At 37.4% G+C, this 72,089-nt stretch overlaps 1 long non-coding RNA gene across 1 annotated transcript; it reads left to right on the top strand.

Moving 5' to 3' along the window:
* Positions 1–40,955: 40,955 nt before the first annotated feature.
* Positions 40,956–60,436, top strand: LOC125692777 (uncharacterized). Its single transcript, XR_007376827.1, has 3 exons — positions 40,956–41,010; positions 54,054–54,208; positions 59,880–60,436. It is a non-coding gene; the product is annotated as an uncharacterized LOC125692777 (long non-coding RNA).
* The last annotated feature ends 11,653 nt before the right edge of the window (positions 60,437–72,089 follow it).

Genomic DNA, 72,089 nt, shown 5'->3' with positions numbered 1-72,089 from the left:
AAATACCTCCTGGGAAAGCAGCTTTGGCAGCATCACTGGAATATGTGTACCTGATAACCTTCCTACACAGTTCGTATTTCTTTTGTAACTTAAACAAGCTCTTACTGTAAAGGAATTTGAAAACTTTGTTGTTTCTTCAGCTTGTTTATAAGACAGAAAAATTGAGTCCATCTTATCAGTTAAAAAGAGTTTGGAATACAAGAATGTCTGGACAAAAGGCAAAGGACATTCATATCTTCCTTAGGGTGTGCAGTCTGTTACTACAAGATATGCACTAGTTGTTTGGCTTTTTTCTTTTGTACATTTTCCCCATCATTTATTATTGAGTCTTTCTTCCTCCTGTAGGGCTTGAAACTTATGATGTTTCAAATATGGGCATTATTATAGATTCTGATCTGAACTTCTCCCTTATTGTTGGTTTTATATGACTTCAAAATGAAAAAAGCCAGAAAAAAAAAACATTGAGTTTCCAAGAAAATGTGTTATGTTCAGAAAGTTATCAATTTATAACCATTTCACTACCGCCACAGTGAGAAAGATTTAAGTATTTTTATGTAGCAGTAGCAACTGTTAAATTGACTACAGTCTCCATGGATCAAGCAGTAAGAATACTACTTGATGAATATGTAAAGGAAGATTTTTTTAATAGAATTTCCTTTATGATTTATCGACCTATCGATCTGACACTTCAGTCTCTGCAGTTGCATGATTGGCTTGTTCTGATTTTTGTGATATCAATTCCCTTTATAGAAAAAATTAATTAAAAATATTTATATCCTTCAGCTGAGTCGTGTAAGGTTGTGAGTGTGGAAAGAAGTAGATGAAGTAGAGTCATCCCTTAGCTTCCAGGTGAAGTTAAGGGGTTAATTCTAACACTGGTTCAATATTCTTTCTATGCTTCTGTTAAGAAAGAGGAAAATACTGCATGTCAGTACCTCTCTGCTTTGGGAACACAATCTGTGGTGCCACATATTCTGAGTTCAGAGCAGCACAGACTGAGGTTGACAGAGACCTCTGTTGGTCATCTGGTCCAATCCCTGCTTAAGCAGGACCACACAGAGCGGGATGCTCCAGATCATGCCCAGGAAGCATTTGAAGTCCTCCAAGGAGGGAGACTTCACAACCTCTCTGGGCAGCTTGTTTCATCACTCAATCACCTCCACAGTAAACTGAAATGCTAGAATATTCTCTGTTCAGCTCTGATCTTCTTGACATGCTTGTTGTTCTTGGATCAAGGGTTCTTAAATACTTTTGATTCTCATGGTACAGCTGTTTATCAGAGGTGCTCTGTAATGCTAAGCCAAACAGATCTGGGAAATCACCTGTATTTGGATGCTTCTCCAGTTGTAGGTGCAAGATGCAGCAGATCTCAGGTGTCAAAACTAGGGAATGCAAGAGGTACTGGAGACCACAGAAAATTAAGGAAGCAAGTGGGAATCCTGTGGCAAAAATACTGCTAGAAATGTATATATTAAAACACAAACTGATTTTAGCTAGAAGTAGTAAAAGTAGATAGGCAAATAACACTACAGACATACAGCTGTAATTGATAAATATTTCTGTTTGTGTCCAATGTATTTCAAAAAATATTTGATGATACATTCTTAATTACTGCTGAAATGGAAAATGACTACTAAACTCAATTATTTTAAAAAGCAATCTAAACTTGGATGCAAGAGTTTTTAAATAAGCAGCCAAATAATTTTGTTTAGTAAACTTCGGTCTGTTAAATAAGCTTCAAAAGACAGGCAGAATACTAGCCGTATATCAGTACTGGAAAAAGATTTAGAGAAGACGTGGGTAATTTTAGTTCTTAGTAACAGTTTAATACTCAGTTTAATAAAAACAGTTAATAAACAAGTAATAATAATACATTTTAAATAAATAATTTAAAATAATAAACAGTTTAATAAAGTTAAATATTGATTAATACATCAATTAATAAAGAAATATAATTTAGGAAATAAAGTAGTAGTAATCAACACTGACCTCTAGGAAAGAGTACCTGTTAAGCTCTGATAATTGCAATGAGTTGTAATGGATTACTTACAACATCTCAATTTGCAGTTTGGCATGGGAACTCAATGATAAAACTTACCACAACAATACTTAGATTTAAAATGAATTAACTGACAGGTTTTCCTTCAGAGAGTAGACTGCTGTGGAGCACAGCTGATTACGTAGTGGTTTCCAAAGATGTCTGTAGAGTCTCAACATCCAACAAAAGCTTTTGTGATTCTACTTCTTAAAGTCTTGAGTAGCAAAGACAGCTCATTCTGTTCTGCTTCACCATTTAGAAAATACATTCATATTAAAAACACTGTTGGCATGAAGTTTATAGTCGGGTACTACATGTCCCACAGGTCCAATCAACTGTTAGTATCAGAAAATATAATGGTGTGAACCAAAATAGCTAATTGGAGACTTCATCCTCGGAAATGACTTTACTTTGATCTATTAACCACACTAGCACCAGAATTTTCTTCTTTATTTGCTGTATAATCATTGGTTTAGGTATTTAAATGATTTAACTGCTTCACTCTTTGCAACAATTCTACTTGAATACAGTTTCAATCAGCAGTGTATCTGCTTCCTTCGGGCACTGTTTTGGATTCCTTTTAGAGATGTTCTCTTCAGTTCTAAAGCAGAATTGCCTCTCCCCCCTCCCAGTGTCCTCATAAAGTTTTTGGACTAGTAAAGGTAGTTGTCAGAATTTTTGCTCTAATATTATGTAATGAGTCAAAACATATGCCTTCTTTCAAACTGACCTTACAGGGGTCACTGTTGGGATCAATATTTTTTATATCTTATATATCACTGACATGGACAGTGGGGTTGAGTGCATCCTCAGCAAGTTTGCTGATGACACCAAGCTGTGGGGTGCTGCCAACACACCACATGGATGAGATGCCTTTCAGAGATACCTAGACAGGCTTGAGCAGTGGGTGCAGGTGAACCTCATGAGGTTCAACAAATCCAAGTGCAAGATCTTGCAGCTTGGTTGAGGCAGCCTTCACTACCAATACAAGCTGGGAGATGAAAGGATTGAGAGCAGCTCAATCAAACGAAAATCACCTAGGGGGTACAGGTCGATGGGAAGCTGAACATGATGGGAAGTCAGCAACATGCCCCTGCAGCCCAGAAAGCCGACTATATCCTGGGCTGCATTAAAAGATGTGTGGCCAACAGGGTGAGTGAGAGATGTGCTCCTGCCCCTCTACTCTAAGTTGGTGAGGCCTCACCTGGAGTACTGTGTTCAGATCTGGAGCCCTCAGTACAGGAGGGACATGGACCTGTTGGAGCACGTCCAGAGAAGGGCCACAGAAATTTTCTGAGGGGTGAAAAGCCTATCCTACAAGGACAGGCTTAAAGAGCCGGGAATGTTCAACCTTGAGAAGAGAAGGCTCCAAGATGACCTGATAGCAGCCTTTCAGTACCTGAAGGGGAGCTACAGGAAAGAAGGGGACAGACTCTTTAGCTGTGGTGGGGTCTGTGGTGATAGAACAAGGGGAAACGGCTTCCATCTTAAAGTGGCCAGATTTAGGTTGTATATAAGGAAGAAATCTTTGACAGTGAGGGTGGTGAGGCACTGGCACAGGTTGCCAAGAGATGTGGTTGATGCCTCATCCCTGGAGACTTTCGAGGTGAGGTTGGATCGTGCTCTGGGCAACCTGATCTAGCTCTGCATATCCCTGTTCATTGTAGAGGAGTTGGACTACATGACCTTTAATGATCCCTTCCAACTCTAAGGATTCTATGAAATGCCATTACAAATGATTTGAAACTATCTGTCTTTTATTCCTTCTTTGATTGGATGCATTATATATAATAATATATAATATATATATATATATAATGTCAGTCCTGTCATTATGTGTCACTGCTGTACACTTTCAGACCTCTAGATTAGATTTATGCAATTAGGTCACCTATATGCTTGAATTTAAGCCAGCCAGCCAGCAGAAAGTTGATGACTTGGTTCTTAGGGAACTTTAGGATACAGCTTGGCTAACAGAACATATTATTAAAAAAATACTTTGCAGGTAGAGCAACTAGAAAAAAAGAAGTTTATAGAGCCATTCAGTTGCTTGTGTTCTAAATCTCAGTGACAGCAATCATAATATTTCATAAATATAAAACTGAAGTTTTTTGCATCCGCAACTGGAGATTCTTGTCCTAGGTGTCCATGCTTGCTCTCTTGGCTGCCTTATCTCGTGTCCATCTGTTTGGACAGCAGGATGGAATACTGGCCTCACATGTCTTCATGTACTACAACATCTGCTGACATTATAAAGCCAAGGCAGCATATTTCAGCAGTGAGGAAAAGAAAATATGACATTACTTAAGTATGGCAAAAACTTTCTGATAAATGAAAATACAGTGGGATAGATATTAGAACACTCTTGTTTTGAAATAATGCTGCTTTGTAGAAGAGTAAACTGCATGCAGGAGAGGTGAACATTACAACTGTTTAGATTTATCAAGTTATATTCATTGCCTAACCTGGGGGGTGATTTGAGGTCTGTGTGAATGTGGCTGGTTGCCACCCACCAGCTCAGTCTGCCCAGGGCCCCTTCCTACCTGGCTTCGTGCACCTCTGTGGATGAAGCATCCACACTTCTCTGGGCATCCTTTGCTAGGGCCTCACATCCCTCCGAGTAAAGAATTTCTTCCCAACATGCAGCCTAAATCCCTACTCTTTTAGGTTGAATCCATTCCCGTTCTATCATTCCTGTTGAATCATTCCTATTCTATCACAATCAGACCGTGTGAAAAATCAGTCTCGATCTTGTTTATAAGCTCCCTTTAAACACTCAAAGGCTTTTAAAAATTCCAAAATTAAGTTTCATGGATTTCTATTCATATTTTCTTTAATTTAAAAATGATATATTTGGTGAGTTTTCCAAATTTATGTCCCCGTTTTTCAATCTGCATAAGCTTCAACCTCAGTATTTCTGTTACCTCCTAAAAATGTATTTATTACTTAGGGAAAAAAAGAATTTCCTGCTTTTCTTTGAAAATGTGTGTAACAAACAAAGGAGTCTTCTGGTAAGATTAAATCTTGCTTACTAAACAGTCTTACAATCATGCAGTGATCTCAAAGGCTGGTCAGATGCTGTCACCATAGCTTCGTACAGATCACCTAAACTAAGCAGTTTAAGTGCTTTGTCAAAGAACCTCAGGAATTAGGTGAAAATAATCAAAGAGTCAATACATTCTGATATGGTTACTAAACAGGACAGAGAATAATGTCTAGACTGTGCCTGCTGTTGGCTTAGAGGCATGTTTTAAAGGAAGAGTTAAAGTTATACCTTAAGATAAGGGCTTCACTGCTGACTCATGGTTTCTCAGAACCAACTGCTTTCTACTGCCTGTGCCTGGAGAGGCCCTGCTGTTCTTGCTTGCTGTGAAGGAGAAATATTGCCAGAGTCCAACCATTTCCTCATTACTTTTTGATTTGGACATTTAGCTCAAGATCTCTAAGCCAAGAATGAGCTTTAGACTTCCTAAATCCATAAATTAACGTTGACAGATTCCAAAGGGCAAACATCTGGCATCCTAGGGTCCAGTTTTTAATGCCTCTTAGGACAACAAGGGACCCTCACTCACAGAGATGTCAGGGAGGACCTCTTTAGAAAGACCACAAAGGTATTCATGATAGTTAAGGAACCTTTTTTTTTCATTTCTAGTTCACACTTATTCACAATCAATTTTATGCTCATCTTTTTCTGCCATCATCAGTATCCTTAAGCTTAAAGAACTTTCTTTCCTGATCTTTACGTTATTGATGTATTTGTAGTCAGGGTCTTGCAGCCATAGGTTTGCAAGAATAAACAAACCTTGCTCATTTCTCTCAGAAATTAGCTCATGGATATTTTTATCTGACTTGTGCTTATTTCAGTTAATCTTTCTTTAACATCAGTGGCTAGGATTATATATAGTATAGCAAATGAAATCTTATTTCTTTTAAGATTACCTAAATCTCAGTTGTGAATGACAACATCAAATTATCAAAGGCAGTAATTCTCAATTAATTCTATTCTCTTTGATGGAAAAAAATCTTTAAATCAAGTTAACGTGCCTAATTATTTTTAATGAGAATAGGGAACTAGTAAATTCCATGCTAGATAGTTGTTTTACTACATTTTTAAAATGTAGTAAAATTCAAATTTTACAATTTGACTACATTGGGATGTAATACTTTTTTTGTACTTCATGCAGCACAGTACTGTGTTTTATCTCTTCAGTACTCTGGATTACAATACACCATGTTTAGCTCTGTGATAAAATACTTGCTATAATTTACACAGAAATACATTGTGGAAAAAAAAATTACTTTGCTGTATCCACATTGACAGGTTTCTAAGAAGCAGAAATCATTTTAGATCTTTTTTATGTTGAGGACAAAACTTCAGCAGATACTCCTGACTAGAAAGCTCTCTAGCTGCTTGAGAGATAAGGTTTTGTTTTCTTTTTCACTCCTTCCTTCCTTAATTTATATATATTTTTCCTCTGTGGAAAATATGGATTTACTAAATACCCTGTTAATTCCATAAAAGAGTGGAGTAGGGAAATCATCTCAACCAGGTGTATTTCACCTGAGGGGAGAGCATTGGAAGAGGTGGTGATACAGCTCCAGCTTTCTGTTAAATGGAGCTTACTAGGCACTACACTGCCAGATTGCAGTGCTCTTGCATATACCTTCCAGGAAACCGGGCTGGAGTCAGCTGTGCCAAATCCTTCACCACCTGTCACCTATTCCTCGCAGTCACTGATTGCTATCGGGCCCAGAACTGCTGGTTTGTCTCCATTTGTATGTTGATTAGATTTAGCCTGTGTGGAGGAAGAGGTTTTACATAGCATTGTGTGTAAGTGAAAACTATTTCATGTTATAATTGGGAACTGTTAATAACTGGGGAGGGAGCATTTGATGGAATCAGATAAGGCTCAATTTTTTTGAGGAAGGGGAAAGGTTTTCCCATATGGTAATGAAAGGGAAAAGGTAAAGGGGTTAAAAAAAATAAATAAAAATGAAGTTTTCCTCACCCTTAGAAGAGCAGGCTGAGAGTACTGTACAAGGAAAAGGTATGTGCAGAACTAGGTCTTCCTTCTCCTGTCTTTTACATAGTAGTGAAGTTCCATGTAAGGACCAATTCAACCCCAAATTGTTTTACTTTGTACCCTGGTAAAGGAGAGATTAGAACCAATTTTTAGTGGTTTTATATTATTTCCTTGACACAAAGAGACTGTTTAACTAGATTTTGTTTAGGTAGATATATATTTAATTTAATCTAAGTGAGATTGTAAGAGTATGAAAAATTACATTGTTGAAAACAAGACTTAAGAAGGCAATACTGTAACTACTTGCAATACAAATAGTTATCAAAAAACTCTTGAATAATAAATATGACAAATGTATTAAACTACTTTGTTGATCTTGAGATATCATCTTCTCATCCAGGGCTTCTTCCATAGTTACACTGATTGTAATTTCTTGGTGTTGTGCTTTCAACAATAATGTCTGTTCTCATAGGAGTAGTCATACAGAATGAAGTGTGCAAACACAACTCGCTTGTTTTCTGCTTTGTGGCTGAAGATACCATGCTTCAAACACAAGTTCATGCTGTAACTGCACATGCAAAAGTGGCAGATTCTTGGGGAAGCAATTTTGGTGGGAGTGTATTAGTGTTATACAATTGGCCATGGCCTTGTTGTGGTTGTTGACTTCCTTGTCAGTGCCTGCATTAAAAGAGAGATAAGATGAATGCTTTTCCCAGGGTTACAGAATATTTACTAGTAGGAGAAAAATATGAGAGGTGGTATTGCAGGATGTGTGTTCTAATCACTTTTGTTGCTGTCTCCTCTTGTCCTCTGCTGAGTCAAAGGCTTACCTTTCCGGACTGGGGATCAGAGAATCATTTGAATTGGAAAAGGCCTATGAAGGTCATCCAGTCCAACTCCTTTGAAATTAGAAGGTCCTACTACTTACTCCTTAGGGCTTTTTTTTATCCCATTTTTTTCCTACTCAGTTTGTTTCCCCCAAAATGGGAAGTCTGTCTAAACATGGTACTTCTTTCCTGCTCACATCCAAAGAAGCAGTTGCTACTGCAGCCAACAGAATTTGTTTTGCCTTTCATGACTTGCAGCTCATTTTTCTTTAGGCTCACTAAATATACAGGAGACCAAACCATACAACTTAATTGTCATACAAAGTCTCTCACGGTTTAAGCACAGTGCATGAGCTTCATTCTTGTCACGGGCTGTTGTCAATAAAATTTCACACTTGATTAATAATTGCTTGTTTCACAAGGGATGATGGCAGAACTTCTCTGTTGCTCTGGAAGAAGGCAGTGCCTGCAAAGCAGAGTTAGCTCATGCAGAAGTCCAAAATATTTTTGGCATGTCCCTGTGGATGGGATTTTGTTGACATTTAAAAGACTCTGCTGTTAAGATTAATTGGCCAGTATTCTTGGAAGGTCATCATTGGCACCTTCTTTTCCAGTCTAGCACTTACGTGAGATAAGCTGGAGTAACCTATATTGCAGCATGCAAATATGCCTTTCAATTCCACCTTGAATTAGCTGATTTTGCATAGAGCAATGAACTTTGCAAGAAGGGCCTGAGCTCTTGTATATGCTTGATAATATTCTAACATCTGTCAGTTGCTTAATTTCCAGAGGGGGTAGCCCTTCACTTCTTGAGCGCCCTGCCCATCTCCGGGGCTCTAATCATCATTCTGCATGCTGTACTACAAAGTAAAGTGCTCTGCTGTCTCGCTCTGACATCTAATGAGAGTGATTGCTCTCCTGCTGAAGTGAAAGCATTGTTAAACAGCACCAAGGCAGCAGTTAGAAAAATAAGGGCAGAGGTTTCTTTGCTGGTGTGGTGAGAAGGTGACAGTGGGTCCTTAAAGAACTGTGCTCAACCCTCTGCAGGTGAGAGACGTGTTAGTCTGAACTTGTTGAAAACTTCCTGGAGGATTTGCATTTTAACCTAGTCTTGCATTCAGTCCTTTTCTGACCTGAATTACCCCGAGTTTGTGTTTCTTTAACTTCCTGCTGATGAGGTTGTTTATATCAGAGATGCTATCTGTTGTGATTGTAAACAGCCATCAGTGCTGTCAAAAGAGCTAAGGACTGGCTAGTGTCTTATTATTAACCAGCCCTAACTAAGTGTTAAAGGAAATGAAGTAAAGGAAAACATTCTGGGATAAGGACCAATAAATACATGCATAAATGCTCTAAGGTCATATAGGTTTTCAACTGAAATGCAAATTCAGTGATGTTCAGAGGAGTTTTCTGAGGTGCAAAATGAAGGCAGACCTTCCTCCCAGCCTGGTCAACATAGATTCAACAGGAGCTTTATTGGGATGGGACGTCTAGTATTGCAGAGCCTTATAAACATGTCACTGCTAACGGTCAGTTCTGTTAGTTAGATAACAAGTTACTGTTTTCCACCCCAAAATTGCATTCGTTTTTCTTGCAGGGTCTCTGTGTATGAAGAAAAAGTTAATTCTCAACCCTCAGTTCGGAACTAAAAAGTGATGCATGTAATTTTGACAATCAAATTCTGAATCATGATTTATTTATTACTCCATACATAGAGGTGATTGGATATATACCTCTGAACCTGAAGTCAGGACACTACCAAACCTCTGGTGCAGCTCATAATTTAGGTGGTGCTCTGCTGCTCACTGCATGCAGCTCTGCTGAATCTGGCAGCCTCAGGCTAAGGTGCTTCACAATGCTCTGGAGGGGATTCAGTTCAGGGTCCAGTTGGGCAGAATCTGATATGTTTGCTAATGGAGGCCTGTCTTTGTTCTGATGTTAGTAGAAGTTAGATCCCTCTTTAATCCTAGGAGTTGTTCGCTAATGCCTCTTTTCCCCTACTGGAATACCTCTTGTTCTATTTCCACTTTTTATTATTTGCTAGTTTTGGGAATGAGAGGAGTAAGGGATGATGGTCATGATTAAAAGCCCAGAAGTTCTGGAGATTAAAGAAAAAAAAGAACTGCTATTTAAAAATAATATAAAATGATGAAGCTGGACTTGAAATCTGTATTTTTCCTGAATGTATAAATAAATAACCATATCCACGGTGCATAGCTTTTATTAAGAAGCTGACATTTCAACTACAAAAAAAGTAATAAAGTGCTGTGCTAGCAAAAGGATATGCCATGTCACATCTAACTAGTTTACATGCTATACCAGTTCTGCTTGTGATTTAAATGCATGCTAACATATTTATGAGTATTTAGGACTTTGTGCTTGGATGAGTCACAATCCAGTGGTTTTCTTCCCTCAAGTATTTTTTGTTTTTAAGTGGAGGATGAACAGTTCAAAACAATAGAGTAGGTGCAGAGTTTTAGAGAAGAGTGATGCACTCAAGGAAGGATATTTTCATAGAGGCTGTTTTTCTAGGAAGGGCAGAGGAAGAAGGCTGCTTGTTTATGCTAATCAGATGTTCTAACCATCATGTGGTATATTTGAAACATAAAGAGTACAGCATGTGAAAGTAAACTGTACCATATGGATTGCATTTAGTCAAAAGCAGTACTCATCTGCTAGACTCACTGTCTGAATGCCATAACAGGGGCAACTTAACTTTTGTATGAAAGGGACAAATAGGAGTTGAATTTATTCTCAAAAAAAGAAAACAAAACAACAACAACAACAAAGAGAGAAATGAAGCTGCTTCATATCAAGTGTTGACAATTTTATAATTTTGGACTCTTAAAGTTTCCTACAATGCTGTTTTTCATTGAAGTGACCTATTGAAGTGAAGTTTTTTTTGAGGAAGGCAGTGCTTTACAAATTCGGAAAAGGTAATTGACACAGAACTGCAGGTTGGATATAGAAAACTGGTGAAAAAAGAGTTTTGGATCACAGGTAGCATAGGCCATTATTTGAAGCAGGATGATGTGTTGGCAAGTGTTTCAGTTCAGCTGAGGACTTACTATATAATGCTGAGCAAGTACCTTGATTCAACCCAAGAATTCTAAATAGTAAAGAGTATATGGCACTGCCAAACAACTATCTCAGTAGATTGTCTGTGAAACTATGGATTTTAGGTTTATAATGCTACCGTTCTTAACGTGTAGCTGGATGCGATGACCTCTATCAGTTTGCTGTCTATCAGTTCAGGTGCTTTACTTATGTATTCTTATTCTCCATTCCATCTCTTTATATCATCAGTTTTATTGTGTTAGGACAGTTACTTTGTACCTCTTCCACTGCTAAAGCAATAGGATGTTGAAATTCTCTAAAGCTGTAGGCACTGCATTAATGTAAAGAGCTGTACACTACAAACACTTAAATACTACCTAAAAGTAGTATTTACCAAAAAAATGCCAGCTCTTTTCTAGTCATAGTCGTGTCTGTTGAGTATTCTGTTAATAAGAAACGAAGTTTTGTTAATAAGCAACGATCCTGAACAATTTTATCAGTTAAACTGAAATAAAGAAGCAAAAACTTGTGCAACTCTGAATAGCTTTTTCTACCAATTAGTTAACTCTCAGCAGTGGGCAAATCATATCTGCTAAAGAGATATTAATAGTAGCAATCAAAGAGAGAGATCACAAATGTCAAAACTTCCAGCTGAAGACATAATTACCCTAAAAAGCTTTTTATGTAACTTTTTGCTGCATCTGCTGAAATCTATGAATCACAAAAGAGAAAAGAATGATCCCAAGAAAAAAGCAAAAATACACAGGTCTTCTTACTTTTCATACAACAGAAGATTTGATTGGCTTATGTATGTATTATGTAGTTCCTAAAATTGTTGGAACTAAATGAAAAGGTCATATTTACAGTATTCAGGGGGCAGATATACAGAGTCCAAGAAAGAATTGGTGAACATCTATTGGTTTGCATACATGTTGCCATGGAAATGAGATCACCTTCCTCCAAAATGGATGGCATTGACTATTCAATATTAATTTGATAAGTTTGATGTTACAAATAATAGACCAGAAGATCAGAAGGGATCTTTACATCATCTTATTTTGACATTAATTTTTTTTTCATAATATACCCCTTGTTCAATCATTAACTTGTGTTTTTCTGAGATATCCTTAAGAAAGTCATCTTGTCTTGGACTGAAGGCAGAATACAAAGTTACTGCTACAAATGTTTGCCTGATGTCTCATCTGAATTTGAGTCTGGTTCCAATTTAGCCACTGGTTCCTGTTTCCTCCTTCTAGATTAGATGTCCTGTAGTACATGGGAAGGTTTCTTGATTATAGGAACTATGAGCATCTGTAGGAAACTTTGCCAACTTCTCTTTCTTAAGCAGTATTTCTTACTGCAAAGAATTTATTTGGCTTTTAAATTATTTCTGTGGATTTTTCTATGATAATGAAGAAAAAAAGGTTATATGGAGGGATTAAAAACCTCATGTTTTCCCTTTTTTGTTTGTTCAGAATGGGAGGGTAAAGTCACTACAGTACAAGTCTTGAGGTACTGTTTCCACACATAAGAGCAATTACTGATGATAAGACAAATGCGATAAGAAATGATGCTGTGGGATTTGGGGCTTTCAGGTACTTTCAGAGGAGTTGCATTTGCACTCTTTTTCTGTAGCAGCTTATTCAGACCCCTTATTCAAGCTACAAGCTCACCACTCAAAACTCTGCTCAGTGTCATTGTATTTCTCTTCTTTCATCCAATATGTCTTAACAAAGTACAAGGAATGTAACTGCCAGTCCAGAGATGCACTTTGGGACAGCCATCATGCTGTTTCTATCTGTATGATAGCTTGCAGTATAAACGTCTGTAGCAAAAAATGAATGTATACCGAGTGAAGAGGTTTGTGTCAAGGGTAACCCAAGTCTCTCTGAAAGTTTCCATGTCCTGGATTTTTGTCTGCCTGCTCTTGCAGTCTCAGAAACTTAGTGTTATGGAATACATTAATACTTGACCTAAATGTCTAAAATATCTGGTGTTAATATAGTATGTTTGTCTATTGCTGGAAGATTTAGCCACTTCAAAATATTTCACAAATCCGAGGATTTCAATATTTTAAGCAAAATGACTCCAGGGCTGGAGATTTCATTTTTTGAAGAAAACAAGAAGCTTTATAAAATGTTTGAAGATAATAACATTTTTTTTCTGCTTAACGTTATGACAAAGATGTGAAGAGAAAATTATCTGTGATTTTCCTCTTAATTTTTTAAAATTTCTGTCCAAACAAAGGTGCATTGTTCATAGAATTTTCATTACAGATTTCAATTCTGTAGAATTTAATACCATAGCACTATTTTTCCTCACCAGAACACAAAGACCCAACTGTGCTGGACTGCAGCCTACAGTGCCATGGTTTGTTTTTTTTTTTAATGTTATTTTATATTCCTCAGAATCAAATAATTCATTTTAACTGAATTGCAATCACCTAAATTAATTGGAACAACCAATGATAATAATAAAAATAATAAGAAAATGATAATCTTGACACCGAAAAAAACTGTTCTGAAAACTGTTTACCATCTTCATTCTTTTTGTTCAGTCAAAGCTTAAATGACATCTAAGAAAGCTGTTGCATAGGTTATGTCCCAGTTCTATCCTGCATGCTTGTTCTCTTCATAACAAGGATAGCTGGAAAAATAGCAATGGGATGCTTTGAAAGACTGCTCATCTGGTCATCTTCCTGAGCATGGGTTGATACTAGCAGTATCTATTTCTTTTGCCAGGAAAGCTGAAGCTTTTCCACAGTGTGCTCATATGCTTGCTGTGTACTTACAGAAATGAAACACTGTTATTGGCTGTGGAGAAAAAGGAAGACCAAATTAATATGTAACTATAATCACTTCTGTCTTGAGAGCTCATATTTGCTTTCACACAGCTTTTCTTGCTGCATTAGGGGAAAAAGTATGCTTGAAATTCTCTTTTTCAAATATCTTCCAGTGACTAAAAAGGTCTGTGAGAACATTAGAATACTAGCTGGTTAAGATTATTTTACATTCCTAATATTTAGCTATGCATAAGATATATCAGGTATTCTAAAGGAGATTAGTCCACGAGGACATCTGAAATTAAAAGCTGTAAATCTTTACTCGCAACTACACGTTCCAGAAATGCTGTGGGGGAAAATGGTGTCCTCGAGAGGTAATGATATCAAGAGATACTCCTGAGCTAATGCTGATATTTGCTGCCTAGCTGAAGAAGTTAAAAGCTGTAACTACATCACTTAATGAGCAGTGCTGATGGAGTTCAGAAGGGAATTTGAATTCCAGCTGGATGTAATTATCATTATTATTATTAGTTTATGTTCATATGTCTTCTCCCAGAGGGACCTTGCTGTTTAAATTGAGTTCTTCATTCCCATCACAAAACAAATACAAAATCAATCATGATCTAATCTGGGGAAGGCTCATCAGCTGACATCTTTCTGCAGACTTTGCTTTTTCAGTATTCAAAATACTGAAAGCAAAAGTTACCACCTCCCAAAACAGTTGTAAGTTAGGGGACTCCATCCCACTGTGGCTTCAAATCAAAGCAAATTATAGCATCAGGCTCAGCTGCTGTGTCTGTAAAGTTATGCTGTTTAAATTTGCTCTCACCTTAAAATGCACTGGTGTTCAAATAGAGCAAGCTGCCATGAGCCCAGGAGCATGTTAGTGGCTGCTGTATCTCTGTCAGTGCGCATAAATGCCATTCTTTTGTAAATCCAAATTGCTTTCCTTGTTCCAGGCTCTTTGGTGTCCTGTACAGACTCATTCTCCTCATTGCAAGTGTAAAAATCTCTAAGCTGGTAGAAGTCTGATTTCTTTGTTAATTACTTACAATCAGTTTTGCTGTCAATTCTCCACAAAACTGTATACCTCTGCTTGTTCCATAGTGGTATAATTTAAGGGGCTGGCAAGTGCTTTGTGCATACAAAGTGTAGATATGTAGAATCATAGAATGTCCTAAGTTGGAAGGCACCCATAATGATCATTGAATCCAACTCCTGGCTCCACGGAGGCCTCTCAAAAAGAAATCAGGTATATAAACCCATACATACTTGCTTATGTAAAACATGCACATATAAATAATTTATCTTCATCTGGAACTACTGTGACAAAATCTACGATTTTACTCAGCTTATTTTTGTGCTCCATGGCTTCTCAAATATCTCTGGCAATTTGTTTTTCCATGTGCAGTGCTGGCAGGGACAGGAAGACAGGTATTGCTCAGAGACACCCCATTGCCTAATGAAGCTCATTGCTCCTCGCTATGAGCATGGACTCATCTGGACAATCTGAATAATGAATACTACTTTGGCGATTGCCCTACAATGACTTCCTTGGGAAATCTGGGAAGAAAAGTTTTGCCTAACATTTTCAAATGGAGAGTAATTAAAATATGGCTCCGTCTGAAAGTGAAGGGAAGGTCTGAAGTCTCACGAGCAGTTATTAGCCAATAATCCAAAGGGAAAAAAAATTGTCAGCATACAAACATAAGATTTAAATACTTCAGATTCTGAACTCTGTACTTAACTTTATTCCCCCAACTTCCCTTCCCACAAATGGGGGGGGAAAAAAAATAAGGAAAGAAAATGTTGCTTTGAAGAAGGGATTTGTGTTGGATTGGATGTGTATTTCCAGTATGTTAAAATATGTTCAATTCAAGGTTTTAGAACTGATAAACTGGCAGGGGGAAGAGTTGTGGCGGCTTATTTTCTTCTTTAAAATTCATATTTTGAAAAGATTTTCTGCAAAAAGATCTTGGTTAACAGGATCTGCTCTGGTCCCTGAATTCAGCACCAGTGTGCAACTGGGAATCCATCACCCCAAACTCTTGCTCTTGCGTCTTCAGTGTGAGTGGCTTCATTTTGCTTTTCTCTCTCCCTTTCTCTCTCCCTTTCTCTCTCCCTTTCTCTCTCCCTTTCTCTCTCCCTTTCTCTCTCCCTTTCTCTCTCCCTTTCTCTCTCCCTTTCTCTCTCCCTTTCTCTCTCCCTTTCTCTCTCCCTTTCTCTCTCCCTTTCTCTCTCCCTTTCTCTCTCCCTTTCTCTCTCCCTTTCTCTCTCCCTTTCTCTCTCCCTTTTTCTCTCTCCCTTATTAGCACATAAAGATGGAAGAAGTTGTGTTGGCAGTATCAACATCTGCTGCACATAAGGGACAAATCATAGAACCATGAAATCACAAGGTTGGAAATGACATATAAGATCATTTAGTCCAACTGTCTTCTCATTACCATTGCTACCACAAGCTACTAAACCATATCTCACAGCTCCTCATCCAGACAAATATGAAATGGGGAAAGGAGCAAGACAGCCTCAGTGCTCTGTATGGTGCAGGCAGAGCAGAAGCATGGGCTCACAGGAAGAAAGGACCTTGCTCTGTGCACATCCTCATCTCAGGGGAAAGGAAAAAGAGATGCTTTCAGTCTGAATTCTGCTTGTACTCAGGGCTTGAGTGCATCCCTCCTTGAATGTGGAATAGTCAGTGAAACAGCATGCTCCAGCCAGCATGCTGCTTCCCCACGAATACTTGCTTTTAAGGTCTTCTCTGCTGTCACAGTAAATAACTGTAATGATTTGTAATCTGTTTCTTTAGCATTTGAGGTGTGACTGCTTATTTTCTCATACAACTACAGCATAACTCAGTTGTTATCCAGAAATGCCTTTGCATGGCTGCGTAGTCCTTGTGGGTAAGACTCAGTTATCTCCATTTCATTCCTCACATCTGAGAGTTGAATGGAGTGGATTCTTCTAATGCCCAGTGAGATGAATTTGCATCATGACACCCATCTCCTAAAGTTACATTTCAGCCTGCAGCCAGCACTTAGCTGCACACCCTGGGGACGAGGAAAGGAGAGGTGTGGAAAGCAGCAGAAAGGATTTCAGATGCCACAATTGTGTTGTGGGGCTGTTTATAATGATTACTGGTACCACAGTCTTGTGTGTTAGCAGTCCTGTTCCTCCTCCAGTCCTATAATAATTATATGAGCATGTGAGTGAAAGGAAGAGAAGGTAATTTAGAATTTCACTTTTAATTTCAGTTCTCCGTTGATAATATGTCAAGTGTGGACTCTAGAAAGAGATGGTGAGTTAAAGTGTAAGTGCTGCATTTCTCATGAAAGAAGTGTCCGGGTGCTGAAAAACAGAAGCTGGAAAAGAGGCCTGGGATGGAGTTAGTGCAGGCAGCAATGGGCTGTGCAAGTTTGAGAAGAATAACCCATTGGGTTATAAATAAAGCATTGGAGCTTCTCTATTCTTTCTTGGAGTCTTCTCTTGTTTTCTGATTGTGATCAAAAACTATGGTTGAATATAGCTTGTCTGACTTTTAAAGTGGCCCCGAGTTTCACTTTGAAACTGGCATATCCAAAGCACATTATTTTCTGAAAAGAACAATTCCAAACAAACAACACAAACAGACTTCAGGGGCATTTAAAGTCCAGAGCAAGTTGGAAAGTCTGGAAAAAAAAATGCCCCTGCTATATTGCAAAGCAATGCTTGGGGGCCAGTATTGTAAGTCACTAAATGAACAGAAAGAATGTCAAGTAATTTTTACTTATTTTAGAAAGGGTAGGCAAAAGAGAATCAGCTTATGGCCTAGAGAACACACTGATAGAAAAAAAAAAAAACAGTTTGGCACAATTGAAGAAAAAATCTAATGGTGCAGGAGCTTAGCTAGGATTTGGAAATATGTTACTTTGTACAGAAGTTCATATGTTATCATAAAAAATGTGGTCCTTTCCTTTCTACGTCCCTGCATTTCTCTTATAGTTTTAAACTCACTCAAATATTTGAATGCGTCTCACATGGTTTCTCAGTTAGAATTTATTTGCTTTCTGTGCCATTGCCTTTCCCTGAGTGGCTCCTTACTGAAGCTTTGGACCAAGATCCACATGCAGTAAAAAGCCCGATTTTTCCATAACACCCACTCATTACTCATCTGAGGAGGTTTCAAATTGTTGAGATGACAAGTATATCTGACTATGACCAGATGGCCTATCTGTGCAGTCAGAAAGGTAATTTACCATGCCCTGAGAGATTTGATGACAGAGCTGAAAGTGCAAGAGTACTTCAAACTTTATAGAAAATATACCAAACTCTCCACACACCCCTATCTTCCTGACAAAGAAAACCTGAACAACAAAAGAAAATCACACACACAAAAAAAATCAACCAAACCTAACCTCCTCCTCTAGCTCAGCTTTCCAGTAAGATGAGAACTGAGCAAGGAAGCATGCAAAATCAAGTTATCTTTATCTGGAGACTGCAGAGCTGGCTGCTGGCAGTATTTAAACAGGATTGTTTCGCAGTTGGGTGCCAGACACTGGGAGGAGGATTGTTATTTTCTTTTCCTCTCTCCCATCCCCAGGTTTTCCTTCTGCTACCCCAGTTGCTATTGTGCTCTTTCAGATTAGCTCATTTCTTTATCATGGACTTAAATGACATATCTAACAAAAGTGATCAAACTCTGCTGTTACTCCCACTTCCAAATGCCCCATTTACACTTCGGAGCTGATTTATACTATTTGCCTGCCTTGCTGCCTGAGAGCCCGAAGCAATTTATTCCATAATGCCCATATTTTAAAGAAATTGTGCCTGAACTACTGGCAGGTTAGTTCTTCTATGGTGGTAGTCTGTGCTCTAGTACTTTTCAGTTATTCACCATCTCAAATAGCTTAAAGGCAAACTGTGACACAGGTTTTTGATTATAGTGTCCACTTACTCATGCAGTTAAACTGGAGAGGGAAAAAAAGAAGATGACTGGAGGTCTCCTGGGCTATTAAATGAATTTCTGCTCTGTAATATTGGTGTGAAAACTACCTAAGTCCAAAGAGTTGCCTTCGGCAAACAGGATTGGGATTTAAATAGTGTGAAGAGCTGAACCTGAATTCCTGTCTCAAACTAGAAGGAAAGAGAGTCGAAATGTTGCAGTCCTTAAAGCACCTTTGTAGATGTGCTATTTTGAGGAAACTAAATTAGTAATAATTTTCTATCACTTTGTTCATCCTAATTTTTTTATTTTTTTATTTTTTTAATGAAAGCTAGTATCCAGGGCTGGATTTTATGTTTTTTATTTTACTGTTCATTAGCTCTTTGCTAACTCTTGCCTTCTTATCGCCACTTCAGCATTTAGTAGGACTCAGACTTTTAAGGGACTGACTTCAGTATAATTCCATAAGGTAAAATGAGTTTTACACCTTAAGTGCTCTGCATTAAAGGTGCTAATTTCACCTTAACGTAAATGAGGATTATGTTTTTCAAGACTTTTCCTTCCTCATACCTCAGCTGTATACAATTTCCCTGAACAGTGAGGCAAAACACCTAGCTGGCAACTTGGTGCAAAAGCTGGCAAAGTACCTACATTGTGGACCATTTGTTATGGATCTCAAGAAAATAGGAAATATCAATTCTCTTCTGCAACAAAATGTGTGGAAGATGATATAGGCTGCCATTTTCATTCTTACCTGTGTGTCTTAGTCTGTATGACCCAGCCAGAAATTAAGAATAAGAAAGAATTACAACTTGGTTCATTTAAGAAAGGATTAACAAAGGAAAAGACCTTAATGACATTGCTTTCAATTGTATCTTTAGCCATGAATATCCCTAATGTGTGTAATTAGATTGCTTATGGCATTAAAAATTACATAAAAGAAAGTTAGGATGTCTCTCTTATGAGAATTCAAAATTCAGAAGTACTGCTCAAACAGTAAAGGATGAAAACATGACCACAGAAAATAAATTTTAAAAATCGATATTTCTGCATAATTAATGCTGGCATTTACTCTTGTGTATATTGCTGCTCTTTAGATGCATATTTTTTTTTCATCCTCGTAATATTCCTGTAACAATACTTTTACAGTATTGTAAGGTTTGTTGTAACAACAGCTCTAAAGAAAAAGCAGGGCAGTGGGCAGGTCTGACAAATAGGACGCAGAATGTGAAGTGACAGGGAACAGAGCACGCAGTGCAAGTATTTAAGTGCAGTTTTTCTCTCTCCTGACCTGTGAATTTGTGCTGATAGCCTGAGAAGCAAGAAATCAAGGTCAGAAGTTGAAATCTGGTCTTCATCATGACAAATATTGGTGCCAATCTCCATCCATGCTCAGAAAAACTTTGTTCCAGCAAAACTCAAAACTGGAATTATGAATTTCTTGCTTTGCAGTCCAGAGGCTTTGTTGGTGTTACGGATATCATTGTTTGCATGCACAGCCAGAGATGTGCTGCTGGTGCCAGTTCTGCAGGGGGACTTCCATGAGCAGATGATACAGGATGGTGGGATCAGGGGTTTAGATCTGTGTCTGAGGTTCATACTCCCACCATGAGTGGGCAGGGAGGGCTGATGAGGCTGACTAATCTCTCCTCCCATAGACTGAATAGCTGTATTAGGTTTTGTTACAGTTGGAAGGAGCACAGATCACCTCCAGAACCACGTCAACCAAAGCAGAGTGAATGGAGACAACTAGGAGGTATACTGCTTTCCCCTGCTCTGAATACAAACACCAGTGCGAGTGCACACTAAATGATAGCCTACCTGGATAAAGCTGTATATATATGTGTTTGTAGGACTTTTGAGAGCAGCCTCAGATATTGGTTTCTGAGCTGCAAATACAGGATGTAGCATTTAGAATCAATTTTTTTACTACTTGTTCTTATGTACATATTATTTTGTAGCTCTGCATAAAAAAAAAAATCAAAAGATCAGCTTGCAGAATTTGTTAATTGTATGAATCGTGGAAACAACTTGCTAACATGTCTGCACATCAGACTACTGCAAAAGTAAAAAATCACACACAAAAACAGTGTGAAGAGGGAGCAGGAGGTTGGCAGTGCAGTGTGACAACATGGACACCAGCTCAGAAATGGAAAGCCCAGTGCAACTACCTCTTCTCTGCAATAACAGAGATCCCCTGGATTGTTGTAATGTGAGCTTCATTCCTCCAAGAGGTCCAGATGGGCTGGTAAGCTAACGTAACTCATATGGATTTTTCAGTAGATGAAGGCAGACAGAGAAGCAGGTGCATTTATACAGTGCTTTTAAAACACCATTGCTCCTTTCTTTGTCTGAGAAATAGGTCTGTTCAGAGAAGACCCTACACACCCTTTTCTTTCATTGCTGTCATATTGGTTTAGAGCATTCATTTGGGATGGATCTGTGAGCCATTTTTTGGAGATGGCTACTGGATCACTTTCACAGCTGTGCCTTTTATAATTCCCTGGTGACTTTTAAAATTCCTTCTTTGCACCTTTGTCTCTCCAGCATGTCTGGGAGATTTCAACTCACTCACTCTGTCCTCCCCATCAGACACAAAAGAAAAATACTAGTTCTCTAGGTGCCTGTCAAGCTCTTCAGCGTACTAATTATTGTTTGTCAAAGAAGAGTTATTAACAGGTGCAGGCACTGCAGAAAAATAGCTGTAATGACCTGAGATAAAATTGGTCCCTGCTGCCCAAGGGTCAAATGGTTACTGCCCCACATGTTAGGTGCAGAGGATGGTGACTTACCTGCTTTACTGCAAAGTTGACTGCTCTTGATGACTGAGCAGGAGTGGCAGAGTGCTGTACAATATCTCCAATTCAGATGTTGAGTACACATGGCTATTCAACAATAAGCATTTTTCTGATCAAGACTTAGTATAAACAAGAATATTTAAGTTGTACTCAGAAAGTCCATAAATAGCCAAAGCCCCACAGTGCTGTCAGGAGATAGACCTTTGGTGTTAAGTATGAAACATGCTTCTTGAAAGTAGAAAATTCCTCCATCAAAATAACCTCAGGTCTAAGATATTCCTCATTTTTGTAAATATATTGTATGAAAACGTGTCACAGTCCTGAACTCATAACTCAGCCCTAGGAAAACAGCCTCACAGACTGCCTGTGTCCAGGTATGGGAAAGCTTTGAGGAACATTACACTAAATCTGACAGGTAGAGTTGACCCTTAAGTATTTATGTAACTTCCAGGTCACAGAAAAACTGATACTTTTATTTTTGTACAGGTATGACAGGGTTAATAGGGCAAGGATTGTGCTGAAGGGCAAGTGGATTAATTTGAACTTCTGAAAGCAAAATCTGTGGGAAGCCAATTTTTATCCATTTTGTCTCCTGCCATGATAGTCCTGAAAAATGTAACACAATGCTGTGCCTTCAAGTAACTTCATCTTTACTTCTGATCTTCCCTCCCGTCATCACAAGCTTTCTCCCTACTCTTCCTTCCTCACATACTCCAATCTGGTTGTGGGATTTGTTAAATACAGTTTTGTGTTTTGTTTTTTTTGCTGGACTTGGTAGATGTGAGATCAACCTTTGTGAGGAAACTGCTTTATTTTTCATTAACACCCCCAGATATCCCGCTTAGAAATAGCTTCATATCTGTAGTGCAGAATATTGAAGACATCATGCTAGCAATTGTGCCCTGAGGAATAAAGAGGGGGAAAACAGGTGGTGTAGGGAGAGGGAAGCAAATTGGTTTTGCAGTTATAGTGTAAACTTCAGAAATCTACAGTATTATGGAACCTGCTGCAATTTTAAGCACCTTTGACTAGATTGCTCAAGACTGGATAACAAAAGGATGAGAAGAAACAGGGAATCAGTAAGGCTGTCAGACTTCTTTCCTCCTTCTACAGCATTTCACATTTACTCTCCGTATCTCTCTACTTTGTCATATTTCAATAGAGCAGAAAAACAGCCTGCCTCAAAGTTGAGCTATACTATTCACCCTTTAGTAACTACTGCTTCAGAGATTTAATACATGTATAGACAGGGACCATTTTTAAATAAAAATCATAATACTATATTAAAGAGAGTAATTACTGTGTATACTAATGTTGATGAGAACTATTATCCTTTCTTTGTGAGCCTCATAATACATTAGCGTATCTGGGCCATACTACTGCTCAGGTAGAGTCAGGATTTGGAACAGACCTTCTATGAAGACAGACCCACAGAGTTGAGGTTCTTCAGGCTGGAGAAGAGATGGATCTGCTCACTGAGGCCTTCCAGTACCTAAAGAGGGCTACAGGAAAGATGGAGTGGGACTCTTTATCAGGGACTGTAGTGACAGAACAAGAGATAACTGAATCACACTGAATTTTAGGGGTTGTAAGGGAACTCTGAAGATCATCTAGTCCAAACTCCCTACTAAATCAGGTTCCCCAGGTTCCTTGCAATGAGGGTGGTGAGGAACTGGTACAGACGGCTTAGAGAATCTGTGGCTGCCCCATCCCTGGAAATTTTCAAGGTCAGGTTCGATGGATGGAGTTTTGAACAGTCTGATCTCCTGGGTGGTGTCCCTGCCCATGGCTAGGGATTGGAACTAGATAGACTTTAAGGTTCTTTCCAACCCAAACCATTCTATGATTCTGTGATAGTATGATTTTTTATGAAATGGATGGCTACTGTTATTCCCCCTGTGTTACTTGCAATGACAATGAATTCTTATTTGAATTAACGGTTCTCCTGTACAGTGTAGTGCTTTCACAGGTAATGGAAGCAGAAATTTTGTCCTGGATGAGTAGCTTTTCTCTTCAGCCAAAAATTATATTCCTTAGAGTTTAGATTTTCTAGCTTAAAACAAGCTGCACAGTTGTTAGAGGAGTGTCAAGATCTGGAACTGATGCTGCCTTAATAAGGGGAAACAAATGTTGCTGTAGACTGAGGAAGGATGGCTAACACAAAGCAAATGCTGCTAGCTTGTACAAGCTTGATTCACAGCATCATGTAAACGAGCGGTGCTACAATTTTTTTAAAGGACAACATGGAAGAAGGTGCTCTGCATTAGCCATCTGTGGGCTAATTCAGTGACATTTTATGCTCATTTTCTATCACAATCCTAACTGAGGGGAAAAAAAAAATGCAATAAAAATCCTACAGCAAAATGTATAACTGAAAGGGTCCAGTCCATCACCTGAAAGTATTCAGATTGCCACTATGTTTAGATAAAAGGTGAGAGCTATTGTTCCTTTTTCAATTTCATGCTCTTCAATAAATTTTCATAGTACACATGGGCTACTGACTTTAATCAGACTGTGTAATTTCTAGAACAACTTGCTTTCTTTCACACCTTTCTTATGCAGAGACATCAGCAGTGCAGGGCTCTGTTAGAGATGGCTCCGTAAGGGTAAAAGTGAGGAGTTCATATACGTGTTATACATGAAAATATTTGTTTTAGTCTTAAATGGGACATACAGGCTGAAATGGTATGCTCTGGGCCTTTTTTTTTAGCAGGAGAGGATATGGGGGAATGGGACAGTTTGGAAGAGGGGAGAGAGAAGTGCCAGAATTGCACAGATAATGTTAGTTAAAATGCTGAGAGCAATAAGAAGGAAGATTGTTTGATTGTTTTAAGAAGGAATATATAACACCAAAATTCTGCAAAACCTGTGATCTATACAGTAAGACTTGCATTCACAAGTAGAGATGACAACCCACAACTGATCTTTACCTATAAATTTATCAAAATAGGTCCAGGAAAGTAGTGCTCAGATATGGGACAAGTGAGTTAAGATGTTATTTAAAGTGACTTGTCCACAGGTGTATATAGCTAACCTGTAAGCTTGCACTACAACCAAGCATTTTTGACCTAAGATCCTTTTTAAAGCATAAAAATAGGCCGTGAAAGAATATTTTTAAATAACTTTGGTGTGTTAGTGGTTGAGAGCTTTTCTGGTACAAATGAGGATTTCAGTGAATTGTGAAGGTTTTCCTATTACAAGACTTCTGTAAGTGCTGAGATTCTGAATGGTCCAGCGTCCTCTGAATTTTTAATGGCATTTAATGGATTAAATTAATGGATTTCAATGTGAATGTCTGCTCTGACTTGTGAAGACTAGAGCACTTCCAAAGTTGTGTATTGAGAACATGACAGTACCTGCCTTGTGCGTTGCAATTATTATGCACTTCAGTGCAGAACACCGAAGAGCTGAATGTTATAGATTTTCTTTCCTTTTTACGACATTCTGCACAATACTGAATTGCTGTTATCTAATTACCTGATTTTTCACAGTCTTGTTCACTTTGTTATGAGCCTGAAAGGAATGGCTGACGAAGCAGTCTGAAGTCTACAGCATCTCCCAGGCTGATACTAGACTCATTACAGTTCATGAAATGCTCACAGATTATGGTATTCAATGTTATTGAAATATCTTTTAGGAGAAAACAAAAAAAAAAACAAACCCATGAAGTGTTTCTTAGCAAGGATTAGAAAAAATGACACTGCCCTTTGAACATCACTTTCTTAAGCATTAAAGCACACTGTATTAAATGAAGCAGATATCCAGAGGAGGAGGGGCATGGTATATCACTGTTTATAAAAAGAGCGTTTTATAAAATGAATGTACAGAGGGAATGGAGTTCAGCAGAATAAGCAATGTGCTGCTTAAAGTGAAAAAGCTCAGGGAAATAAAAGAAAAACTCCTTTACCTTCACAGGAATATTGCGACATACAGAACAATGTACCTGGAACTGCAAATAAAAGAGGATATTTTTCCAATCTCAAGTAAAACCTAGGTGGGAACATGTTTTTGTTCAGTAATAGTAGTCATCTTTGGTCTCCCTATCACCAGTGCCTCCAATGACTGAATCTATTTCTGACTGCAGCAATTTGCATTGGTTCTTTCCCCTTCTCTTTAATGTCAGAATTTGTAATGGAGATGGCACTGTGGTGGCAGTGAATTTCCTACAAATAGATCTACTTTTTTCTTTCAGTTCCCACAGAGATCAACAATTTTGACTTTGGTAGACTTACTTCAGTTTACCAGCTAAAAAGAGGGAAGAGAAATCAGATTCATTTCACTTGAAACCACTGTCAGGTATAATCTCAAATATAAGAAGCCTCACACATGATAGTTCTGTTTACTCCTGATCTTTCCAAATATTCCTTTTTGTTTATTGTATCTCTGACATTACCCTCTCTGTTGCTTATAAATCCTGATATTGTAGGAAAAAAGCTCAGAAGCATACAAATGTAATTTTGAAGCTCATACAAGACATTTAGGCTAGGATGAAAAATCACAGATCTAGAAAAAGAATGATGAGAGAAATGAAAGCATCTACAGACGGAATTAAATTCTTTTGGCTAGTAAACACAACAGGTGGACATGCAGGATAGCAAGAGGATGTAATCATGCTGAAAGACCTGTGACACACTTGCAGAGGAAATTCAATGTTTATTTGTTTCAAATAATGAGAGAAATGAGAATGGGGAGAATCAACTAAAATACAGAAAAAAATGGGCTCTAAATTTGCTATTATCATATATATATGCAGAAAAAATATGTTGGGATTACTGTGGATAGTTCAAATAAATGTCAACTCAATGTTCAGTAGTGATCAAAAAGGAAGACAGCGCATTAAACAGTTAACAGGAATGCTGCCGTGAAAAAAATTAGAAAATACCAATGTGTCACTCTACAGTCCACTGTATATTCATCTTTTGAATATTGTATTTTCTGTCTTGCTCAAATATAGAATAGAGACAGTTGTTAAAGATGATCAAAAGCACAGAACAGTTTCTAGATAAACAGAGTGTGAAGAGAGAAACCACAGATATCACAGAGAGAGTCAGTAAGGAACAACTGTTTGTTTTTCTCACAGGGTGAGACCTGTAGGGCAGCAACTGAAATGATCACATAGGATTTTTAGAACTTAGAAGAAAGAAAGAAAGTTGTTGTCAGGCTGAAACACTGCTATTCTTGCACTGCTGCAATATGATGTGGACCTTGAAAGATAAGAATACTCAAAGATGCATTCATGAAAAAATAAAGTATCATTAAAAAATAAGAATACAGTCCCTGAATTGCATTTCCCAATGCTTTGGGGAAACCTCATAGTGCTATTCCCTGGTAATTTCTTGGGCTTTTTTCATGAACCCACTGATGGCTTCTGTCAGAAGCATGCAACTCAGCAAAAAATTAACTTTGTTCATCTGGGAATTTGGCTAAAAGAAAACTGTGGGCCAATTCCAGTGAGCATTTTTGAGGGATTTGGCTTTCTATTCAACTAGAAACATAATGAATGCCCTTACTCTTGGTTTCTCTATGCTCGGGGATGTGGAGGATGTCTTTCATAGAAGGGGGCTTTGATTATTGGTGACTGGATAAACTGTTCATTTTGATTTCTGCTAAATGATCTCTCTTCTGAGTGAAGGTTGAGCAGCTTGGTAGTTTCATGAAACAGAAAGAAATGGTTACTTATTTGAGTCCAGGTGCTCCTTTCTTCAAATTCAAGCTTTCACATGCAGGCAAAAACCTGGAGTGGGGTGGGGTGGGTGAACTGGGAGCTAGGTGGCTCAGAGACAAGAAATCAGCTTCAGAAAGGAAGGAACGTTGGTTATGTATACTGCAGTTACTTATCATACTTTGCTTTTGAAAACATGAGATTGTAGATAGGAACTTTTTCAGCTGGCAGAATGCAATTTATTTACAGGTTGAGTGTAGAACAGAGAAGCTAATGGCAGAAGTTCAGACCTGAGAGCAGTTTGGAAACAACAGTGCTCTTTCCAAAGAATTGGAATTTTCAAGGCCAATAAGAAAAAAAGAAATGTCAAGATGGGAAGGAGTTCAGAGAATTGCAATAATTCTGTGAAAGGTTAATCCAGGGACGTTTCAAATGAAATTCCTGAGTGTAGTAAAATGCTAATGTTCACAACAAACTTATGTTTAAAGAGTGTGCAGGTGGCACCATAATTTCTGTATGTGGAAATATACTGATGAGCTATTTAAGGTACCTAAGATTTCAGAAATTACCACAGAGATAGGTAGCACCTAAGGACAATAAAATTCACTTATCTCTTTAAGAAGTGAAACCCTGCTGCATTGAACTTTAATGATAATCGATACATTAATTTTATAGTTGATTTTATAATTGATGAAAATATTTTTAATTGAAGATTAGTTTGGCAAATCCAGTCTGATGCACCGAGTGCTCATTTCATAAAAATAAAAATAAAAAATTGAAATAATTTCTTAAACATAAAGAGATTTGACTGTGCGTATTTGTTTATGATTTGTTTATGATGTTTAGAAGTCTTGGAACAGTAGCACAGATGTTGGAACAAACAGTTCCTGCTGGTTCCATCTGATCTCAGATTGAGTATGAATTAATCACTGGATAGATTAGCTCAGCAGTTAAAGTTTGTTGAAAGAACTTCATAGTTCTTTGAACATTATGATTTCATAATCCTCAGAGATCAGCATTTAATGCCCCACTGCCGTTATGTTAGCATTCCTTATCAAAGCAGAAATATTGTCTTCTAAAGGAGACGTAAAGCAAGAGTTGCAGATATGTTCCTAAGAAATAGTGGCACTTGCTCTGTTACTTTTGAAATGAACCAGTACTATTCAGCCATAAATTACCACTGTTTTTCAGTCCCCGGAAGTCACAACTCAATCTGAAACTGGCATATGGTGACTCAATGAGGTTTAATTGGTACTCCTGAATGTTACTCCTGAATGAAACACATGGTGGAAGCATATTTAATATTTTACAGTAATCAAGTTTTCATGAGTCCTAGGAAAATTGGAATCATGGTTTGTCATTCCATACTTCTCTAAATTTAGGTCATATAAGTGGTAAAAGCAGTCTTTTTTTTTTTTATTTTTTGCAAGCATGTTTCCTTTTTTTTTCCCCTATAAAAGCAGTTCAGAGGGAGTAGGATTTCCAGCTGCACAGTACTGTGTAGTTAGTAGCAATGCAGCCTCCGCTCTTCAGGCAGGCTTTACAGCATCCCTGATTTCTCAAAACCAATAATCTCCAAAGACAGACAACACCTAGGAATCAACTTATTTATTCTTTCACTTCTTTGCTGATGCTACCAGAGGATGTGAATGCATGACCACTCAGAGTCAGTGTCCCATTTTGACTAGGTCACTATGGTGTAAGAAAGCCTAAGCCTATACTTAGGCCTAGATATAAACACATAATGTTTTGTGAGCAGTGAGAGAGCTCCAGGGTTAACAAATTACACTTCAGTAAAGAGAAAGAAAAGGAGTTTCAGTAGGAGCCATTTTCACAGAAGGAAAGTGGCAGTGAAGATAAACTGATCTGATTTCTTGTCAGGAGAGGAAACCTGATTTTATTTCTATGACCTTATTAAGATTTAGGCTTAAAGACAGGGAGGGAATTATCAGACCTCACATCTGGAGTCAAACTAATTAAAAGCATGGTATCAGAAAAGATGATCATCACACAGTGATTTCTGTAAATTATCACCATTTAACTAATCAGAAAACTTTTTTGATATCACAATGGACGTCAGCTCCAAAAAAGTAGCCAATTACTGTGTATAGATTTGAATAATTATCACTAAGAGCAAAGGAAGAGCTTTCCTAATCCAAAATAGTACAATCTTAAAGCAACATAATTATATGGGGCTTCTTATGTATAGGAGTAAAGAGTGACTAAGAAAGGTGCTCTGTACAGAACAAAGGTAATTAAGAAAGCAATCTGGCACAAATGTACTGAGCTATTTTAAATGAAACTTTAGATGTGTTTTATCATTTGTCTGATTTGTGCTCCCTTTGGAGACCTGAGAGAATCCAGTCATTTTCCTGTAACTGACAGGTTCATAATTCGTACTGGTAGGTGAAAGACACTACTAATTGTACTAAATTATTTCAAAGGAGTAATTGTCCAATATATGATTTCGTGTATCTGTAGATTTGAAATTACTGGGAATTGTCACCCTATCAGTTATTTCTCTTCTGCAAGCAGCAAGGCAGGGTACCATTTGGTTCCCACCATGCTAAAAGATTGCACAAGCATTGAGTTCTGTGCCAGGAGATTTTAGGAATGTAGTAGAAGTATCACAAATGGAGGTTAAGGTCTGGAAGATAAATTCTGATATTTTACATTTTGTATGAAAAATGCTCTTGTATTTCAATTTATTACTATTTTTATTATTATTATTTTTCACACCTAGATTGAGCACATCTTTGAGGGACTGAATTTGTATATAATTAATCGAAGCTAAAAGTATTTTATTATTCTTTTCATATTTAATTTTGGTCCTCATGATGTAAAAAAGTACTTTTACATGTCAAAATTATTTAGTTTTGCTCTCATACAGAGTTAAATAACCTTCTGGAGAGGTAAAAATTTCATGAAAATTTGATTCTGCACATCTGGTTTCATATGTTGACGTTTCATTGCATCTTACTTCAGTAAGAACTTATTCAAGTTATATGTAGTAATTTTAATTGCTTGGTCCCTGTGCTTTTTCACAGAGTTCCTCCAGCAATTTTTTGTTTCAGGTAATGCAGTTCCTACAGCTCTGCTCTGTATTTTACCAGCTGTATTGCCAGCATCTAACTTCAGAACATTTAAGAAGTGTGTGAAACCTGAAATTGTACTTTTCTGCTGTCATCTCACACTCAATAAGGGCTCTTTAATCTGTGGGTGTGATGGTTCTCTCTGTGTTTTATCTTTTCTTTTGCTTATTCTCCCACAATATGCATGACATACTAATCAATTTAATCTCATTTCATAATCTTTCATCTACATTTCTAAATTTAATACATCCTACCAAATCATTAGCTTGTTCTTGTGGGTGTTTTCAGCACTGGCTTCTTCTCATGCATGATTTTCTTTCTTTTTGTATATATTCACTTGATGCGAAGTTGATGAGATCCTAAAACATTCATGTTCTTGGCTGAAAGCATTTTGCAAATACTCTGACAGAACAGGTAAAAATGTTGTCACCTAGCAACTAATTGCAATTTATCTCCCTCTATAAATACATATTTTAAATCTGGAAATACCCAGATCATTTTTACCCTTAATTTTAACTTGCATTTTTTTGTAAGAAAATGAGAATGCATTCTTAAAAACTTTGAAATAAATGGAAAAAATGATCTGACTGTGAAATAAGAAGCGTAAGAAATATGTAAGTTATTACAGTCTATAAACTAGTATCTGTATTCTTTCATTATCTTTAAAAGTGACGACTGAAAAATTCCTTAGTGAACTTACCTTCTTATTTTGCAGTATGTAGGGCTGCAGAGGAATTGAGCTGTTCTTTTGTACTGTGTAGGGCAATATTTTTCAGGGCTATGGTACTGTCCAGTGCAGGAACAGCACGTTTATTCCAGTTCTGGAAACAGCTGAGAATAAAAATCTAGTATGAAGGACCATGCCCAGGACCTTAATAGATTATATTCAGCTAACTAAGAAATGCAGTAGAATATTCACTAACTTTCTTCGTCACTAATGTCAGAGACTTTTATGTCATTTCCCAATTACACAGTTTAGGAAAATCAGCAAAAAGAGCAGACATCACTTCAGGGGAAACCTGTCACTCTGCTACCCTGTTCTGCAAGCAGACAGATTATTTAGAGAAAAGCACAAGAAAATCTGTCTGGACAATTTTTAATTAAAGGTTTTTTTTTCCAGTCCTAAATGACAGTTATGTCTGAAGCTCTGGAACACTTTTCATCCACAAGTAGTAGCCCAATATCTTCTTTGCCCTATGAATTCAACTACTTTAAATAATAATAATAATAAAAGTATATATAATAGTGAACTGCATGGGATTAGTCTGATTTTGTAATAAATTTCTTTTGATTTTCCACATTAACAACTTTTTCATTTACTTTTCAAAAAGCTATTAGGAGACAAGTGTCCTTTGTAATAATTGGAACCATATGACACACCACTTCACTTTTATATTCACTGATTTCCTCAGATGTTACTCTTTAATATCTTCTATAAAGGATCCTTCATATACTTTTCACCACTTCCAATGATTTATAATTCCAATGATTTATACAGTAAGAAGAGATTAGAGCTGACTGCTTGATTATGAACAAAGCTACATGAAAGGTAATAATAGCTTAATATAGGAGTATGTTATCCATAGGTGTACATATAGTTATACCATATCGTGTCTTTTAATTACCACTGTCAGCCGAGAAGACATGGTGCATTGGCTCTTGTCAGTGTTGCTTTGGTCTTCTTGATATCATTTTAGTCCTCAATAATCCTTACATGTGAGGATTAAATGTCATTTATCTCTTTTTGGATTGCTTTATGTTTCCTGTGCATGCCATTTAATCATTTGGGCTGCAGCAGGAGAACTTCTGCTCCCTACTCCATCTTCTGCTGTGTAAAATATTTTTCATCACAGTATTCTGATTACTAAAAAACACATTTAGTACCGTACCCCATTCCTGGCAGTGTTTAATGCTGGTTTGGATGGGGCCCTGGTCATCCTGATCTGGTGGGGAGCAACCAGCCCATGGCAAAGGGTTGGAACTGAATGGGCTTTATGGTCCCTTCCAATTCAAGTCATTCTGTGATTATATGATTCTATGATTCCATGAGTCATTCATTTGCTGTTAATTTAACACCCTTACAATGCCACTGTCATTACTATTAGTGTTATACTAATGCACAGTGCTGAAACCTTTGTCCCATGATGGGAATTGAAGTCAGATTTTTACTTGTTTTTATAGATTCTGACTGATTTTTAATCCGCACTAAGTAATATGAAATTTTGCTTTTTGATTTGCCTAATAGAATTTTTTATATGGGGTTCAACCTAAAACTTTGATTTTCTTTTCTAATCTTTGCTTCAAATAAATAAAAGCCTATGTAACCCATGCCTTGTTTAACTCTTCATGGCAGAACTCTTTTTCAAATGCCCTCTGCTTGGCAGTCTCGACTTCTTGTTCTGCTTTACTCTTTCTAATGTGAGTTGAAATGTGCTGCTAGTGTGTTGTGTGATTGTTTTTAGCCCCCTATTTGTGCTAGTGCAGACTGTAATATACTTTCATGAGATAGTTATATAAATCTGCAACTAGCACAACTTGTCTCTGTAGCTGAACAGATGTGTTTCAACAGGATGGCATTCTGTGGTCCTGAAATTCTGCATTTTGTGGAGCTCTTCTTGCAGTTTTTCACTGTAACATCTGCAGTGGTATCATGCAGAAGCAAAGTCAGTGGGGCATTATGGATTTGCTGATGCTACTGTTTCTTGTTGGAGCTGAAAAAGCTGTTTCTTTGCTCTGGATTTTGCTAGATTTGTCTTACTTAATCAAAGTGACAGTGCAGCTTTCTGGGACAGTTTATGAGGCCTGAGGATGCATGGGGAGCTGTGAGTTTGGGCTGTGCTCCCACAAAAAGGATCCTGCTTGAGATTTTGGGTTTAAGATTTGAGTCTCCTCTGTTCCTGCTCACAATACTTTCCCTCCTGCAGTGTGGAACAAGAAACTTTAAGTACATCCCTGCTGTGCATCTGTATGCTCTGTTGAGCAGGAATTTGTTTTCTTTTATAAAAAATTGATAGCATTTAATCAACTCCTCTTCTTCCTCCTCAAGCACCAATCAACCAATAAACATCCAGCTACCTTCCACATTTCTTTTTGGAAAAGAAAATACAAATTCCATCTTTTGAGGCATTGCCATAACATTCAACCTCATGAGAGCAAGTGTATGCATTTGTGTGCTGGATGCTGTGCTTTTTGTAGTTTGTGACTGACTCTGCCTATGCACTGGGGCGGATCATGATCTTGAAGAACAGCACAGGTCTGTCATTCATGGACTGAGATGCTGCTGCCAAGCAATGGTGCTTATTTTTCATTGTCTTCTCTGTTTAAGTGAGCTAGAACAGCTTGCTGTTTTTAGCTGGCTGTCTATGCACTGAAAGAAAACACACTGATAAGAAAAATATTCTGTCTGAGCCCCACATCTTTCTCTGCCTGGTAGCTCAAGCCAAAAGTCTATGTTCCTCTTGGTCACCCATGCTGAGACCTTGCAGATACTCCTTCCAAAGTAAAACCAAAAATGGACATTGAAATGATCATCAAATTTCTCAGTTGTATCAGATATTCCAGGTTACCAAGTGTTGTGGCTTAACCTGGCAAGTGACTGAGCAGCACACAGTTGTTCACTCTCCCCCTTCCATGTTGATGGGGGAGAGGATTGGGGAAAAAAAAGTAGAACTCATGGGTTGAGATTAAACTATTTACTAAGATAGAGAAAAGGATAATAGTTATGAATACATATAGTTATGAATAGTTGTGAATACTTATGAATGTATATAATGAGTGATGCACAAGATATTGCTCACTACCCCCTGACCCATACTCAGTTAGACATCCCAAGTGGCAGAAGAAAGCATTCCTAGCCCCTTCAAAATTCCTTCTTCATGATGTCATATGGAATGGAATATCCCTTTGGCCAGTTTAAGTCAGCTGTCTTAATCCTGTTCCCCCATGCCCCAGCTCCTTGGGCCGTTCTCTGTGAATGGACTTGGCTCTGAACAACACTGCTTAGCAGCAACTGCAAGCGTTGGTGTTGGCTGGAGTTTTTCTCCTAGAACCAAAACATAGCATCATACCAGACACGGGGTTGTATAAAAGAAATAAAACCCTTAACATACTTAATTTATTCTTAACCAGATCCAAAAGAAAATTGTTGATTTGCACAATTTTTTGTTAAATTAGTTTCACAGATGTTAGAAAACTGAGCAGATGGAAGTGCCATTTTAGCACATTTTTTGAACAAATAGTCAGTACAAATCATGGCAGATTTGTCCAGCACAGAATTTCCTTTACCTGAAACAATCCTGTGAATCACACGGAAAGACAAAACCTATTTGAATTGGCTGTGGTTTATGGCATCTCTTGTTGCCTCCTTTTGAAAAGATTCTGCTGAGTTGAGCTGGAAGTGAATAGGAATGTGACCTGCTCATGTACTTTTATTTATGTAATTTGGAATCCCAGGGATAGAAACTGAGAATATCTCCTTGTATATTTTCATTCTTGTGAAACTTCTGAAGAAATAAGTGAAAGTAAACACACATACATATTAAATTAACATGCTTTTGTTGCCAAGGTAACGAATTTCAGATTTTCTCTGTAGGAGTGCTGCTCCACACGTAGCACTTAATTCACAAGTATTAAAGAAGCTGTTTTATGCAGCCATTTATTGACAGGAACAGCACACAGAGCTGAGTGAGTGCTGGAGCAGGAAATTCATATTCAGCATGAAGACATTGATGGTTCTGTGACAGCTGGAATTTAGAGGGAATCATATTCATGAGTAGCACTCTCTCCTACGGAGGCAGAATCATAGCTTAGAAGACATCCTCCCTTTATTTGCTCCTTTTTCTGTGTGCCCATGTTCTCTCCACTTAAGCTACATCGCTCAGCAATTGTCAGAGCTTTATTAGATGGATAAAAAAGTATTTAGTGCTGCTGAGTTTTAAGAAACAAATAGCATGTTTCGTTAAATGTGGTATCTTGGCCACGAGAACGGACTAGAGGAAGATGTTTTGATATTCTCATAGCAACTGAAGCGGAAAAGTGGCTGACATTTCAAGGTGTTGTTTTTTTAAAAAGAATTCATATGTCACTCTTTGTATTTATATACTGTAATTGGACTGAATTTTACAAAGACTGAATTTCACAGCATTTGGGAAGAAGGAGGAGAAAGAGAATGTGCAGATGACTAAAATGAGCCTGATGGAGGCAGAAAGTGCTTGTGTGCCTCAAATCAGAGGATGGATGGGCTGGGCACTGTTAGTATGCTTTCTGGAAGAAGGCACGTCTAATGTACCTTTGTCAGACATTTTTTACCTTTTCATTTTTATAGCTTGGATGCAGAGATCTAGTCTTTCGTCTCCAGATTCAGGAATAAATTCTTTGTCAGACTGGGAAGGGGCTGGGCTGGAGGGAGGACACTCCATCATCTCAGTTTTACGATGTCTTCTCAAAACATCAGCTCCTACTTCCTTTCTTACAAGAGTTTAAAGTCACCTTTGGGTTACATGTGATTCTTCAGTTCCCCTGGTAATGAAAACTTTCAGGAGAAGATTGCAGCAGCACAATGAAATGTTTTGCTTTTATACATAGATGGAGGATAAAATATCCTGAAAACAGGATGTGATTGATGTCTGTGTTGCTGCAGCCCTAATAATGTGGTAGAAATACCTTCTGTTTATTCATTGAACTTTGAATTAGTGAATATCTGAATCACTGTATTTTACCTGAGCCACTTCTACCACAAATTGCATTTTCAAGCAATGTCATTATTTTCATTGTTGCTTTCATAGCTGAATGTTATTTTATTTCTATATCCTCTTAAGTTAATAAATGTGACCATTACAAAACTTGAGAGACAGAAAGAGGGATCATGGAGAGCAGCACTTTGGGAGGAGTCCATTTTAATGGTCTCATTTTTAGCAGGCTTGTACTGTTGTCTGTTAGTACTCAGCAGACATCACTGTAAGGTAAATGCAATAACTCATCCTGACATGATTCTGAAGCTCAAGATTCTGTCTGTCTTGATTTATGAAGGTTTTGTCCCTGCCATTCTATTTATTTGCATAGTAATTTTCGCTTCTTAACTTGAAACAAAAATCCTCTGGAACTTACCTTGCCCAGAAACTTAGCTTTGGGATTCAGGAAAAAGGGCAGAACAAACTCTGGTTACTGCTTGTTAACATAAAAGACTGAAATGATCAGTATGGTAGAGGCAAGCTAGAGCTTTGTTTAGATCTGTGACAATGTTGGAGAACACATGGTGTATGAATACAGGGTAGGGACGGGTTTTGATCAGCTTTGTAGTTCTATAAAAGCAGAGTAGCTCTAATCCATTGATTGGCAGAAGACTAAATATGCCCATCACTGTGTTCTTTAACCTGGCACACCAACCGGGTAATTGGGCACTTTCTTGTCAGTGGACTTCTTATTGGTTGGTTTAGTGATCTTAGTGGTCTTTCCAACCTTAATGATTTGAGGATTCTGTGACTCAGAAGCAGTGGTCAGAGTTGCTATTTGCGTAATAAGATGATTTTTCAAACCCTTTTATGTGCTTGAAGAACATTTATGTGAAGAACCATTTATCAAAATGAAGAATGTTGCAAATACAGCACTCATAAAGAAGAGCACTGGCAAAGCACCTAAGGAGTATGACATTTTTTGATTATATAAGATGAATTAATCAACAAGAAGTATTTGGAAAAATTGGAAAAGATGTCAGAATGCTAGACATTCTGCTTGCAGCAGTATCACTGAGGATAGATGGAAAACTTCTGAAGAAAATAGCACTCTGACTTTTCCTTAATGCATTACCAAGTTGCTTACATTAGAAATGTAAATTCTAAATAACCTTGAATTCTCAGAATGTACAATATTGTACTATGATATGCTGTGATCTACTAAAATCAAGTCCCTTTATATACCAGAACATAAAAGAGATGTCATTATCCATTGGGAGAGAGAAACTTTTGAGGAAAACATGTCCAGTTTTTGTTCTTTTACAGATATATTTTAAATATTCATACCATCACAGTTTTCTTTTTACATCAATTAATCATGGATCTTCACCCTTAAATAAAGTATCCTCTTTCACTTCATACCAGAGCAAAGGTTCCAAGGAAGATCCACTACAATAAATCAGGCTGGAGTGCTGAGGTTATCAAAGCTTCTCAGGAATCACTCCATGGATGGGAAATATTAATGCAAATTCTTTACTTCTGCATCTGTGATTATGTGACTGGCATTGTTCAGTAAGTATATACTCTGTTCAGAAAACTAGAAAAAAAATATAAATTAGCAGAGATCTCTCTATTGCTGGCATAAAGCCATTATGCTTCTTCATATTAAAATCTGACTATCAAGCTTAATCCTTCTCAGAAGTTCAAGGATAAAATACTTAATCCATTTTAAAGGTGGTTTTGTTAGGACTGGTTAGGCAAGGGATTATACTATCATCACCTGGGGAGTAGTTTGGACAAACAATGCAGTGAAGTTATCTTATTTGTTTACATCTTCTTACTCTATGGCCAAGTGTAATGGCTGGCAAACTGGGAAGGAAAACTGGTGTCTTCAACAGTATAACAAAAAAGTCCTGTGGAATCCCTTCATAAAGACTATGTTTGAGTCACTTGAGAAATAATCAGCTGGGAGTACTCTGAGAAAACTCTCAGCTTATTAGCTGAACTACCAAGGCAAGAGAATCCTTCAAACTTGATGTAAATTTTCAGATTTATATTCTCTCAGTGCTGCATGCCTGTGTCTTTATAATTCCTTTTGAGTTATATTGTTTTGTTCTGATTTTGGAGTTGATTTATGGAAACTTACTAAAACAGGCTTGGCATTCCCTCGAACCCTGAGACTGGAAAATAGTGGCAAATGCTCAGAACCCCATATCAGTGTAAATATCCATAGCATGTGATTCTGAGCAAGGGGAGCATCCTCTGAGAGTCTTCCAATGATCACTATTAATTGGGATGCTCTTTGACAGACAGTAAAAGAGTGGGGCCTTGACAACTTTATGATACTGGGACATTTTCCATGGTTTTCTTCGGTATCACTGCATTGAGGAAAAACTCACTGAAATAACTCCTGTTCCTTTTATGTTCACTTTCACCAATGGTAGCTCCTGTTCATCCTTGTCTTGAGCTGCCCTAGGCTGTAACTGGACGTTGTCCTTTCCAGGTCATTCCTGCAGGACCTCCTCACAAACCAGAGCTGAACTCTGTCTGTTGGCCCTAACAAACCCATGTAGGTGGTACCACCATCACTATCACTGACTGTGCATGCAAGTTTCCAAAGCTGAAACTCCTGTATATCACTGTTTTTTGAGAAGAAGGGAATTTCCATAAAAGGGAGGACTTGAGAAAATACCTTTATAAGTTTTATGCCAGTAGTATTATCATATGAATTTCTGCTGTTGTTTAACATGAAAAAGGAAGTGAAGCAATGAAAAGATGTGAGAGAGGCAGTTTAAAAACAGCACCAGGAAAGAAAATGTTTCCTTTTCCATCTGTAGCCTGTCTGTTTCACAAATCTCCCTCCCAAGCAACTTTACATCAAGTGAGTAGCATGTGTTACCAATGGCTGCAGCTGTTGGTATTTACTATGCAGCTGCTTGATTTTATATTTTCCAGCAGCCTGATTTTTCAGAGAGGGTCTCTTACTGCAGAAAGAGATATGGAAAGCCATTTGCTGGATTTTATTTTTTAGAGTACAAAACAGAGGGTGATGATTTGTCTGGGATTTTAATATTAGTGTATGTATTTGTCTCACATATTTAGATTTTATGTGCCTAATCTCTGGTTTAAAAAAGATAAAGTGGAAAACAATACTTTCAGGCTTATATTCTAAAGCTACAGTAATACCTGTGACTTCCTAGAAGAGAGAGTCAGGCATGAGCACCTGGAACTCTTTGATGCTTTGCTGATTGTGTTCTCATATCCCAACTGTACATCCACTGCAGGCTCCCAAGTGTGGGGAGTGCCACCACAAAGGCAAGGCACTCCCCACTTCAAATGATTTCATAGAATCATTTGAATTGGAAAGGACCTTTAAAGGCCATCTAGTCCAACTGCCCTGCAAAGAACAGGAACACATACAGCTAGATCAGGCTGCTCAGAGCCCTATCCAACCTGGCCTTGAGTGTTTTCCCACCTCTGGACAACCAATTCCAGTGCTTTACCACTTTTATCATAAAAAACTTCTTCCTTATATCCACTCTAAATCTCCATTCTTTTACTTTCAAATCATTTTGTCTTGTTTTTTTCTACCTTGTCTCTGTTAGAGTGCCCATCCTCATCAGGTTTCCTTTAGCTGTAGGTCTTCTTTAAATTTGAGTAGTACTGAAGGATAAGGAATTTGGACAGCATGCTAACAGCTGCCATTCCCCTTAAATCCCACTTATGATTTGAGTGCTTGTCTGAGGTTGTAACCCTAGGCAATTCCAGAATTACAAAGTTAATGCCTAATCTAGGACTGTTTTACTAATGGTAGCGTGATGCCAACCTGCCATTGTGGTACTGGTGTGAATAAACATGCAGGTGGCCACCTGGCAGGCATCATAAACCTGGGCTTTTTGCCCTAGAGCACTTTTCAGTCTGGATAGCGTGTTACTGGATTAACCCTTGTACAGTCAATGCGTGCTTTAACACAAGCAGTCAACCAAACAGTTGCCATACAGAGATTGATGTGCCTCTGGGTGTGCTGGGTTTCAGCAGAAACAGTTTCAAGTAGCATTTAAGTATCTGTGATTTCTGAACAAAAATCTCAGATTTATGTTGGTTTCAGGCACTGAGCTTCAGCGAACTCATCTGGCTCAGAAAAAATTCAGCTATTATAATGGAATGGAGGTTGAGGAGCCCTAAAATTTTGTTGTCAAAGGCATTCTTCTTCTGGTTAGATGACTTCTCTCTCCTGAAGAGTCAAGTTTTTGAGAAATGAAAGGAGCAGGAACAATGGTGGCTGGCACCAAAGAGTGTGTTAGTAGTATTTACTACAGAATGAGTGGACAAAAAACAAAGTTTCAATGCAATGCATTAGCCCACCTCTGAAGAGCAATTACTCCTGGAGTAGAGAAGCCAGAGGTAGAAGAAAGTAATTAGCAATTAATGAGAGGCATTAGTTCTTCTCAATAAGAGTGAAGGCACACCAGAAGAGATTTTGAATTTCCTTGCAGAAAATAAATGTAAGAATGAGCAACAAAGGTTTTTTTTTTTGTTTTTTTTTTTTTTTTTGTCTAGAGAAAATGTTCAGTGACAAATACTGCATAGAATATAGCTAATGACAATCATTTTTCAAAATCCCAGAATGTATTAATAATGTTGCAAAATGAATGGTTTTATAATGTCATTGTACCATGCACATTTTTCTATGAAGACTTTAAATTTCTGAAGTCTGACAGTGAATTTTACAGTGAATAACTAAGACTTAATTTTGGATGTTACTTGCCATTACTTGATTGGTATTTTTCCTCAAAAATACAGGAATTGTAGCTAATCAGTGCCTATGTGCCTATGTATAGTGATCAGGACAATGCTGTGAGATTCATTGGGAGAGACAATCCTCTGCTCGTAATGGAGGAAAACCTCCAAGCATTGCTATACTGGTGTAACAGAACTGTTATGTCAAAGCCTGAACTGGTGGTTGAGCACCTGGTGAAGGGGGTGGCTGGCCCAGGAAGTGCAGGTGCAAGCAATTCACCTGTGATTCACATAACTCCCTGGGCTCATTTAAGGGCTAGCCTCTGAAGGGAGAGCATTTCCTGGATGAAGGCTGCTGCCTAAGAAGGGGTGTTCTGTAGCCTGAGGCCCTGTCACTAGCTGGGTGAGTTTATTTTTTTTTTCCCTATGTGTGATTATTGACGTTCCCAATGATGCTTTACCTGGTATTGAAAAGAAGTTATCAGAACTAATTTTGCTGCTTCTGAGGATCAATGACTGGATAGTAAAGTCATAAAGTTGTGGATAATTGGGAAATCATCTGTGAAGGGATAAGTAAAAAAGACTGTAGTAAGAGTTAAACTTACTTTTTTAGGCTAATTTCCCTGAGAAATGATCGTTCATCTGTTGTAAATGTTTGATAGTACCAGTACGTTATGTGACTTTCTACAGCTGAAGTAATAAAAGACTGGATCTGTACAAATAGCTTGGAGTGTGGCAATAATTCTCTTTCCAGGTACCTTTCCATAACAGTGTACTGCAGGTGGTGAGTGAAATGGGATTCAAACAAAAGCTTTGGGAGGAAGTTATATAACTTCATGTATTCAGCTGTCTATGGCTGCTCAGCAAGGAAATGCATGAAAGCTAATAAGGCTTTATCATGTTCATTCCCACTATATCTAGACCACAATAATCTAAAATTTATTAATCTTTGCTTCTTCTGTTAGAGAATTGAGTTACCCCCTGAAACCTTTCTGTGTCCAAAATGAAACAAATGTGAGTATCCAAATCCTGGATGCTGAGCAGTTTCATTCGGTTTCTTAAAAAGTTACTGTGTGGAAGAACTTATTTCTCAGTTTCTCAGTTGTTTAACTCAACAGAAATTGTAAAGAACTGTAGGGATAATTTTAGATGTCTGAAGATTTTTATCTACAGCTCTGTAAAGCAGGTATTTATTTCGTAGCTAAGTAATTGGGAAAAAAAATACAACAGCAAAATATTGTGTAGCCCTTGGATTCTCTAATGCTTTGTTGAACAGAGTTAGGAAGTCAATAAATATGAATATGTTATGGTGGAAGAGTATGGTGATGGTCTGCTTTGAGTTTGCTTCAGTTTACTGTCTTGTCTCTGTAGTATGGTACAGTGGTATAGCATTTTATGCACAACAAGCATTATAATTGTAAATTGTCAACACAGAAAAAGATGTGGGCAGAGAGCCAGTACTATGACTCATGGTGTCTGCATAGTTCAAAGACTACAGTTAAAGCAATGGAGATATCATATAATCACACTGAATGCTAGTTCTCTCAAACCATCATAATTAAGGCGCAACTGATAAGAGCGGAAGACGACTAGATAAACTGCGTGGGCAATTCAACTTTGTGGAAGACTCCTCCGGTGTTACAAACAGCCAACGTTAGAAGTGGAGGGAAGACAGCTAAACAAGATGAAGCCAATTAGATGAATGTGGAACATAGTATAGTACTGAAGTTATAAATTAATCATTGCCTTAGAGGTGGAAGAATAGTTGTTCACATATGAGAAAAGGATCTAAAATCAATGATGCTAAAGGAACAAAATAAAACCCAAGTCATTCTGCTATCTTACACAGTGATTTACAGGTGTACTACTGTATAATAAGGGAAGAGGTTTGATCTCCACCTGTGTGTGGGCCTTCTGAGAGACACATGCTCTGCATTGTTAGTGAGCACTGAATAGGTGGTACCACTTCTCAGTTATAGCATATTTGTTATTATATGTCTATAAGAAATGGAAGAAAGTCTTGTTTGATCAAGCAAAATGTAGGGAAACTCAATTTTATATTCTGGATATGCTCTCCTTCCTTCCTGTTTCTTGATTGCCTACTCATCTTGTCTTTCATCTCTGCTCATGGGTCAGAAACTGTGTACTGAGACTGGATGTGTCTCCTGAGAAAGAGACCTCGCTGTGTTCCTGTAAACATTCCCCTATTAACTTTTAGAATTGAAGGTGAATGTGAGCTGAATATAATAAAAGGGTAAATGAATCTACAAATCTGAACTCCTATGTTCTTAATAAAATTTAGTAACTGGAGGGAGATCTTTCTGTTTGCCTACTTGAGGAAAGTAAATATTCCTCCTTTTCAGAAAGGAGGCACAAAAAATGTTAATTTTTTTTTTTCTTGAACAAGAGGAGAGTGCTAAGCACTATCATGAAAACTTGGGAAATTGTTTTCTTTTCTTTTAAGAAACCAGCCAGAAGGGACAGCATGCTTTCCCCAGAAAGCTGAGAAAAACAGCAATGTTGTATACAGGGCATACTGTGAGTTGCAAGGGCTTCTTAGAGTCAACTTTTTCATGAGCTGTCTGTGAACTAATGCCAGTAGCCAGGCCTGACTGGATCATGCTGCGCAGACTGCATTTAAAGTAAATAAAAGCAAAGAAAGAGATTGAGATGCTGAGAAAGCGCTAAAGTTGTAAAACAGGAATCTCTAAGGATGAAAAAAAGCTGATCAGAGCACACTCAGAACTTGGTTAGTCTAGCCAGCCAGGTGCATGAGGTGGAGAGCAGAATTGTGAGAACTGCATCCTGTAAAAGCAAAACAGAAGGTGCTTTAACTCAGCCTCTGAGAAGAAACAGATGCTGAAGTGTAACAGCCTGACAGCACACCATATCTTAATTCAGTGTGTACTTGCCTAAAGAAATGTGGGATTGCACTGCATGGAGCGTGCACCTGGGCAGCGCTGATGTACTGATAGTTGTCAACAAAGACATTAGGGAATCATTGGATCATGATTCTGTGAATAGGATCTTAGAAGCTATCACAAGAATGCACTGTCAACTAGCCAGTGCTATTAAGGAGTATTAATACAAGGTTGTGATGTGTCGTTACGCAGTGTTTCGTGATACGAAGTGATTTTTGGCTGTGTTGTGCTTACATTAAGGTGGTGGAAGAATCCCATGCAGTGGGGCAAATTTTCTTATTTATGTATTTTTTTCAGTTGCTAAACATCTCTGTGGCTTCTGATGAATGTGAGAAAGTGTGCCAAACTACGTGGTGCTCTATTTACTTCTGCATGAGCATCAAAGCAAATGAGACGTAGCTAAGGCAAGAGGAGGACTGCAACTTGTCATGGCAACAGTGAGGCAGACTTTCAGTTAGGGCTATCCATCAGTTGCTAAAAGACAACAGGTCTCTTCCTCATCTTCTGACTATCTCTGTCACAACCTCGATGCTGATCTTGAGACAAAGAAGAGCTAGGCTACAGTCCTTTTCCACATACAGAGTGGTGACCAGTGTTTTGCCTTTGGAGCACCTGGCTCTAATCCAGTTGACATGGTTGAATTTTCTGACATCTAGCTCAGAGCATCTCTATCACAGTACTCTCACTACATTTTGTTATCATCTCGGTTATAAGCACATACCACACATGTGACTACTTGTCACACCAGAAGAATTCGCCTCTCCAAATTTAGCTCCACCATCATTCATAGACTCTCCAAGGACAGCCTGCTTCCCACCTAGACTGCCTCAAGATGACAGGTGTTTCCTCAGGTGTCTCATCCTTCAGGTAAATTTGGTAAATTAGACAGCAGGCTTTGGGGTGGCAGATTTCTGAGATTTGCAGGAGGAACTGGCTGAATAGGGAGAGCTGGTTAACAGCTGAATAGTATCATTCAGGGCTTGACTTATCGCTATCTGCTTAGATTCTCTTAATAGTCACACCTCCTGGTGAGGGGGGAAAAATCCTTTCTCCTTTGTTACTTAGGAGCTGACTTTACTATTCATTTTGTAAGAAATACCTCCAGTGATAACACAGACGGGAGAAGTAACTTGTGGGATTTTGTTATATACGCACCCTTCTTTGTGCCCATGGCTGAGTTATGTGGTTGTGCAAAGGTAAGCTGGAATGCATTCACCCAGCTAGTATTCCATTTATTTCTTTAATGACTTTAGTATGTGTGTGCATTAAAAGTAATACATTTAGGTTGCCAGAAAATGTATTAATTCAGAGAAAAAATGAATGTATCAAGAACTGTAAAATGACCCAATAACTAGCTAAGCAAGCTACTATTTTTGAGGATAACTTTATAATCTCATTCCTATTCCTTTTGAAAGGTAGAATTAATGATTCTGTTTCCCAGTCTTGCAAGGCATTGTGCTTAGAGCCTATCTTCACTAACTTCCCAACTATCAGGAAACTATTTAAATGTATTATTTTCTTCACAACTTTTCTGTAATGGACTTAGATGGCGTTTTTGCTTGAATAGAGCTATACTACCTCTGCCTCAGCTTTTTCACATCTGAACAAACAAAATGCTGTATGCATTCCTTCAAGGAATGTTTTTCCTTACATTTTTTTGTTTCCTATTACTGTCCACTGGATTCACTATTTTCAGCCTGAGAAATGTGGAAAGATTATAGTCTCTACCCTACAAATTACAATCCTGTTTATACACTGCAGTACTTTGACTTTGTTGGCTTGTATCCATAGTGATACTGTTAACTTTCCTATATACTTGATCTGGTATGGTTTTAATTAACTATTGCAAAATGGGAGTCTAACAGAAAGTAAAGGGTTATTAAAACAGAGGCTTCATGTAATAGATGCCAATTCCAAACAGGAGTACTTTTCACGTATCTGATAGATTGTTTGAGGGGAAGGAAGTCCAGCTAATGATCAATTATTTAAGCAGGGATACATAGCAGAACACAGAAGGAATTGTCATTACCTTTCTCCTGCAACATAAATGGGATAAGACAAAGTTTTCTTTTATTTCAAAAACTAGAGATAGGAAAAAAACTACAGTGTAAAATCTCTGAAAAAGCTTGGATATATTCGCTATGTGTTTTTTACATCTCTTCACTCTAGCATTACTGTACTGTATTTCTTCAGATTAAAGAAGACTGGAAAGAAGAGCCTGGAATTATATGTCTTTTGAATCTACTTTTGAAGTGAAAGGAAAATGAGCATTTTTGTGTATATATAAAGTCCCTATTCAAGGTCCTAGTTGTGTAAATGGATGCCTACATGTTCAGACCTAGTTAAAGAATCAGATATTGTGTTCTAGTGGCTGAACAAGTACAGCCAGAAGTAGGTCTGGATGCATACTGTCTCATTACTGCTCATGTAACTACTATGGCTTTCTGGAGCAAAAACTTGAATTGGTATGACCTAATGTAAGAAAGTCTGACATATACTTTGTGGAGCAGCACATGACAGCTCATAGAGCCAATTCCTGCCGTGCTTTTCTTTCAAAGGGTATAAACCTGGATTAAATATCTACGGGTCAGAAAGGTAAGTGGGAATTTGGTGCATAGCTCCTCCACAAGCCATCACTCAACATCAGGTCAATCCAGACCTTTTCTGGGAGATGTGCTCGATGTGATGAATGAACTTGTCTGTTCAACCCTGTAGCTCAGTGTCAGTTATAACATTTTCTTCCCATTGTACCTTAATATCTGTCTGTACTCTTCTGTTTCCTATTACTATGTAAATGTAAATATGTAAATGATCTTTTTAGGTATGAAAGTGATACTGAAGTAAGTATGGTAGGAACATGATTGGCGCTGGATACATAAAATGCCTAGGAAAGAAGCTTCATGCAATGAAGGGGCATAGAGCAGCATGAGCTCTCTTGGGAATTGAGACTTTCTTTAGCATTTATTCTTTTCCTCTCAGAATAAGAAAGGGAAACAGGATAGGTATGCAGAGAAACACAGACACTAGTTGAATAAATTGTTAGAGGGATGGGCTGAGTTCATAATATTAACTCCCTGAATGCTGATATTTCACTACCCGGTAACATGTCCAGCTTCTAAGCCACACAGATGAAAGATCATCTTTGAGCAAAGATCAGCTTTGTCTTTTGTGTAACCAATCCACATTATGAAGTCAGCATCTAGTAAATAGTAATAACTGAATTCATGCTTGCTTTTGCCTGTGACCTCCTAAAGTATATCCCTATGTTATTAAAAGATCTGTAATGGTTCATATAGGGATGATACACAATAGGATATTTTCAATTCTGACACAGAGTTGATATTGTTGGAAAGTTTCTAATATATATCAGTTGTCACAGCAGTGAGTTCCTTTTAACTGTGGAACACTACTGTGTTACTTCTCTACAACTTGAAATGAAGATGAAGTTGCTTTTATAAGAAAAAAATATAGGGAGCAGTTAATTATGCCAATTTAGCCATCCTGCAGATGTTTTCCATTGGTTTCCATACTCCAGCTAACATTTCAAAAGGTATTATATCTTCCTCTGATTTCTCTGGTGGCAGGCATTTTCAAAGCTAACCTTTCAGGGCAGACAGCGCAGAGGTTTTATAACATTTCTGTCCAATCTCACCTCTCTTTTGTGTTTTTGTTTTTCCTGATGATTGCTCCAAATTGGCCCCATCTCTGTGAATATGAATCATCTTCTGGTGCCATTCCTCTTCACCCCCCCTCACCGAATTTCCTCATTATGCCAAAGAATCATAGAACCATAGAATATCCTGAGTTGGAAGGGATCCATAAGGATCTCTGAGTCCAACTGCTGGGGCCAATCCAATTTATGTGTCAAAGGCTGCTTATATTCTACCTTCACTGCCTTACTGAAAGGCATCTGCCTATAATTCCTATTGTCATCTCCCTGCTCTTGTCTGTCCTCTGTGCATTGAATGCCCTTCTCACAGTCCTTTCTCTTTCACTGGAATCTGGATTTTGCTGTCCTGTCTGTAAAAGAAGTGGTTGATTTCACATGTGGAAATCATTTTTCTATATTAACCTTCATTTTATAACAATGTCATGACATTATCTAGAATTCTTTTTTATTTACCAAGATTACTCTGCTCTGGTTGCACATCATCAGATCCCATTGTGTGCCTACTGGAAATGTTTGGTTTACTAAAAATATTATTTGAATTTTGCAATGCATGTGTAAACATAAGTTGTTGGATGTATATGAATTTCTGAAGTTACATTGCATTTTTATTGTATCTTTTTAAAATATAAGATTTTATGATGAGATTTAGCAGAAATTTGAAGATTCAGTTTCAGTGCTTTTCTACAGGCAGGAGGTAAAAAGCTGTAAGGCCAGGGATATCATTTGAATTAATATTACAGATAATATTAAAAAAAAAAAACAAACAAAAACAAAACAAAAAAAAAAACAAACTCTGAGTTCTCTCCAGGAAACATAATGATGAGCACTTGGCAGTGTTGGCCAATGCATGTCTTAAAATGTTCATGGACCTAAATTTTATTTTTATAATTTTATTCCTTAATTCTTCCTCACGTCTCTCTGTGATACGTATATGAAATTATAACAGCAGACAAATGTATGAATTTATATACATGAATTCATACATTTGTCTGCTGTTATAATCAAACTGACAACTCTGGAAAGTAAAGCTGGAAAATGGAATAGTTTGAATGCCTCAGTCCTCAACTATTTTCTCATGACAATACAATTAAGAAAATCAGAGAGAGAACTTAAAACTTTACAGGAGAGAGACTGAGAAGAGATACAGGTTTGCTCCTGCTTGATATCAATCCAGAAATCACATTAGGACTTTTTTCATAGTATCAAAAGATTGGTTACTGACTTTTCATCCCTGGGTTTATTGTTTCTAAATTAATAAACTAATACATCAGTAGCATCAAGTGATGATTTCCAGATACTTCATAAATCTGAAATTAATGGGAACACTATAAATCAGAAGGCTGTGACCTTATCACAACTTTTCCTCATCAACATTATTACTGCTATGGCAGTGTTATGACTTCTTAGCTGAAGTATTTAGTCTTGATATCTGATAATTTCTAATAAATATCTAGAAGAGAAGGAATAGTACCCATTCTCACTATTCACAGTGGTCAGGGCAAAAAATAAGATGTTTAACTTTCCTTAGAAATTTCCTGGGACATTAAGAATATAATGATAATGCCTATAAAAGCAAGGAATAAATTGTGTTGGGAGGGAAAAAGTGGAATCCAGTGGAAAATAGAAAAGCAGCTTTCAGTAATGACCTGAACCTACCTTATTCTTCCTTCTGTGCAACCATGATGCAATTAACAAGTAAATGACTTAAGATTTTTTCCAGCTCTGTTTCATTGATTTTTATGAACAATGCACTTCTCCTCACTTCAAATACTACAGATTTGCAACTGCACCTGCATTATGGGACATAAGCTCTCTAACATTTGTCTATGTAAAGCACAATAGAATTTCAGACTGTTGTGACTAACTAAATTATGAATAGATTATAAAAAATCTGCCACTTAGTAGATGATAATTAAACAGTTCCCAACCATCCTCTTCAAAATGCAATTTCAAAGATAAATATGCTTGCATCACTAATCTGCTTTTTGACTCCCTGAAGAACTGTTTGCGTGACTCATGGTTATCCTATAACAAAATGGTTGTCCAATACAAGTTCCAAAATAGAATGCACTCTAAATTACTCATCCTCAGGCATGTATCATAGAAAGGAACCTTCCACGAGCTTTTCATGCTGTAATATGGTTATGATGGATTCAGTTTGTATATCTTATTAGATACTATAGCAACCCAGATATCCTGTTTTTACGTATTCACCATCCTATTCTGAACTTTCCTTATTTAAGTTTTCCCTAAACTTAGGGAACATCAGGTCTTCAGTCTCATCACTATGTTTGTCCTGCATCATTACTTTCACTTTATACAGTGCCATAGATATACTAGAAAACTGCTGGAATATAGATTTCATTGATTTGCACTCAGAATTCTTGCAGTCTAAGGAATCTTTTAGATCTCTGCCAATGTAAAGAGAATTTCTATGTAGAGTAGAACTTCTATTTAGTAGAATTTACAATGAGCAACAGATATTTTACAGCTGCACCATGTGTGGCATAGCAGAGACAGTGGAGCTCTGTGTGCCCCAAAATCTAGTATCTGACTATCTTCACCTAAAGTTGTTCCTTTCCCAACACAGTGTTGCCCATCACATTAACTAGAGCAGGTGACCCAAAAACCTCATGGTATGTTGGTGCAAGTGTGGCAGCTCCTGTCTTGTCTGTCTTTTTGTGGGGCTACTAAAAATTGAGAAATATTGGTGGTAAATGAATGGTTGGACTGGATTATCATGAAGGTCTTTTCCTTGGTGATGTTATGATTCTAATGGACGTAACTTGTGAGCAAGCACACAAGGCTGCAGTTCCTTGGGAAAGTTATGTTAATTCAGTGATGACAGTTAAATAAATAAATAAAATACAGAGTGGTGGCAAGCGGGGAGAAAAAGAAAACTTGATAAAACGTTGTCCAAATAACTACTTATCATTTTGTATTTGAGTTTTATGAGTGGATTACATCTAAAAATAGCAATTATGCTTTATGATATTAGGACTTAATATTAAAGAGAATGTTATTGTAATCCACTTATTTTTCCCTTCATTATACTGGTTGTGCATAGTGCTTGTTCAGACCAGGTCTGTGTATATCACCAACTCCAGTAGTTTGGTCATAAATTTGCTCAGATATGAGTCAAAAGAAATAGAGAGAAACTTTGAGATATAAAACTCAGTTTGAAGGTGATAATAGGATCCACAATTTCTGAACATGCTGATAATGTAGTACCAATGTTGAGTATACGTCTACCTTCATGACTCAGTAGTAAAGTTATCTGGAAGACCAGAATAGATGCTTATACATGAAAATACATTTATTTGTATGTAATTATGTAAATATCTAAATTCAGCTTATTTCAGTGGTGTACTTGCATTTTCTTCCTACTAGCAAATGGAGTCTTTTCGTGTACACCAAGGCCTTATTTTCATTATGCTTAAGGTTTATTAAAACTCCCTGACTTTGATTGAAAAGCCATTTGATAAACAGTGTAATTATCTTGTCCACCTCTTTATGCCCCTTTTGCAACACTGCAGATTACTTGTCTGCCTGGTTAATGAAGCACTGCCGTGTCTTAAGTGACCAAAAGAATAAATTTTGAAATGTAAATATTTTTTGAAGAATTTAATGTTGTTCAAGTGACTCAGTAGGCACAGGTTATGAACATGACTTAGAAGCTACCAGATGAACTTTGAAATGTCCCCTTGAAGCGGACATTTCTTACTGAGAGGTGGAATGAGACATATTATCTACTGCAAATACCATATAGTATTGTAAGTGTAGTCTATCCATGGGCCTGCAAAGTCATTTTAGGAATTGACCTTGAATAGAGGAAGTTATTGAAAAGGATTCACTGTGAAGGCTATAGGAACAATTTTCAGTCTATACAGTTTGCTGAAGCTGCTTGCTTTCAGTGCTTGCTGTTTCTGCTCTATATGAATTTACTTGAATCCTATTCTATTATTTTACTACTACATTTCAAGTGGAGAAAGAAAGAAACAAAATGTGAGTAGTAAGAAAACAAAAGAATTGATACTGTTATAAACAAATCTTTATCATGTGAATCTTCTTCCTGCTGTTAGATGGTAGTGGTTTTTCTTTGAGGCACTGGGAAGTTTATCAAGAGGACTTCAAGAAATCCAGAGGATGTTACTCTTATAGTGAAGTTGTACGAAATTTTGTAAGGGGCCCAGGAATAACCTTGTACAACTGCTATTTTCTTCTGCTGATTTTTTTTTTTTTTAAAGATAAGCAACAGCAAAAGAAAATTCAAGTCAGAGCTTAAAGTTTTCAACAACTAGAATCCTGTTTTAGAGTTTTTACAAAAAGATGATAGGAGAATTCTTATCACATCTGATTGCAACAACTCTGAAATGTTACACAAATTTGTGTTCAGTTCTAGAGAGGCCCATTTTCTAGACAAAAGTGATGTTGTGTTTTATGGATTAATTGTTTCAAATTGTTTGCATTTCTCTTGTACATCTCTCACTCTATCTTTTTGAATCATGGAATTGTTGGCTGAACAAGATTTCTGGAAGTCTCTACTTCAACAGCCTGTTCCACATAAGATTAGATGGCATTAGATCAAATGCAGTAAAGTTAACTGTAGATCCTCAGTACGGGAGAGACTTATGCCCTCAGTACAGGAGAAATGTCTTTTGTCCTCAATACAGAAGAGACATGGACCTGTTGGAACACATCCAGAGGAGGGGCACAAAAATGATCCAAGGGATGAAACGCCTCTTCTACAAGGACAGCTGAGAGAGCTGGGGAGAGAGCTCAGCCTGGAAAAGAGGAAGGTCTGAGGTGACCTGATACTGGCTTTTCAACATCTAAAGGAGTGCTGCAAGAAAGAAGGTGACAGACTCTTCAGCAGGGTCTGTGGTGATAGATGGGGGGGGAAAACAGCTTCAAGCTTAAAGAAGGTAGATTTAGGTTGGATATAAGGAAAAAGTGAGGGTGGTGAGAAACTGGCATAGGTTACCCAGAGATCTGGTTGATGCCCTGTCCCTAGACACTTTCAAGGTGAGGCTAGCTCTGGCCCTGGTCAACTTGATGTAGTTGTGGATGTCCCTGTTTATTGCAGAGGAGTTGGACTAAATGATCTTTAAAGGTCCAACTTTAAGAATTCTATGATCAAAAGCCCTGTGGCTTTGTCTGGCTTAGTCTAGACCCATGGCTGTGGGCGCTATCATGTCTTTGAGTGCTTCATCACTCTCCAGGTAGGCCTTCTCCTTCTCTGCTTGAACTTTGTTACTTGTTGGAATTAGAATAATTGATTTAACTTTGCTCTGCAAACTGCTATTTCTTTCTTCCTGACTTTTTTTTTTATACGGCTATTACCTTTCAAGGTTCCCTTCTGTAATGTTGTCACTGAGACAGACATCTTGATTATTTCTTTCATAAGTAGTAGAAGTGTGTGCTTGATGCCTACACTTTTCTAGTTTGATAAGACTGAGAAAATTATTACAAGAATATGATTTCCAGTCTTTGCTGTCTGAAACTAGACTTCATCATTGTTAACAGACTGTCTGCATTGTGCTGAGGACCGATGAGCTCTCCATAGTAGTGAGTAAAGGTTATTTATCTCTAATGATAATTCTATCTTTTACACCTTTGATCAGCTTATCATGGAATAACTGAGTCGATCTTCTTTGCTCTTGTACGTTTACTCATGGAAAATCACAGCAAGTTGTTGTGGGCAATTGCTTTAGTTGTTCAGGGACTCTGAAATGCAGCCGTTGTGTGTCCTTTCCTATTTTAAGTTGCTTGGCAGAGGAAGGTCAATAAAGGTGGGGATTTGTCTCAATACTGTTTTCATGTTGCTGAGCATTAGCCACTGCTTGAATGGATCAAAACTGGGTTTGAGGGAGTTTGAATTTAGCAGAGGGAAAAACAATAAATCTCTTTTTTTTTTTTTTTTTTTTTTTTCTTTCCCCCCCCTTAATACTTCAGGATGGACCAGGACCAAAACTCTTTAAGGCCTTAACACAACAGGCTTGAGTAATTTCCATTTCTAAATCCAACCATTTTTGTAACATCTTAATTTGGAAAGACACAGAAGTTAGTCTTTGGAGAACTAAACAAAGATTTGGGTAACTGAGTTCTGGATAGAGATTTAAGCTGATGTTTATTCTATTCACCTCATAAATAGGAGTGGGTGGCAGCTGACACTGAAACAATGAGATTAGTCACCAGCTTTTTTCCCAACACCTCTGTTTTGTATTTAGTGATCTTGCTTGTAAAACCTGCCATTTCAAATAGTGTCTACATGAAGTAAAATATATTTTACTAACTTTAGTGAGAGTAATTTGAGTATTTTCTGTTCTTGCTTAAACAATGAAGAGTAAATTAACATGTTGCAAATTTAAGTTGTATTCAGAAATTACTGAATGTGTTGAATGTGGGATTGAGTCCCAGATTTGCATGAGTACATTTACCTACATAAACTGATTGTCTAAATATGATATAGTTGATTGAGATCTGAGCAGTGCAATATCTGAAGAGCCACACAGTTCACTCTAACATTGGCACCCCTGTTTGGTCAGCCTATTAACTTTCTGAGCTCAGATTCTGATTAAATCCCCAAAGAAGGAGGAGACAACTGTGGTGTAATTTATTTGTTCTGGCATAGGGATCTGTTGCTGTTTTAGATGTTCTAGGAGATTCTATCTGCTCCCCAGATGCTCTTCTAGAAGGACACATCTTTTAGAGTTTTCAGTCATACCTGCAGGTGTTATGAGTAGACTTTGGTAGCTCACAGACAACCATGTGTGGGCAATCAGCCATGCAGACATCTCATTCAGCTTGGTAAATCCTGTTCTTAGTAAAGAAATAACATGATTTGCCTTTCAGATCACCTTTGAAAAGGTTCTACCTTGACTGTATGCATACTGTCTGGAACATAGGAAACTGAAAAAGATAAATCCCAAGCAACAATCAAGGCTATCTCTCTTAGACGACTGCCTGGATTTCTTGATAACTTCTGACTGTCAGTAACTAACTTGGAGGTATGTTAAGTGCATCAGTTTTTTAGTGTACGCATACATTGTAGAGGGTCTGACTACATAAAACTCACTTTCATCTATAGATGACTGAATATTTTAACTTGTGATTAGTAGTCCAGAGGTTTGATTATCTACTCACAACACAGAACACCTGTGTTCAAGGCACAATTTATTGAAAAGAGAGTCAATCAAATATGCTGAGAGACGGCCAAATCTCAGGCTATCATGGATTATAAGAGCGTGACTCTGGGCTAGAATGGAGTACATGCTTCAGGTGCTAATATTACTAGTTGTCAGCATATTAATGATAGTATTACTAGCTACTTTATGCTTTTCTCTCATCACATATCCAAACATTTAAATAATGTGCACATACCTAATGTTCTTAACTTGCATTTACTGCTTCATGCATTTCATGTCACTTTCAATCACAATGGTACAATGAAATTATTTGTTCACGATTACTTACATGTCAGTGAAGATGAATATACTCCAAAAAAAGATGCAGATGTATTTGCTTACCTCTTGAAATGTGAAAAAGAATTGATAGGCACTTGACATAAAGTGTTTTTGTGTTGGGTGTTCTGTCATGTCAGTGCAAAAACAAATCCCTCCCTTGCTGTTTCTTATACTAAATCTGACAGAAGTGGATAAGTGTTATTTATTTTTGGTGGCATCAAAAGAAACACATCACAATTGGTTGAAAAGAGTGTTTATTGGACTTGATTAAAAAAGTCTTCAGACTTCTGTGCTGCACAGAATGAAAACAAATAGATTCCACAGAATAAGTTCTGAATTTCAGAGGCTTCATGCAGAAGATCTGTAGATGCCTAAATCTTGACAGCTGACTCTTTGAATGGATCTCGCCCTCAGGCCATGTATGTATGTTACCTCTGTCAGCTCCCTGGAGATATCTCAGTTTTTCTTTAGCATTTCAAACAAGAGCATGCAGACAATTTTTTAGTTTAATTTAGGAATAATGAATGACTCTGTGGAATGATACTGTCTACTTCTTCCAATGCCCTTTAAGAGTGTAAATCATACCTGAATTCTGTATGAGCTGGATTGTAAATAACAAGAAAATCTAGCTATGTATCAGGAAATATTTCAAGTTATTCCTTTCAGTAGTTGTCTAAGTATGTAGATTTTTCCTGATTTGGCTTAGAAGATACTGGAGCCTCCTTCCAACCAGAATTGCTAGTGTGACAAGAGTTTCTTCAGCTGATACAGAAATGACAGACATATTAGTCAATTCAAACAATATACAACCAAAAATGAATAACTTAAAAGGGAATTTAGACTATAGGTATTTTCTAGAGCATAGTCAGTTAGGCTGCTTATGCAGAAAGTCTATTGCTTTGAGAACAGCAAACAGAGTATAAATTTGACCATGGATATGTAGTCAGTATTGACTAAAATGGAGTCTCTGTACCTCACCAACTTCAAGGCATCAATTGGCTGACAGCTTAGCATACTTAGGCAATGAAAACTTGACAATTATATTGCTAATCAAGTTAACTGTGGTCTCAAAGAGCTGTGTCCCTATTTCGTTGATCTGGGGGAAGGAGAATTCCTAGGCATTCCTGATGAAATGATTAAGTCAAATTGAATGCTTTAAATCAGTTTTCATTTGAAATTGCCTTTGACAAGACTTTTTATTAATAAACCTCTCTATAGTACATTTAATTGTCTCAGCTCCTTTTATGTCTCTTGAAAATGTTTGTATGCAACTCTTCTGACATCTTCAAGACAACTCACAAACAAATATTTCAGGTGCACAGACATAATATCAGTATCAGAAAATTTGAGTAGTGCTTTCAAACCTTAATTTTAGTAGAAAGTATTTTTATTTGTTGTCCTGTCTTTTCTGTTTGCAAATTATGACTAACTTGTCACCACTCTGAACCATAGCCCTGATATCTATTGTTTATTGTGAACTCCAATTTGAACAGTTGTATCCCCAAGAGCAAATGGCTCCTCTGTAGATCTTGCAGCTAATTAAAAATTTAATCTGATAGTGTAATTTATTTGATCATATTTATATGTACAACATAAGCCTGACCTTAAGTCTTACTTCTCACGTGGCATACATTGTACAGCCTGTTCTGAATCGGTGGAGGGATAAAGAAGAATTTAGATAGAAACAAATCAAGAGAAACTGAAATGACTAAAAGAAAGCAATCTAACCTGTATACACAGGAGAATTGTTTTTCCTTCTCTCATCCATTATTCCATTATCTACTTTATCTACTTACATGCTATCAATTGTCTCAATCTGTAATTTATTCCTTGACACATCATGAATTAAAAATCCACTCCAAACTATTGGTTGGTATTTGGGTATATGAGCAACCCAGGCACAGAACTGCTTTGTGCCTTGATGTAAATGCCTTCTTTCCTGAATTTTTAGTTCAGGGCTTTACTTTTTCTCCTTGTTGTTTGAAATATATATGTACACACATGTAAAACACCATAAAAAAAAAAACAAACACAAAACACCTCTAGCCAAACAACAAACAAAACCCTGTGCTTTCAGAAGAAGCTAGACATAAGGACTGCATTGGCAGAATTTCAACTGACTTGAAATGTCTTGCTGAACTCAAGCAGGCACCCTAAATCCAGCAAGATGTTGGTCACTACTAAGTTTTTCACACAGAGGATGGTGACACATTTGAACAGGTTGTCCAAGGAGGTTGTGGATGCCCCATCTGTGAAGGCATCCAAGGCCAGGCTGGATGTGGCTGTGGACAGTTGGTGGATCTGGTAGTTGGTGCCCCTGCACATAGCAAGGGGGTTGAAACTGGTTGATCACTGGTCCATTTCAACCCAGGCCATTCTATGATTCACTACAGTCCACTATAGGAGTGTAGCGATCGGAAGGTGTTCCTTAATTCCTGTAACTTAAAGATGATAGTGCATATAAGTTGGAGTTAATTCTACTCTGTCAAAAAAAGCTGAATACAAAAATGATGGACCATAACTAACAATTTGCTGTTTTCTTGCAAAATCTTTTGAAGGCATGCGTGGGTGATTAGTGTTATCTGGTTAAGATTATGGTTTTTCAACGTCCACATCAAAATGCTTTAATTTCCTGTGAGTTAACTTCCCCACTGCAGAAATCTGTTGTAAATAATAGCTGCTGTAAACAGAGCTTTGAAATGATCAAAATAAGGATTCTGAAACTGTACAGAATCATTTAGCACTCTTCCTGCTTAGCAAACTCTTGCTCCTAGTTTTTTATGCTGAAAGTGTCAAAACAAGATATTTCAACACTGTCAAAGAGCTTTCTCCACTGTTTTCAAAACACATTTTGATTTAAATTGATATACTGCTTTTAAAAATTTTGATGTAACAGTACTTTGGTAAATTGCTTTGAGAAAATTTGGTCAGCATATCATGGGGGTTTTGAGGAGACACTAAAACTGAACTACTATCAATAATTGTAGTGCACTTGGTTATAGAGATTGGCATTACTGTCCTGGATATGTGTAAAGAGGGTCAAGTGGCGTGGTGAATTACACTTCTTAATCATGAATACAGGATAATTTTAAAGGTGGTACAAGCTCTGGCAGAACAGCCTTTTTAAAATAGCATTCCAGTGTGATTGTGGGTATTGACCTCATGTGGAGAAATGATGTAAAATTTTACACAGACCTTACTTTAGATGCTCATTACCAGCTCAGAATCTACTTCAGCGGTTTTGATGTTGGAGAAAACTCTGTTCTTTTGCACTGTTATGGTCTTCTGGAGAGCTGTCTTCTTTCTCAACTCTAACAGAATGAATAATTTAATGGAACTTTTACTAGGCTATTGAACAAATATTTGCATATTTATTCTACAGTAAATTTTGTGTAGCTACAGGAACTTTTCTCTGAGCTACTGTAGGTGTTTTCTCTTAAAAGCTGTAAGTGAGGGAAAGTAAAAAAAAAAATAAAAAAAATTCTGTGTTTTAAAATTAATATTCTCCATTTTTCTGCTTCAGTGTAATACAAATATCGTGTTATTTTTCAAGATTCTTCAGTGTTTTGCTGAGAAGATTTTGAACCAGCGCATTAATCAGATACTTGAAAATATCAAATATTCAGAGTACTAAACTCTGGTTATTCACTGGGGCTGGAGGAGCCAATTCTGGTTGCCTGATTCATTTACTGATTTGCATATTTGCAGCAGGGCCTAATATTTCAGCTCAGATTTGCTTTATAAGGCTGTGTGAGAAATATTGCAAATTCAGTACATCATCAGAGTGCTCGGGTAGCAGAGGCGAACTCTGTTCTGCCTAATTGGGATGTAAATTTAATTGCCAACAAGGCCTTACTCATAAAAACTAGAGAAAATGGCAATTAAATGTCCTTCAAATATCCTGTGTGTGTCAGGGCTCTCGGATTTTTCCAGCCTCACAGTTGTAGGTACTCCTCTTTCATTAGCTCAGCTTTGCAAACATGAATATTGACAACTAGAAACAAGTGCCTTCTCCTCATCTTCAGCTACCCACTTTCCCCTACTTTTAGTATTCGTGCTGCTTTCTTCCTTCCATTTGTTACAATCTTTCAGCGATATTTTTGCCTTTCTTTTTTTTTTTTAAAGGCTGTTAAACCTTTTATTCCACATTCTGCTTTCTATGGCAGTCACAATTGGTAACTCGTGGCTGAAGTCAAGGTTTGCATTTTGGAGAGCTAGATTTTCTTCAGGAATTCCCTGTATGATTTTACTGTTCCTTATATTTACAAATCTTTCCAGGCACTGACCAGTGGCTTATCCTTTATTCTTATTCAAGTCAAATAATCTTTATAAAGGCTTGGAGGTGCACCAGTGCCTTCACCCATGGGACAGAAAGGAAGCAACTGTCAGTCTCATGTCATATATTCTCATAATAGGAATACACCGAGTTTCCTTCATTGTTTCTAATTAAGGAAAAAGTTGTAAAATTAAAAGATTCAGAGATCCTTTTCCTATGTTCTTTTTATCTCATAGCTTTTGAAGTTTGCCATTGTGGGCTGTACGTATGTTTCTGGTTTGTATGTGTCATTGGTATGAATTTTGTGCCATGTGGTAGGCAAACAAAAAATAAAGATACTGTAAAATGAATATTGGTATTTAAAAAAAAAGTCCTATGGGAATAAGTAGAGTATTAAGGGAAGCTATTTTTGATACCATGAAAATCAATTCTTCTTTACATCTGAAGTTATTATTTTGGATTAAATCATATTAGTGAGTAACAAAGGAACACATAAAATATTTGTTAACTAAATATTTTGAAACCTGAATTGTCTGCAGAGAGCATAGTGTAAATAAACATAGTTGAAAAATCTATTATCTTAGTCTTTTCTTCATGAGTAAGACACATTTACTGAGACTTGTCCCCTAACATGGTTTTCTGTATCTTATCTTGTATCTTATTTAACTGTATCTTATTTAACTGGTTTTACAAAATAGTCTTGAAAAATCTTTTGCCCAGCACATGTGTCAGATGACCAGACTGAAGCATTAAGAACTTTGATTCCTCAAACCCCCAGGGAGTTTGTGTTCAAATTGCTTCCAGTAAGAACATACAGAAGAGCATGTGCATGACTGATACAGCAATGGTAGATTTTTCATAGTGACTGTGAAGAATGATTATGATGTTTGCATAGTATGAATTCACTTTACGTGAAGCCACATCATTTTTTCTTTGCAGGTACTCTAATTTCCCTGAAAGCCATGCTGGCTTCTGCAGCATTCTATGTGACTCTACCATCAATTGTGTTGGGCTGAATGCTGTGTTGTAGCAGGATGTAGCTACTGTGTTGTCCCTGTTCACAACAGGCTTAATGTCCTCTATGATAAGGAAAGGTATAGGACTAGATTCAATTTCTTTCTAATCACTTTTCTCTGACTGGTATTTGGGTTTTATAAGCCTATAACATGTTGTGCAGTTCAGTATGTGTCGGTGAACAAAGCACAGTCATCAGTAAAGATGGCTGATCCTCAGCCTTTGATTTTACTTTGGGTTTTTGCAAGGTGAAAACACCATCTGGTAAATGAATGTGAATCTTCCTTTGCTGCTGTGTAAACAATATTGCTGCTCGAATTATGGAGAAGCAAGAGGTAAATATAACCTTACTTGGTGAAAACGTGAATTATTGCACTAGTCTGCTGCAATGAGGAACCCTCATCTCCCTGCCATGAAATTAGTGAACGGTATTCATAAAACTGTCTGGACAACAGGAGTTCTGCAATAAAACTGCTGAAACATTCATAATTTACCTCAGCGGCTTTCATCTGATACAGACCATATGTATGTCTTTATTTTGCTGTACGCTTCACCTGACTTCTCTTGGCTTCAGAAAGTGATTAACCAGTCAGACCTCCATCATGTTGCTGCTCTTCAAAAACAGCTTTTCAGCAAGTTTTCTAACTAGGCAGATGCCTGTTGGTTTTCTAAGGACTGTTACTGTGTCTAAGCACACTGAAATACAGCAGTCTATCAAGGCATGACTGATGATTTTTCCACTTTTGTAAATGGAAGGACACAGTTTACCTTACTCAAGTTCCTGAGAACAGTTTCTTCTCCGCACCTGTAGCGTGACCAACTGCAAAGAAGCATTAACATGTCATTTTATAGGAATAGCCATCATGCCTTCTGTTTCACCTAGTGATATCCATTTGTTGGCTTTGAGAGCACAAGTGTATTGGGGTTGATAGTTGCTGCTGACTAGGTTTCTTATAGCACTTCTTATAGCACAATCAAAGATGACAGATTATTTAATAAACTGCCAAGCCAAATGTTCAAGCCAAGATATTTTTTCCTGTCATTTGTATTTCATTCTCCAGTGAAATGGCATGACACCCCTACCTTTACAACTATGATCAGTTTTTAAGACTGAATAACTGCTTTCTTTTTTTTTTTTCCTGACCTACACCTTGATGTTGTTCTTCTGTTTGTTATCGCTGTTGGTAATGGTGGGTTTCTTCCTGTGCTTTATCTTGAAGGAAGCAAAATTTTCTTGTTATGCTTGGCTATTTGGCAAAGATCTAGTTTTCCTGTTCATTCTATTCATAAAACATCTATAGATATTCATAAGCTAATACAGCATTCATTTTCAACAAAACCATCTAGATATTTCCACATAACAATGCTATCTGTCTTTGCTTTGATGTTGTCCATTGTCCCTGAGTCTTTTTCATTAGCCATTTTCTTCATTTGAAATAGAAGAGCAACAGACTGGATTTTGGTTGCCTCTTAACATACGCAGTTTTGAATCATTCAATATTTAATCTCTTAATGGCTTTCACTTCTTTGACAGCTGATTACTGATTTCACTGTTGATGCCTGATACGGCTCACAATGTAAATGTCAATGTAATTCTGACATCATGAACATACAATTGGTGTGTAATGATGTCTTTAACAAGACTCTGGATCTTGAACTGTGTCTGTACCTGTCCTGTCTTGTGCTTGATAGCTTCTTTCAGCACAGTGTGAAAAACAAGATATCATTTAAGTTTCCTTGCCAAAATATGCAGACTCTAAGAAGTTTCACAAGATTCTTAGAAGTTTTACCAGACAGCTTCACTATGTTGTAGATCAAAAAATCCTAACAAGATGAGTTTCTCATTTTGTACAGTGAACTTGGTGGTACAATTGAAATCCAACTAAAAATATTCTTTGACCTCAGCATGCAGTGTAACTAATGACTTGGCACTAGCAGTGACCATTCAAGGCCATCAGTTAGTTGGAAACAGTTTAGGTTCCCTGATTCCTGCAGTAAAGTGCTGTTTTCCCTCTCCCAATGTGAACATATTTTATTCATTTGAAAAATGAAAGACCCCTGTTTTTAGAGGTTTTCATGCTGAAACTCTTTAGTTAGCTTTTGGACCTACGTATGCACCATATCAGATTAAGAGGAAAAGGATCACACAAATACAAAAAAAGAGAAAGCGGTGTGGGAACATCCCAGCAGGAAGATTCCATCAACAGGGCAATAATTAAGTTTCTCTATATTCGCTAAATCTAGGACAAGAAATAAAGATTTTAATTTCTGGATAAGGCTCTGGATTTGATAACTTCCTAATATTTACTTCTACAGTAATTTTTGGTACAATTAAGATGTCTGATTCTATCTGAGAGCAATAAGAATCTATCACAAATAGCAATAGAGAGTTCATCCAGATGATATCTTCCTTTAAGTTGCCTTATGCACTGATGTCACTATCAGTGGGATGGTACAAACGCCAAATGCAAGAAAACCATTCTGGTATCAACAAATGAAGAAACTACTGCAGAGTAAGCAAGCAGAAGGCATCCTCAGGCATTGAGCCCAGCAGTGACTGAACAAAGATGCGATGGTACAACGGATTCAGTGAAATTTATTTTTCATGCTGAAATTGCATAGGATTTGAATGTCTCTAAGTCTGGAGCAATAATACTAAAGTGAAAATGATAGGTATTTATATTTTGCTCATGTGGTAGGGATGGATCTTGTTTATCCCAAATGACCTGGGGCTTTTTCTGGAAAACCAAATTTATTTATCCTTTTTTTTTCTTTTTTTTTTCCCCCTCCCCCAAAGCACTGGCTCTATTCTCAGTACTTTACAGACCTAAGCTAAACTGAGGTTCCCTTTCAAAAAGCTTACAGGCTTGGAAAAGTCAAAGTAAAGCTAGCAAGACAGATGCCTAGTGAGGTTTCTTTGTAATTTTTAAATGGTTTATTCTTATCAAATTCAATTCTGCTATGTACTGTTGGGAAGAAGAATTCACTCAATGTATGTCAGGCAGTGAATATTATTGAAGAGTCTCTGGTAGGTCAGTAGACCATCAGGGCAGTGTGTCATTTTATAGCATAGTAATAAAAAACAGTTTATGTAAAAATAAACATTCCTGAACGTTTTTGCTTTTCTCATTGAGATATGCTATTAAAAACATTAATTTGAATTATGTATTTTATTCTGGGAAATAAAACAAAACTGATCGTGGACTCAAACTGGCACAAAATAGATGTGATAGGAAATACTGCTGATGCTTCTTATCTAAATCTGTGAGCACGCTATCATTTTTTGATTTTACTCTTTGCAACTACACTTGCTGATTTATTCCATTTGGAAACCATCACCTAAGCTAGTCAGTGCTTTCAAACCAAATTTTGTCCATTTAGTACGAGATTACTGATCTTTTAACACTATAGCTTCTGTGCCCTCCTGCTGAAATGGCAATTAATAAATCAACTTCTATGTCATCAAGTATAACAGTGTTATTAATTTCCAGTTTGTAAAAGTTCATGCTAATTGAAGAAAAGATGAAGCATATTATAGCTATGAATTATATATTGACAATGAAAATTAAGGTTCTTGTCTTAATTTGGAAGATACAGGAAATTAGATAACTTTTTATCTGGAACTCACTTATATAAGCATTGCCAATTTTCCCAGTACAATCTGAAAAAGACATGATTTCATCCAAAAGGAGACAAGATTATCTTGTTTCAGAAGGAAAAATGCTAAGCAGCACAATTCAAATGCAGAAATATTGTGAGTATTTCTTTAATGCAAAAGTATCTCAAGTGCTTTTTAATCAGGTCAAGTTCCTTTTTGATATGAAGTAAAAAATCTCGTAGCCTCGGATTAATTTCCATTTTATTAGTCAATTGTTATATCCTTCATGGAGATTGTCAGATATGAGTTCTGCTTGTCCTTATTGTTATAACCATTACAATGTTTCAATATTTCAAAGTGCTTTGTTTGGGGAATTGCAGATGAGAATCAAGAACTTACTCTTGTTTAGATGCAATCTACTCAAGGACTTAGATTTATTCACATCTTTCCTTGTTGGTCATTTTCTGTAAATACTACATCTTTCAAAAGGAGTAAATCAAACAGAAAAATTCACTTGCTTAATTTCAGCCTAAAATAAGCATTCATCAGTATAATTTGTTCAAAGTCCATGATCAGTGCCTTTCATGATCAGTGCATTACAATACATTGTACAACACTGCTTGTATTACGTTAGGAAACAAATTAGCCAAGGAGTATCAAAATTTGCTTGAGATTCATGCATATTCACAAGTGAATGTATGCATTATCATTAAATATACATTTGGGATATTCACTTGATTACTCATTCAGCCAGACCCAAAGAAACTGCCCTGACGTTTGACCACAGTGACATCATAAATGTTTAGGAGCCAGTTTCTAATTGCATACACTATTTTTTTTGCAATTACTCTCCTACTCTTACTTTTACCATGAGTCTACTAAATATGCTATAGCCAGGACAGAGAGATTCTCAGCTGAGGAACAGTTTCGGAGACCTGTTCTTGTAGCTTTTCCCAGTTAATCTAATCTCCCTTGCAGCTGAAGTATTTTGTAGCTGAAAATTCTCTCTATCAAATAGTGTTATTGTGCTCTTTGTATCTGTTGTAGTTTCCATAGAAATAAATAGGAGGCATTATCTTCAGAGTGACATACTTGCATTGTTTCTTTCAGGTATAAACTTGGCAATACTGGAGTCTTTTGATTCCAGATATTAGAATAGTAACCCCTAGTCCTATTCCATAGAAAAGTTACAAGCTCATTTCTGTTGATGCCTGAATGCAATCAGTAGGACTTCTGTGGATCCAAGCATTCTAAATTCAAAACCTTCATTGCATGTTTGCAGGAAGGAAATGCAAATTAGCCTACAATTGCAATCGGTGGAGTAATCAATAAGACAGAAAACTGTTCTTCCAGACTGTTCAATTCTTGATTTTTCCAAATATTCTTGCCGCTCCCATTAGTATGCCTATAAACACTATTACAACTTACGTAGTGTAAATAGTCATGATGCAAGTGGTTATGGTGGTTTACTCTGCAAATCTTATCTGAGGTTGAATACAGACATGAAAACTCCAGTTTCGTAATTTTACTGGTAGAATTTAAGAACCGGTTAAAATTTGGGGACTGCTAATGACCTACATTTTTCTGCTGTGTTAGGTTGTCAAAATTAAAAATTAAAACTTATTTAATACATGTTTGATGCTTCCTGGCTCAACAGTTCCTTTTGGAAACTTGTGGCTAATTGGAGAGCACAGCAAAAGGAAAAATTGTATTTGCTGCAAAGGTTGTGCTATCTAACACTGGTGTAATTTCTAGCCCTCCAAATAAAGACTTTCTCCCTTGTGTTTTCCAAAAATCTCCTAATTAAAGTAAATTATTATAAGCTGGTAATTGGTGTAATGGGATTTGGCAAATGTGTTTTGAATGGAGAAGAAAAAGTTTTTAGTTCTGCTCTTCAGTGTGTTAGTGACAGAGATAGCCATTAGACATATGGTTGACCAAAAGGTAAAATGATCTGTGGAAGGAAACATGGGACATTACAAATAATTCTGCAAATGATAAATAATAAATAAATAAATAAGTTACACTAATCTGACAGAATCTGGTGTATTAACACTCATTATGTCTTTTTAAAAGTCAAGTTTTGTATATACCTGAGCAAGCTATCAGGGCCCAAAACCTTATACTGTAATGCAATGGAATTTTGGAACTGACAGGCATGAGAAATTTTTGAAGTTCTTTTTAAAAAAATTTTACCTCTTGAGTGCTCTGCTCCACTGTGTTAATATATCTGATATTTGACACTGCTATGAATATTGTCTAGCCGTGCTTCTCCAAGAACTCTGTACAAAACACTGAACACTTGATGAGTTGGTACCTCAGTGCCTCTCTGCAGTATCATTTCTATCCGACTTTATAGATGAGGGGACCAGGAGGTGAAAGAACTTGCCCTAACTTGTAAAAGATCTGGGATTTAGATCCCAGCTTTATCGTGTAATATTATGTACGGGACAATCACGAGCCATTAAACATTAGACAAATGAGTTAATACTGATGTGTGAGTTAAAGACATGGAAATTTTACTGTGGAGGCCTGTTATAGGAAATGCAGAAGGTAACTGTGCTGCACAAATTGCAAACAAAATAATTTCACTTCATTAAAATTTTGTGAGGGTTTTATGCGTGAAGTCTGTTTATATTCAAGTTCATTTCTCTCCTGCTACATCTTTGTTCTCAGCACAGAATTGCAAAGCAGATCTGTTGTAAAAATACTGTCAATACAATTGTCAGCTCCTAATTTATAACAGATCAAACCCTTTTTATGGTTTTGAAAAGAAGTTGCTTATAGTATGTTCCAAACTGTGAAACGTTATGTAAGCCTGTTAGTGCCTTGACTCTCACGTTGTCATCTCGTATGTCTCATTTGAAAAAGAGTGGTCTCAACCCTCCATAATGTAGGTCAATCTTAACAGTGCCAAATTACTCAGGTGCTTCCATCTGGTCTCTCTGCTGCAAGTTTAACGCGTGCAAGCACTTCTTCAGCCAGACTGTCTTTGGCATTGGTTGGGAAAATCTGATAAAGCTGCCAAAGTTTGGTGGTAGAGGACACTACAATAATTGTCAATTTAACACGTGGATATGAAATGGAAACATTTAGCAGTATTTTTAGGTTACACATGAGCCAGAAGTCCACAGACAAACTTTGCATGCCCTTAGTTAGAGGCTATTGTTCTGAGAAGATGGATCAACATCAAAAATAGATTTGAAGTTGGCTATAAACGGGTTCGAAATCATTGATTTTTTCAGTCATTCACTGGGGGAAATGCTATATATGATGGCTTTAGTTCTGCTCTCATTATGTAGAAAAATAGCCCCAAATTTTAGAACTGCTGATGACTATTTCACTATCAGGCATCTAGAATAATGTTAATTGTACACAGTGCTGTAGGGCAGTGAGATAAGGTCCATTTAGCCATGGAATATATTTTGTTATATCATTTTTCCCCTAAAATGAAAAAAAAAGATGCAAGTCAGATGAGTGTTGACTTGGTTAAGCTTCTTATCTCTGCATTGGCTGATGTCTGGCTCAATACAAATCAGAATAATTTATTGAGTGCCGTCAGAGTGCTCGCCTATCAGTATTGTATTAGCATCAAAGAAAAATCTTCTGCCATGAAGCTTGCAGTAAGAAGTTACAAACAAAACTGCAGAAATTCTTGCCCTACACTCAAAACAAGGCAATTAGTTTTCCTATTCCTCTTTCTCTGTAATCTGGGACCAAGTATGGTACTATTTTATCTCTTAAATTAGGGAGGAAATACTTGTTCCTTCATGTCCCTGTTTCAAAAAATACTTTTTTCAATTAATTTTTTTGTGAAGTAGTAGCCTTCCACTAAAATTACCTTTCCCTCACATTAAGTCAGGACTCCAAGCTAACTATTCAGATTAAAAATAATGCAGTAACATCAAATGGAAGCTGGTAATTCACAATACTTTGGTAAGTAAGATGAGTGTGATTTACCCAGATAAACATATTCTACAAATTCTTATTTGTAAAAATATTTAAATGACAAATATCCACACTTCTTCAAATATTTTTTCTTGCAAACATCTTATCATTCTAGATACTCTCTCCCTTTCAGTCTACATCTTTGGATACATTGCTCAAAAATGGATGCATTAATCATCTTGCTGATTGCTCTTCCTGAGTTTATGTAGATATTTCTCAAAGACTGAGAAAATCTCATTAACTCGCATTCACTTTGTGACCCATTGTTACCTCCTTCAGTTCTCTCTCTACTAGAATGCTGCCTAAGAATTTTTTTCTCTATTTTGTATGTATTATTTGATTTTCTTGAATGAATGCATGTCACAATTGACTGTTGATTTCAGACAATTTCTCCAAAGTTATTAAGCTTATATTGAAATATAACCTATTTCAGGTTGGATATTATGAAAAATTACTTCTCTGAAAGAGGGTTGAGGCATTGGAACAGGCTGCTAAGGGAGGTGGTGGAGACACCATCCCTGCAAGTGTTCAAGAAACGTGGAGATGTGGCAATGAGGGATGTAGTTAGTGGGCATGGTAGGAATGGGTTGACACTTGGACTAGATGATGTTAGAGGTTTTTTCCAACCTTAATGAATCTATGATTCTCCCAAATAATCACAGACAGCTCTTTTTAGTAAGATGTGCAAGGTATAACAAACTGCATATTATCATCAGCATCCTTATCAGAAATATTAAACTGAACTGGATGCATGTGTTCACCAAATGTGACAGAACTGCTTGTTTGTTTCTGAACCTGCTTATATATTTACTTGTTTACTAAACAATAATGAACCCTAAAATCTTGCTGGCCTTTCCGTTTTATCTTTGAGGAGTTAACTTGTGTCAACAAATATTTCATTTTGAATTGAACTGCTACTTCCTACTGGACTTCATTAGCTTTTATTTCCAATATAAAGCCAGCAGATTAGCTCATGCTTGCTGCATTTAACATTTTATTGAGAGTAGTCCCTGCAAACCTCTCCAGAACAATCATGGTCTGAGTGAGACTGGGTTGGGCCAGAGGATTACATGTAAAATGCACAGAAGATTGGTATTTAAAGCAGGTTGCTGAAACATTTGATTGAGTTGGGATGCATAACTGGTAGAAACAGAAAGGGTGGCAGATGGCTACTGATTGCTCTCAGTCTCACCCCTCATTTTGGTCCACAAGGCCTACATAGCACCTCCATAAGCAAGATGGCAAAGTAATGCTCGCATATCTACTGGAAAATAGAAGTCAGCAGAGACATCAGGTTTATGTGAAACCTTTCCTCTCTCTCCCCCATCCTCTTCCAGTCTACACGTCTGGGGTATGTAGGGGAAAAGAGACTAATCTACTCTGCACTTCCTAGGGGAGAAAACTACAGTGGCCACTTCCCATTATGGCTAATGCCTCACTCACATACCAGCTGCCTTTCTCTTAAATAGCCCAGCTTCAACTCAGACAAATTGTCCACATATACAATTATCTTTGGAGACAGCTGCTTCCACCCTGCAAAAGGCTTTACAGTTCACCCAGTTTTCTGCCTATTTCAGCTCACCTGTTGAAAGCTATGACATCTCTCCACAGACCTCCTCATTGTAATTCTTAGATCAGGCTGTCACCTACAATGTGCTCATGGTGGATTGCTGACACCTTCAGTGTGATCCCCTAAAACAGGTTTGGTCAAAATTGGATAGAAAATTTTTGCTGCTGGAAAATGTCATTTAGTAAAAAATCAGAAAGGACTGTATCCGCAACAGAAAAGCTTCATAAGACAGTGTCCATTTTTCATAAAACTTTGCCTAGCGGGAAGTGGAAATTATTCTTTATAGCTCATTTCATTCCATCAGCATTGTTGTTTCACATTAAAATAAAAACTGGGTTTGCTGGTTATGATTCACTCTCTCTGTTTCAATTTTCATCTTTTTGAAAATAACTTTTTTTTCTCTCAAGTTCAGACTGAAAACCATTTCAAATGTTAGAATTTCCCATGGGAGAAATTTCTCTTTCCAAGCACTTTTACTGCGATCACTGATGAGTCCCATATCTTTCTTTTATGCCCAGAGCACTTCTAGTATCATTATTTCCTCTCTGTAGATCAAACCTTACCAGTAAGAACATTTTAGATTCCCAGCAAAGCAGATTCCAGTGACAAACAGCTATTCCTCGAGTGACACTCCTTTGACTGTAAATGGAGGAATAATATGATTTGCAGAAATAGTCTTGCTTTTTGTAGATGTTAGAATAATATAATCATTGATATTTTACTGAGCCATGCATGGTTCAAAGAAATTTTTAACACTGTGGACACCATAGACACTTGTGTTTTGGCTTGGTGATGAAGTGATGAATACATATGATCTCTTAGAAGGAACTCTGCAGCATCATCACCGTGTTAGGTTACTTATGTTTCAGAACAGAAAGGCATTTTCCTTCATTCTTTGCTAACAATAATTCTTTGCTTAGCTAAATTATGATTACTAAAAATGGAAAAAGGATAGTCAGTAAAGTAACAGTTTTAAAACATTTTTTTTTCTTTTTAACTCCTTGATTTCCTTTCCCTTTCCCTTTCCCTTTCCCTTTCCCTTTCCCTTTCCCTTTCCCTTTCCCTTTCCCTTTCCCTTTCCCTTTCCCTTTCCCTTTCCCTTTCCCTTTCCCTTTTCCCTTTCCTTTTCTCTTCCCCTTCCCCTCCCTTTTTCCCTTTCCCTTCACCTTTCCTTTCCCTTTCCCTTCATTTTTTCCTCCATAAAAGCAACTACATGGATTTATCTTCTCTTTCCCCCACAGCTGTATGTGTCTGCAGTGCAAATGTCTGAGTTAACTCTGCAGAATCCTGCAATATTTCTCATCTTGCACAACACAAACCAGAACCTGATCCTATAACTCAGCACAACCCTTGAGCAACCTCTTTTCATATCTCCATGAAGATGAGGTCAAGCAACAGATGCATGGCTGTCCTACTGTAAACATGGACTGTGACCTCCTATTGAGTCCTGGGGGTGCACTTGGAAGCATAGAGCTGTGCCCCAGAATGGGGAGCATCCTTACCTTCTGTCTGGGCATGCAGAAGACTACGATCCTGCAGAGAAAGACAGAGGGAGTTCCCACAGCCAGCTCAGGAAGGGGTGGAGGTCAAACTTGTGATTCTGGAATAAAAGGAAAGCTGCGCAACAGGAGCTGTGTTTTACTCATGATTACGCTGTCTGTGCAGAGTGGAGAATGTGCTGAGAGTAAAAAAACTGTTTTGAAAACCTGATGCCAAGCACTTTTGATATCTCGAAGAGAAAAAAACAGATTAAAGCTGAAAAAGTATCTAAAATTATTTTAACTTGGGCTGTTTTTACTTTGAAATAAGAATTGCTATGAAGATTGCTATGAGTACTTGACTAAGCTAGTGCCTAGAGCCAGTGATTTCTGTCTCAGCCTCTCTTTCCCTGAATTTATGCTAGCATTGTTATTTAGTCTGTCACCCTTCTACTGTAGGGAACAACAAAAACATCTATATTGTTTTAAAATTTCAGTTGTCTTTGCAATAGCTGGGGATTTTGTCATCCAAATGCAGGCTCTTCTCTTTCCCCAAGGTTTTTATGGGAACAGTAATCAGAGATAAAGCTATTAAACTGCCAGCCAGGGATCATTTTACGGCATATTTGCGAGCAAGTATGATTATGAATGCTGCAAATAAATCTTATGAATTATTTTTCAGGTTTTTTGCTCGTATGTAATATACAGAGGAAAGGTTAGTGCATGCAGCTGTTTGTTACTATAAATTAATTTAATGCTGCACTTAAAAAATCATTGACCTGACAATGTTGGAAACAGAAGCCTTAATTCATTACATTTCTCTGCACAGTGTCTCATGCTGCAGTTTCTATGGAAAGTGGCCTGTGATGATTGCTTCAAAGGTGAAGATAGAGCAGTAAGTTGTGAATGCACAGATGTTTGTGATTCCTTTGGCTTTGCAAACTGAAATGCAGTGGACCATTGGGCAAAGACTGGCTTCTCTGGAAAGAGTTTGAAGGAGTGACAGGAGGATGCTGGATTAAATTAGAGATTAATCCTAAACCTGGAAATCTTTTCTTGGTATCTTAGGTCAGCTGAAAGTCTGGCCTGATGGTTGTCAGTACACAAGAACAGAATCTCACTAACTGCCTTCAGAATGAGAAGTATGATTTTTACTGATGATGTGAATTATATGCTCAGGATGAAAAGGCCTTTGTTCTTTTACACATACAATTTTATTGAAATTTGAAGACAGAAACACAATTATTTAATTTTGCTCTCATTTTCCCAAGCTAATCTCTCTCAAAGGCCTTACCACAGCTTCTGTTTTTCCTGCCCTTCCTTTGTCTGGCTATAGACAAATATTGCTGACATCCCCCTTTGAGAAGGATTTGGGGTTTTAGTACTTGGCTCAGGGCTTAGTCAGCTTCAGGACCAGCTAGAAAACCTCAGTAGATACTAAAAACCAATGGAAGCTAAAGGAGGAGGGAAGTTGCTCCTGCAACAGCAGGAGCTGGACAAGTGAAGAGCAATGGCGCCAAGTGCACAGATGAGTCCCTGTC

Source organism: Lagopus muta, chromosome 4 (assembly GCF_023343835.1).
Source record: "Lagopus muta isolate bLagMut1 chromosome 4, bLagMut1 primary, whole genome shotgun sequence".
Lineage (NCBI taxonomy): Eukaryota > Metazoa > Chordata > Aves > Galliformes > Phasianidae > Lagopus > Lagopus muta.
This window is presented reverse-complemented; position numbering and strand designations above follow the sequence as displayed.